Source organism: Lygodium microphyllum, chromosome 27, assembly GCF_053477565.2.
Source record: "Lygodium microphyllum isolate KBCC chromosome 27, Lygodium_microphyllum_v1.1.10, whole genome shotgun sequence".
In the NCBI taxonomy this organism is placed as follows: Eukaryota; Viridiplantae; Streptophyta; class Polypodiopsida; order Schizaeales; family Lygodiaceae; genus Lygodium; species Lygodium microphyllum.
This window is the reverse complement of record NC_141161.1, coordinates 63,009,640-63,081,728: the sequence shown is the minus strand read 5'-3', so window position 1 is coordinate 63,081,728 and position 72,089 is coordinate 63,009,640. Positions and strand designations below refer to the sequence as shown.

Below are 72,089 nucleotides of genomic sequence, written 5' to 3'. Positions count from 1 at the left end.
CCGTGGTATATGTCTGGATGCTCTTGCCATTCCTTGACATGTTGTTGAACTGCTGTTTCAACTGGATCTTTCTTGCATGTGTCATGGTTCCATAATTTTTCATCAGTATGTCCCAAGCATCCTTCGGAGTCTCACATCCAGTGATTTGAATTACCATAGCATCAGATATACATAAGGAAAACCAATGCAGCACCTTGTATGCTCTTTCATTCCATAGCCTGTAGGCTCTTTTCTGTTCATTTGTTGGATTGTGTGCAGGCAACTCAGGAGCAACTTCATCTCCTGTACATAAATCCCAATAACCTCTGCCAACTAAAAAAATTTTCATTCTGAATTTTCATAATGTAAAGTTCTTATTATCCAACTTCTCTCCAACTATCTGAGTGATATTGTCAGTCCCATGTGCATTAGCCATGATGCAATAGACTGTCTATCAAGTGCCTGACTCCCTGCACTCCAATAAGTATGACTGACTAAGTTCAGTCCGTAACAGTTTATGACAGTTTTCTGCACTAAATTGCAGAAAAAAACCAGGGTATTTCAGCCCACTGACACCCCAAAACAACCCACAAACAAGTGGTCTCAATTGTAGATATAACTGTCAATACATAAGCTATGTGTTTGCTTCAGCTTAAGCTTCTGTAACCTCACTGCCAGGGTACATACATGCAATCTGAAAACTGTAAACTGTGAGTAACCAGTAGCAATTTCAAGTCCAAAACTGAGTGTGTCAAAAAATTCAGTTTCAGGTTGCAGTCAACCAAAATTCAGCATACCAAGCTCCAAGCAGCTCCAAAATGTCTTTTGACCATGTCATACATTTACTTTGTAGTGGCAAGTTCAATACATGAGCTATTTGTAATTAACCAGGACAATGTAACTGCATTTACTTCAGCTTCAAAATTCAGTTTTCAATGATGCTCATTGCTTGCTTCAATTCTCCATGCATTCAGCATGTATAGGCCAGTTCATATAGATGATGGAACCCCCAAGATGACCTATATTGCTTCAGTAATGCACAGTACTTGTCATTGACTGTGTATGACACTTTTCAGCCTGTCATTGATTTTCAGATCTGAGTATTCTGTCATTGACTGTGTATGACAGTTTTCAGCCTGTCATTGATTTTCAGATCTGAGTATTCTGTCATTGACTGTGTATGACAGTTTTCAACCTGTCATTGATTTTCAGATCTGAGTATTCTGTCATTGACTGTGTATGATAGTTTTCAGCCTGTCATTGATTTTCATATCTGAGTATTCTGAGCAACTGTGTATGACAGTTTTCAGCCTGTCATTGATTTTCAGATCTGAGTATTCTGAGCAACTGTGTATGACAATTTTCAGCCTGTCATTGATTTTCAGATCTGAGTATTCTGAGCAACTGTGTATGACAGTTTTCAGCCTGTCATTGATTTTCAGATCTGAGTATTCTGAGCAACTGTGTATGACAGTTTTCAGCCTGTCATTGATTTTCAAATCTAAGTATTCTGAGCAAGAGATCTCAGCTCCAAGACATTTGATCCAATGTATACATGCTTTGACACATTCTTGTGCTCCGAAGATGCCTTCTGAGTGTAGTACAAGGCTCCTGTGTGTCAGTAATGGCTGAATGCATGCTGTCCATTCATATTTACAGCAGTTCAGAAATGATTACAGGTCTGTGTCTGTCACTCCAGCTCATAACAGAGCTCCCACACAAGCATTTACTCCTTGCACACTTCAAATACCTTCAATAGTGAGCATACATACTCTATGAACCTTGTCCAGGTGCCCCACTGAAGATTGACAAATTGTTGTTCACTCAGATCAGCAAGCGCAGATTTTCAGATACAGGTTGCTGTCCATTCAGATCAGCAGGCGCAAATTTTCAGATACAGGTTACTGTTTTTCAAGAGGCAGTCTACGATTTTCAGACACAGGTTTCAGGAGGCAGTCCACGATTTTCAGAAGGCAGTCCACGCTGATTCCTTCCTTTGACTATGGCTTCATTTGCAAGTTGTCATGCCCATTCTCCCACAACCTCATGGATGAAGCTCTGATACCATGTTCAAAGAGTAGAGAGAGAGAAAGGGAAAGACTCCATATCCATGAGCCTTCAGGCTCTCAAGCTCATTCCTTCATTTCCACACACTATACTGAAAAGCACACACCCACACTACAAGATAAAGTGACCTAGTGTAAATGTAGACTAGACTGACTAACTCTAGTCAGGTCACTAACTGACTACTAACCCGACTTATTTAATGTAGTCACATGTAGACAGTTGTACACACTAGCTGTCATAGATGTCGGTCATAGATGAAGACACACTGACGGTGAGCTTGATTTCTAACAGAAATGGCGTCTTCAAGAGTAGCAGGCTTGAACATGTTAACTTCAGCGTAGTAATGCCCAAGGAGTCCAAACATATACTTGCGCTTGTGTGTCGCTTCCGGTACATCTTCAAACATGTGTAGCTGGAGTAGTGCATTCCAAAAACGCTCTGTATACTGAGGAATAGGCTCACAATCCCGTTGCTAGAGAAGATCCCATTGCTTAATAGCTTTCTCATGAAATTGTGGTGGAAGGAAATTCTGCATGAACTTCTTCTTGAAATTCTCCCAAGTATCAGGACATTCTATGCTCTTGCGTACTACAATCCACCAAAGAGATGCTCTGTCTACTAAATGATTAGTGACACACTTGATTTTATCTTTTTCTGCATAGGTTTCCTCATGGAAATAGTCATCAAACTGACTAATGAATGCTAGAACAGTTTTTCCTTCTCGTATGCCATTGAAAGTACGGAATTTGAAACTTCTTTTACTTATCTTTGATTCCTTGCGGATAGTTTGAGCTTCAAGAGTTGCGTTGATGGTACGTCGAATCAGATCTTCAGCTTGAGGTTCTTCTTTGTCGGTAGACGCTCTTTGTAAATTTGCCAGTTGATCTTGCAATGCTTGCCTAGCCCTTCGTTCTTCTTCCAATTGCATCATGATTAAGTCCAGCTTTTGCTCCATCATGGGTTCAGATAAGTCGCCTTCAGCCATAAGATCATCCATATGTAGTTCCGTCATCTTGCAAAACTCAAAAGACCTTTCTCACTCAAAATCAAGTTAGCGGGATGAGCGTAGCTCAAGTTCAGGAATACAAGGCTTATGTGTTTTTGGGTATAGCTTTGTCAATCTTTGAAAAATCTGCGATTTATCCTTCTTCGTATGCTGAAAATGCTTCAGCAAACCTGCGTATGGGTAGAGTACCTTCCAATGAACAACTTTGCAGTTTGGAGTTTCTGCACAGGAACAGTCCTTCTAGGAGTTTTGAGCACAAGTCAGTTCTGACTCCAGTTGACTAGTCTGACTTGCAGAGTTGCAGACTTATGTGACTTGCAGAGTTGCAGACTTGCAGAACTTATTCGATTTATGGAACTTACAAAACTTGATCTGAAAATACTTGCTGAACTTGAGTGTTGTGGTGTGACCTAGAGTTTGTAACTTGCAAGATTGACTTGCCTTAGAGGACTAAGCTTAATTGATTAAGCTTAGAGCTTAAGAAGAAGAAAACTGCGCAGATCGTGGGGGGGGGGGGGGGAGGGGGGGCGTTTTTTCTGTCGAAATTCACGCTGAAGACACTGAATTACCAGACGCCCGAATTTTTGTGGCTTGTGGCTTTATTATTAAGCTTAATACTCATTAAAGCTTGTAAGCTTTTGAAAATATGAGCTTATCTTTGTTTATCCACGACTTGATGAAGGAGATGTAGGAGTGGTCCTCCGCCTCTGTAGCCTGGTCCTTCGCGATCTAATGACAGAAACAGGGGTTCTTGATCGCCAGAAGTCTGCCTGTATCAACGGTTCACGACGAGATTGACCGTAGAGCCCGATCGTTCCAGGAGCTCCGCCTTCGCACGAGATGGGTAGCAATTGGAAGTTCTTGATCTCAGCTCCGCTCTGATACCATTGGTGCGCAGATCGGACGTGGTATGCTCGCATAGTGAATGCTGGAAGGTCCCCAAGAACAATGAACTCTACTTTTTGCACAAGTTACAAGGTAAAAAGCATGAACGACAAGAGCAAGAGACCAATTGGGTGCAATCTCCTCCCATGCCTTGTGTGAGCGCTCCACAGAGCATGTATTTTATGTATATTTCATCTTCATGCTCAATAATAGCCCAATTTACAAAAATATAACAAGCTTTTAGCTTTTGAGTTTGCTTTAACACAAAAATAGGAATAAAGCTAATGGACGGTGCCCAAAGAGTCTGGCATGCCCAATACAATGTCCAATTAGAAATAACATAACCGTGCGCCCATGCGCATACAAAATAATAATAAATAATCGATGCCTCAATAAATAGGCATGACAAAATATAGGCGTGGCGCCTATCAAAATATAATCCATAGATCGAATACTCGCTATCCTCCAATGCTTTCCTCCGCCACTGCTGCTATCTCTACACATCAAGTGAAGCATTCACAATCGTTAGTAAAATAATACAATTAAACCGACAAAAGTGAATACCTAGCAGTCTTCAGCTACATAAATAAATCAACTGGTTAGAAATAAATCCTAACCTTAATTTATTACGAGTGCACACTCAAAACTCATAAACGTTTATTAATTTAATATGCATTTTACGGAATCACCCGCTATGGAATCACCCATGCACACACTAAATTAATGAAACACCCGAAAAGCACAGGCGTCCCCATCAACTTCTCGCACAAAGAATCCACTTTGTGTATGAGCCCCGGTCATCAAAGTTTACGGAATCCATCGTAAAACCTCACGGAATCCACCGTGGCACAGAATCCACTGTGAAATATGCCTCCTGGCATCATGCCATGAGTACTAGATGTCTGTGCCACACTCCAGTACAATCCTGAGTTCTAAAATTGGGTTTTATCCTCACGAAGTGACATGGATTTATAAATGTGAATATAAATAAACAATGTGTTTTGTGACTATGTATAGATAATACCAAAAAAAACAAAGCTAGCACACACAGGCAATGATAATTAAGCACAGGTAATATGCATCGAAGTCAACACTGTGGGATTTAGATAAGTGATGCATTTTTGAGTTGCACCTACTCATTATGGGGTCGAAGCATATGACTTGCATGTACTCTCACAAGTTGCCAAGTGAATGCAAGATGGCATAAGTCTCTATATGAAAGTGTTCAATGTCCAAGTCACCACAAGACCACCAACCTCACAAGAACCATTATGGAGAAAGTGATAGAAATACCAAGAAACAAAGAGCCCTGCTGGAAGAGAAAATCACCCCTGCAAAAAGCACACATTGCATTTGAGCATGGCCCAAAGCATAGTCATTGGCTACTCTCCCTAGCCAACAGACTCTACATTCGGCTCACTGTAGTTGCTACCTCAAATGTTCTGATGTCTCACAAGTTACAAAGAGGTTTGCAAAACCTCAAAGGTATCTCTCACCTCAACAATTGTTCCTCTGGCATCGAGTTGAGTAACACAATCATCCTTGTAATATCTATTTTTCATAGCCTTTGGATCTCAATATTTCTTAGTCCAAATGAAAGGTTGATAGCCTCAATGTATTGCACCGGTTGTTTTCATTTTATCCAAAAAAAGAGAAAAAAAAAAAAGAGAGAAATCAACAAAAGAGAAAACAAAAATAAAAGAATAGGAAAAAAAAGCATTCACGATCATAGCACAGTACCTAGGGGTCCTAAAATTAGGTATGTCCAGTGACCTTGGTCAGCTAGCTCCATCCCTAGTCCCCTAGACCTTCACACATCCCCCACAATTGTTCAGGACACATCAAGGAAAGGACATACCTAGGGATCTTGTGTCTAGACCTATAACCCTGAAACATTCGCACAATTCTTTTTCACACCCCTTCTTAGTACCATTTCAATCAATAGTGGTAAGCAAGGCACAAAATACCGTGGAAATTACTCTGTACTCTTTGAACAATACAAGTAGCCACTAGCTACCAAAAGCTAAGATGTCAATGAGCTCAATTATGCTACGTTGTGTTGACAAACTCACAAATGATGTATCAAGAAGCCTTCAAGTGTACTTCTCCTCAACATCAACAATTTTTTCCACCCCATTGAACCCTTGCTTCATCCACACATTGCTATGATGAACCAATCCAGTTGCTTGCAACCAGTTCCTTAGCCTCCTAACAGCTGCATTTATAGTTTGTGCAAGTTGTCTTGCTGTCCAATCTCCTCTAGAGTATCTTTCACCTTGCATTTTCTATAGTGTAGGCCCAATCTACATCAGCTTCACCTTCTACAACTATTGCCTAATCTCCTACTCCATCGGTGATCAATTGACTTTATCCTCGCATGATTATACTACTAGTGATCAATTGGCTTTATCCTCCAGTGGTTACCAGTTCCAACCCCAGAGACTCCTACATTATGGTTTTCAAACTGCTTCCCTTCCACTTTTAGCACCAATCTCAACTCCAACTAGTGGTTACAACACTCACGATCCATCTCCGATCAATCTCACTCTCCAACTACTCCCTCAACTCGCTCCTACAAGATTCATCAACTATTGAGTGTATACTCTTTCCTTCATTTACAGTACTCATTCCAGTTTGGGTCCTCAAGTACAAGACATTACTCTCGGCTTCCACTTGTCTCCCAAACTAATCCAACTACATCTTGTGCATAATAAGAAGACTAGCACTACCCCCAGGGAGAGGCCACATATGAGAGGTTTTCAATTGCAGGTATTGAAGACTCCACTGATAGTATGGTCAGCTCTTCATCAACACTCAACTCTGCATTCTTATCCTTTATCATCCTGCAAGTCCACCAACGACTCATCGCCCGCAGAATCCCTAGAACATCAACACCTATGCCAACCCATGACTATAACTCCCAACAAAAACCAACCCTATCACCAACCAATCAGGCCAACAAAGTGTCACTAACCACCTTCATCCCCACCACCACCAAAACTCCACCAAGGTAAACCACATCAATCCTTTCCACCCACGTCTTTGATGCATGCCAAAGCCTGCTACCTACGACGGTGAGTGCCATGGAACTAGCACTCATCTAGGAGGGGGGTAATGTTAACCCACAAACGAACAAGGTGGAAAATCCAAAAAATCTAAAGCAAAAGATAAGGCCAAGGCAAAAGTGAAACAGAAGATGAAGGCATGCCAAGAAAAATATAGAAACACAGGAAGTGCAGAAAAGTCCTAAATTAAGGAGAAAGGCGCACAAGAAAAAGTGCAAGTCAACACTCTTATAAAAGAGTGCAAGGCGCACCATGATTTATTTTAAGAGCATTGGGCTCCTCTCACCCATGCAAATTGTAAAGGTAGATGAGTGGTAGGAAGAAAGTTAGAGAGATAGGAGGACAATAGGGAAAAGGGCCTAGGCCATGGTCGGCCATGTAAAAAATGAGATAAGGAGATGACCACCCAAAAGGGATTTAAGGCTTTGTATATAAAGTTGAAAAGTGAATGAGAAGCTCATTCTTGTGTGTGGCCAAAAGTAGCTTTCTTCTTCTTCTTCTTTCTTGCTTGCTTGAGCTTGTGCTTGAGAGAGGGAGTGTGAGAGTGTGAGGGAGTGAGTGTGTGAGGCTGAGGGACCATGGTGGAGAAGCTCTCCATCTTCTTCTCTTCTCTTCTCTTCTCTTCTCTTCTCTTCTCTTCTCTTCTCTTGCTCATGGCAATGGAGCTTGGAGTGTGGAGCTTGAGGATGGAGCTTACTTAAAGCTTGCACTTGGATTGTGGAGGTACTGAAGTGCTCAAGAGAGGAGGCAACTCAATCAAGCATGGAGATAAGCTCACCACACTCGTAGAGATTAATAGCACATCGACTATGTGAGAGGTATCCATTAGTGCTCGGCTTGGAACTCTTGAAACAATAAGCGGTCCATGGAACTTGGCGGTTGAGCTTGAGCTTGCCTCTACAAGCATGTGTACTGTGTGTACCTCCGAGTGTTTAGAATGGATAAAAATGTAAACATGTTTATACATCAATCCACACTCACAAAAGAAAAGTTACACATTGTATTTGGAAGCAGAAAAACTTTTCCAACACCACCTACATTGTGACCAGCAATGCAATGCCAACACTACCTCTTAGCACACTCGCATTTTATTTTGTCGAGAAAGTACTATTACACAATTCAGTTGGATGGCTTGTGTTAAAATTTTGACAAGTCTTTGGTGACCCTGTCTCTCTTAATTTGTCAAGCAAAAGCACTATTTCTAGAGTTACACAATATAAATGTACATTTGGATTGCTTGTATGAATTGCCTTATATCAAATTCATTGGGGGGAGGGGGGAGGGAGCAGTCAATCCATTGCATTTAAAGTTCTAAAAACATAGAGTGGCTATACCATCATTTGCATTATTATGAGAGAGAGAGAGAGAGAGAGAGGCATTTAGGATTTAAGAGAAGTGTTTGTTACAACATGTGCCATAATCCGATGTGAGGCATTATTATACAATGTGGACTGATCGCATGCATGAGAAAGAGAAAGTGTGAGAGAGAGAGGGAGATAAACACGGAGAGTAAGTTTTATATATATATATATATATATATATATATATATATATATATATATACAGAGAATGTAGAGTGAGAGGGAAAATTTGCATGTACAACCCTAAACTGAGGGAGAGTAACGACATGGAGCAATTTGAGAGAGAGAGAGAGAGAGAGAGAGAGGTGGGCTGTGGTGTACCATTCGAGGTGATCCCATGAATATATCCATGTTACGTACTAGAGAGAGAAATTTTTTACACAAGATAGAGTGCTATTTGATTGAGTTGCTAGAAAGAGAAAAAGGGAATATACATACTGAGAGAGAAAGTGAGAAACTAAGAATGGGAGACGAGAGAGAGTGAGAAAGAGAGGTACACAGAGTGAAGGTAGTGGTGGCAATTGTGGAGGTGGTGAGAATAATGGTAGTGGTGGTGGAGGTGGTGGCAGTGGTAGTGGCAGAGATGGTGGTAGTGGTGGTGGAGGTGGCAGTGGTGGTGGTGGTGGAAAAATCTAGGGTTGGAATAAGTGGACTATGTGGAACAAGAAATGGAGGTTGCCCAAAAAATCTTACTCTAATGCTCGCTCAAAAATATCGCTTCTTATCCTTCCCCTTAATAGCATCAATTTTTCAAAAAGCCTAAGAGGAAGGAGAGTTATTTATGCCTTCATAGTTATTTTACGCAAGTTGGTGATGCAAGGATGTGCATCTTGGCCCGTCTCATTTATCGATCATGGGTATGTTAACACCTCTTCCACTTGCACAAAAGACATGGACCTAAGAAACATATAGATGCAACTTTTTCATATACATCTCAAAACAACAACTCAACCTTTTATAAAGAAGAGTTGCCGAGCTTGGAATACATAAATATTGAAGAAACATACAAAAAAAAAAGCAAGGAATACATACCATGATGAACAACACTAAGAAGGTAAACATATTTGAGACATGGTTTTCCCAGCATCTCTCACATTAACAATTTCATTGAATAGGGAGATGTTGTAAGCACATGTTTAGAAAATTGCAACATGTGTAATAGGGAAGAGGACTCCCCATGCTCCATCACCATGCAAAAGGAAATCAATATAATAAATGTGATAGTTATACATATATACATATGCAATTAACAAAAATGAATGAAATTGACACAACATATGGAAGTACTTGGCACACAAGATACACACACAATCAAAACTTAATTATAAGACACCATCTGAAATATCTCTTAATATACTCACATAGTGATAAGTCTTTTCACATGATACAAAATAAAAATTACTTAAATCAAACCACCAAAGCAGAATATAAAATCATCTAGCTTTCTGCAACACCTAAAGGTACACAATGTTAGCAGTGGAATGAGTGTTCGCACTCCGATCTTGTAACAAAACCTTTATGGAACAAGGAGATCGTACTTGGCTAAAAGTAACATATAGCTGGCCATGAGAGAATAATGGTGTCTTGAGATACAACCCTAAGAAGGTCAATGTTTTCCCTTGAGACTTTTTAATTGTCATAGCAAAAGCCAAGCTGATAGGAAACTGTCTCCTATGCATGATGAAGGGCGACCTTGTAGATATCGGGATAAAGATAATCCCAAGTATGAATATAGTAACACCAACATTAGTTCCATGGATAATTTCAGTCTCTCACACTTTTTTATGAAATTGTTTGCATATCAACCTTGTACCATTACAAAGGACCATAGTAAGATTCAAGCGTCTTAGTAGTTGAGAGCTAGAATTTGGGACCTGTTTTTGAAGCATTTGAGCCCATTCTTGGAGTGAAAAAGTGGGTGGAAGGTGTAAAGGACCAAACTTTCATGCAAAATTAAACAGTGGTGGATGGTCAAGCTAGAGTTTTCCTAAATACATTTTGATGTTAGGAATCCAACGCAAGTCTCCATTTGTTGATCAGAGGTTGTTTGACCCCCCATTTAATCCCTGCAAGGCTTATTGCTCTAAAGTAGCTATGTGATTAGGGAGCTGGAAAGTGTGGGACGGGGTGAAAGTCTATAGATTTCAATGTCACAGAGCTAGCCGTCCAGTCAAATCGTAATTCCAAGTCCATTTGCCCCTCCAAACAGGTCGAAACCCCTCGCGGAACAATGTGAAAGTGGTTTTTTCAAAGTGGACATTTAATAAATGACATGAAATGAAATTTAAATGAAAAAAATACAAATTTTTGCCCAATAGGAGGAGGGGTCATTTTTATTTTGCGCCCCATTTTTGGATGGATTTATACCTCTTCAATACACCCCCCGATCAAGAGAGAGAGAGAGAGAGAGAGAGAGAGAGAGAGAGAGAGAGAGATGAAAGCTTGATCTATATGCTAAGAGCAAGATTTTGACTGTAAGCATGTGAAATATGATCAAGGAAATGAAATTCTGATTTTTTAGTATTTCTCTCTCCTCTCTTCTCTCTCCTCTTGCTGCCCGTTCATATGCTTGATTCTATGAGAGAAGGGGATGGGGTTTGATGAAAGATGCTAATGGAATGATGGTGTTGGAGCACAAAGGATCATAGATCGGGTTGTGGAAGAGCATTAGTGATCTCCCAACCTTCAAATGTGAGTCTCAAAAAGTGTGTTTTTATGCGTAAGCGATCATCCTACTTGTTTTATGATAGATTTTGATTAAATTTGTTTGAAAATGGTTGTCTTTAGTTGTTAATGTTGTAATCTATCAAAGATGTTGAAGAAAATAAGAAAATTTGGTCACATAATAATTTATACACAAACCCGCAAAACCCGCGACTATGCAATTTTAAGAAAAATTGTCAATTTTGGGGTTTTGTGGTGTTTATGGGGTTTGTGTCAAATGAAAAATGTAGAGATGATTAGTTCAAATAATAAAATATAAAAATATCATATTTTATGTATATATAAATAGAAAAAATAAAAAATAATAAGTTTTTTGCATTAAAAATAAGAAAAAATAATATTTATGTGTGTGGATATGTGACATGGCTAGAGCATGAGAGATAAGCCTTAGTTCAACCTTTTATTTGTGTTAAAGTGGAGTCTTTATCACTTTTACTTTAAAAAAATACATTAAAAATGTTTCCTACACCTATTAGTACATGCATAACCTAAGCGATGGGAAGAAGGAGGGGCTTTAGGGTGACTAATTGCTGATAAGATTCTAAATTCTGATGTTTTCCTAATGCATGGCATATAAGACATTTGTGGTTTAAGTTTAAGAGGGTCTAGCAGCACAAGAATGCTCCGTGTTAACTCTCAGCAAATCATTGAAAGAAATGTATTTGCACCTCACGATGCTGATTTCTAAATGATAAAATGATTGAGCAATATGGTTCATACACAATTTCATTGCACATCATTACTATATGCATTGCAATTGTATTCATGCATATGACTTATGTTGAGTATGTGTGATATTCTAAGCTATAGGTTTAGACGATCTATTTCCTTGGGGACTATTTAGTGAGGAAAATATCTATATCTCCTAGAACATTTGAAAACAAGAGTGGAGTTTGTGACGTACGTGCTATTTGTGTTAGTGGCACATCGAGGGGCCAATCCCCAAGGTGTAGGAGAGCCGCAGTGGGGCAGCAACATTCAACTGAGGGGTGCCTCCTCTGTTTGTGCTTATGTGGTTGTTTACATGGATATATGTAGGGGCTCCCTCTAAGGATTGTGGGGAAGGCTTAACCGTTGGATTACAATCCAAAACAAAAGTGAAATTTATTATAGAAGTTAGGGCAGTGTGTCCCTTAGATGCTCCTGGCCACGAGGTCGAGAGGGTGTGTTCTTTAAGTGTACAGAGGTCACGGCTAGTTCCTAGAGAGTCAGTGTTGATGGGTGCATTTTGAGTCCCGACAGGTGGTGCATTTTTTGGGAGCCGCTTATAAGTGACGATCCTCAAAACTTGGTTGTCTAGGGACCATTTAGCCCTTTTATGCCAAAGGACACTGAGATTGATCCATAGTTTACTGATAAACACAGTCTAGTTGAAACCCAAAAGCAAGAAAGAGCTGAAAGAGCTAGGTGATGTGTTGAGATCTTGAGGAGGTATTCCCGTCAACGTAATAGTCCAATATCCCTACGAGGGAGTGGATCTAGTGGTCCTAGAATCACAAGTAGTCCATTGGGAGGAGGAAGCGCTAGTGATCCCCTTCCCCTAATGAGTCAACCTACATCAAGTGCGGGTGTAAACCCACCTTCACCAAATTCTATTGCAAATCCAATCATTGTTATGACGCAACTTATCACAATTCCTGCTGGAATGGCAGATTTACCAGCCTTAGGTTTCCCCCTACCCATCTTTAATGGGTTAGTGGAGGAAGATGCAAAGCTCCACATTAGGGAGTTTCAAAAGTTGATTTTCAACTATTGTATCCAAGATGGACATTTAATGATGTTCTTTAGCATGACTCTCAAGGAAAGAGCTGTAGTATGGATCACGGCCTAGAGACCAGAATCATAACCACTATTGATTTATTTTACCCAGCCTTTTAAAGGATATTTTCCCTTGAAAGGGGTGGTTAATATTGGCTACATGTACTAAATGTTACATGCCAAGAGCCACATGAGGATATCTAAGCATATGCCAAGAAGTTAAAAGAGGTCTTTCACGAATTGCAAGCCTCTATCCCTATCCCAGCAGCTACCCAACTACAATATTTTTTGCATGGTTTGGACTTCAATATTTAAGTGTAGTTGAGTAGTGTTACCTTGTCAGATATAGACACTGCTATTAGACGATAAGAGGAAGTAGAATCTCAACTGCAAGCGGGCCTATGCCTCTAGAGCCAATCTTAATGTGGGTCTAGTTCCTAGAAATAATTTGGCATTAATCAATGGAATTCAAGGGATAGCTATGACTAAGTCGAATGGGAGAGAAAGCATAATACAAAATGTGCCCTTGCTACCAGCTCCTCCTAGTGTGACCATGCCAATGGCTAGTTGGATGGTTCCACTAAATAATGAAAGTCAAATGATAAACCCTAATGTGGTTCCAATTAATCAGCACAGCGACCAACCCCTAATCAGGTGATTAGGCCCAATGGAACAACAAGTAGATGATCGTAGCTATGAGTCTAGTGCATCGAATTTCTTTAGCGAAGTTAAGGATATGATGAAGCACTATACCGACATGATCACCAAACAATATAGGCAAATAGCAGTTGATGTCAATTTTATTAAAAAGCAACAGAATTTGATAGAGATTTGACGCCCTGAAGTGGGTGTCCCCCTCAAGATTCAGTTATAAGTGGTGTGGTGGCCAATACTTCCTTAGGAATTGCCCTAATGTTAAATGTGACATATGTGGGAAGTCCGACTATCTAGCTAGTACATGTTGGAGTAAGATTAGTTCTCCCCAACAAGGGAGTAGGCAACAAGATCCAGTCAATTATCAAGTACAAGGGAATAATCTCCAGCACGACGATGGACCAAAGCAAATATTGCAAAGAGAAAAAGCTATTGTAGAAGAGCTGCCTAGTGGTAGTGGTGTTAGCCTTATTGAAGCTACGAGTGCCAACAACGAGCCATTACAAGAGGGAAAAGGGCTAAAGAAGGCAATATGGATAATGTAAAACCTGTTAAGGTAAACCCTAAACACAATGATAAAGGGATGCAAGTCCTTAACCCTAATGTAGAAGCTAGTCCTCTAAAAGCTACTGATGGCCAAGTTGACCCTTAAAACGAGTTGCTAAAGAAGAAGGTAAAATCCAAGAAGGAGGCGCCTGAGCTAGAAAGACCAAGGGAGAGAATGGTCTTGCAGGAGAAGAGAACCATTGCTAGTTATCATGAGTTTGATTTAGCAAGTTCTTTTTGCGATGTAAAGCCTAATGTGAACCTCCTATAATCGATCAAGTTATCTCCACAAGTGCATAAAGAATTTAAAAAGATTCTTTGCACTAGGTATATCATTGAGCCCTTGGCAATAGCTCGTGTGGGAGAGGATTGGTTTGAGCATGCTGAAAAGCATTGCCCAAGGGTAGCATATGTTGATGGAATATTAGTGGTTCATGCTATTGTAGACACGGGATCCTCCATCAACATCACGAGTTTGGAATTGATGGAAAGGCTGGGATTAGAAATCCAAAAGGATGCCTCCAAAATTCTTGTAATGGCTGGTCATAGTTTAAGAATCTTGGGATACGACTTTCAAGTGGATATACATGATGGTTGTTTGATTTTTGGCAGAGATCCTAGTCGTGTGGTAGTAGATGCATATCCTGAGTCTCCTCAAAGTGAGAGAGCTCCTTTATCCTCATTAGAATTACATGAATTAGAGGAACCATCTGGCAGTGAGGCTTCATCAAAGAGATGAATTAAAAGAGGGGTCTACTACAGCAGATATATACCGGGTGACTCTAAATGAGTCGATTGAAGCTTAAGATAGAATAAGAGACGTGGATGTGATTGAGCTAGATCTCGGAACATTGAATGATCCATGACCTATTAAATTAGGGGCTATGCTCAGTCTAGAAGACAGGAGGAACTATGTGTCCCTGATCCAAGAATTCCCTGATATCTTTGCTTGGAGTTATGATGAGCTGAGGGTTATTCCTCCTAGTTTGGCTATGCATACTATTCCTTTGAAGGAAGGTATACATCCTGTGCGACAAAAAGTGAGGCATATGCCTTTTGAGCTAAGGGATGGAATATATGAGGATTTACAAAAATTGCGTAAGGCTGGCCTGATATTTCCTATACAACACACGGAGTGGTGTTCGGTAATGGTTATCAGGAAAAAGAAGAATAATCAAATATGGCTTTGCGTAGATTTTAGGGAGCTCAATAAATAGACAGTTCAAGATTACTATCCACTGCCATTCATTGATCAGATTCTAGATCAATTAATAGGTAGGGATGTTTATTCATTTATGGAATACTTTGCTAGATATAACCAAATGGCTATTGCAGAGGAAGATAAGCTGAAAACAACATCTATTACTGTATTCAGTACGTTTGTATATCATGTGATGGCATTTGGATTATGCAATGTGTCAGGTTCCTGGAAATGTAGAGGTGATAAGATTTGGTGATATTTTTCCTAAAGAGCTAAAAATCTTTATCGATGATCTAGGGGCAGCCCATAAGCGAAAGAATGTTGATTATTTTAAGGAAGTGTTTTGAGCATTGCAGGTAGCTTTGCATTGCTCTTAACCCAAGAAAGTGCATCTTTGGAGTGCCCTATGGACTGCTATTGGGTCATATGGTTAGTTCAACTTGTATTCCAACCAATCCTGAGAAGATAAAGGCCTAGGGGTCCACGTGAGTGTAAGGGAGGGGGTTTATTTAAGGGAAGGAAGGTACATTTTATAAGATAAGGTCCCATAAATAGGGGTAGATAAGGGGTATTTTCATATATTTCTTGCACGCAAGTGACGTCTCCTTATTACTACTAGTGAATCCCCCATGGATAAAGGTTATTGCCGCTATGAGTCCGCCACGTATTCCTAAAGAAGTGCATAGCTTTCTATCATCAATGTGATATTATCAAGGATTTATTAATGCACTGGTAGAAAGAATGTCATTGACGAATCTATTATCTTCTAACTATCTGTTTGTTTGGAGTGATCCTTGTCAAGTATCCTTCGAGGATGTAAAGCAGGATTTGGCAAAAGCACCAGTCCTGAAAGTATCCAAAAGGGGTGAGGTTCTTTATATGTTTTCAATAGCCACAATGCATGGCATTAGCTATTGTTTAGCCCAGATTCGGGAGGAGAAACGGTATCATCCAATAGCATTTGCTAGTCATAAATTAGGGATATCTAGACTTAATTACACCTACATGGAGAAATTGTGCCTTGGGATGGTGTTTGCAACCAAAAAGTTTAGGCACTATATTCTCTATGAAAAGATAGTATTTTATATGAAGGCAGAAGGACTTAGATTGTTGCTAAACAAGTTACATCCTCCTAATCACCTAGCAAAATGGCTAATTACTTTACAAGAGTTTGATTATGAAATTAGGAGTAAGCCACCGAAGTTGCAAGGCATTGTTGAATATCTTGTGGATTTCAGGAAACCAAAGGAAATCTTGGCTGAAGTCAATGATATTGAGGGAATGTTTAAAATTGATACACTCCCATTCCATCTTGATATGCTACTATAACACACTATTTATCCACAGGAGATATTGGAGTCGCTTTATCAAAATCAGAGAAGAGGAAAATTAGACAACATACTTTGAAATTTGCCTTGATTACAGGAACACTAAATCGGCAAGGGGCTGATGATGTTTACTGCCAATGTGTTATGTCTGATGAGATTCCATTTATTTTGGAAGAGTGCCATGGCTCTGCTTGTGGAGGGCACTTTGCTGGGCGGTTGATTGCACAAAAAGCTTTAAGAGATGGATATTGGTGGCTGTCCATTTTCCACGATTCATTTGAGTATGTCAAGAGATGTGATATATGTCAAAGTCATGACAGTAGGGAGAATTGGAAGAGCCCACTGACTCCTATTATGGCTACACTACCATTCGAGAAGTGGGGCATCGATTTTGTGGGTCCTATTACCTCGTTGTCTTCTACACAAAAGAGATATATCATAGTGGCAACTGACTATTTTACGAAGTGGTCAAAAGCACGAGCAACAAAGAAAGAACACACAAAGGAGACTACTAGCTTCCTACTTGAACAGATTATCTGTCGATTTGGTCTGCCGCCAAAGGAATTAGTGTCGCACCGTGAAAAATGGCCGGGAGGTGTCAAGGACCAAGTTTTCATGCCAAATTAAATAATGGCAGATGGTCGAGCTAGAGTTTTCGTAAGTAGATTTTCACCCCAGGAATCCAATGCAAGTCTCCATTCATCAATTTTGACGCCCCATCTAATCCCGACAAGGTTTATCGCTCTAAAGCAACTATGTGATTCAAGAGCCGAAAAGTGTGCAACGGGGTCAAGGTTTATAGATTTCGACTTCACGGAGCTAATCATCCAGTTGAATCATAATTTCGAGTCCGTTTTCCCTTCATTTGAACATGCCGAAAATCCTCGCAGAGCAATGCGAAAGTGGTTTTTTCAAAGTGGAGATTTAATAAATTACATAAAATAAAATGTAAATGAAAAACACATACAAATTCTTGCTTGACAAGAGGAGGGAGCGTTTTTTATTTTGCGCCCCATTTTTGGATAGATTTGCGCCTCTTCAATATACCTCGATCAAGAGAGAGAGAGATGGAAGCCTGATCTACATGCCAATAGTAAGATTTTGACTGTAAGCATGTGAAATATGATTAAGGAAATGAAATTCTGATTTCTTTGTCTTTCTCTCTCCTCTCTCCTCTCTCCTTTTGCTACCCGTTCATATGCTTGATTCTATGAGAGAAGGGGGTGGGGTTTAATGAAAGATGTTGATGGAGTGATGGTGTTAGAGTGCAAAGGATCATAGATCGGGTTGTAAAAGAGTTTCAGCAGCCAAGAAATAGCATCAACGGCCTCCCAACCTTGAAATACAAGTCTCTAAAAGTGTGTTTTTATGTGTAAGTGATCGTTCTACTTGTTTTATGATAGATTTTGGTTAAAATTGTTTGGAAATGGTTGACTTTGGTTGTTAATGTTGTAATCTATCAAAGAGGTTGAAGAAAATAAGAAAATTCAATCACATAATAATTCATACATAAACCCGCAAAACTCACGACTACCTAATTTTTTAAAAAATGGTAAATTTTGGGGTTTTGTGGTGTTTATGGGGTTTGTGTGAAATAAAAAATGATATAAAATTAATTCTTAGTATGCATGATTATTCCAAATTTAAAAAATAGAAAATATGATATTCTATGCATAAATAAATAAGGAAAACTAGAAAAAATGAAGAGAAAATAAGTTTTTACATTCAAAAAATAAGAAAAAATAAAATTTATGTGTGACGTAGCTGGAGCATGAGGGATGAGCCTTAGTTCAGTCTTGTCTTTATCTTAAAGTGGAGTCTATCATTTTATAAAGAAAAACACATCAAAAATGCTTCCTACACATGTCAACACATGCATAACATAAGCAGTAGGGAGGAGGGGTTTTGAGAGTGAATAATTGCTGATAAGATTCTAAATTATGATCCTTTGCTGATGCATGGCATATAGAACATTTATGGTTTAAGTTTAAGAGGGTCTAGTAGTATGAGAATGCTCGATACTGAGCAATACAGCATTACGTGTAGATTAAAATCATTGAAAGAAATGTCTTTACCCCTCACAATGTTGATTTCTAAATGATAAAATGATTGAGCACTATGGTTCATACACAATTGCATTGCACACAACTCATGGTATCATTATTGGATGCATTGTAATTGTATTCATGCATATGACCTACGTTGAGTATGTGAGATATCCTAGTTGTAGGTTTAGACGATCCGTTTCCTTGGGGACTATTTGGTGAGGAAAATATCTATATATCTTAGAACGTTTGAAAACAAAAGTGGAGTGTGTGAGGTATGTGCTATTTGTGTTAGTGGTGCATCGAGGGGCCAATCCCCAAGGTGTAGGAGAGCCGTAGTGGGGTTGTGACATTTAGCCGAGTGGTGCCTCCTCTATCTGTGCTTACATGGTGGTTTACACTAATATATGTAGGGACTCCCTCTGAGGAGTGTGGGGAAGGCTTAACCATTGGATTATGATCCAAAACAAATGAGAAATTTACGATAGAAGTTAGGGTAGTGTATCCCTTAGACGCTCCTAGCCACGGTGTCGAGAGGATGTATTCTTTGAGTGTAGAGAGGCCGGCCAGCTAGTGCTTAGAGAGTCAGTGTTGGGGGTCCTGAGAGTAACATCATTGATGCAATCTTTGAGTGTAGAGAGGCACGACTAGTGCCTAGAGAGTTAGTGTCGGCGAGCCCATTTTGGGTCCCAACAGTAGCATCATTGATGCATTCTTTTTCAAGACCAAACTGTGTGGTGGAAAACCACCTCCTAGATCTATGGAGTTCAAGTACTCACTAGAGTAAAGGAAATAATTTGCATTATCTCAAGTGTAGAATTAGCATTGTAATACATATGAAAATCCCTTAACATTTCATGCAAGGAGGCAATGTTGAATGCATCAATATATTTTTTTTTAAAGGCAAGAATAGCTCATCCTTTGAAAAAATATGCATAGTCTTACTAACAATAAATGTCTATGTAAACATGTGAGATGAGACCATCCATTTTTGCACCTTGCAAAACCATATGTGCTAGAACGTCAACACGATAACCGCCGTCCAAATAATTGCAATCATAACCAATAGAGAGAAGTCATTGAACAAACCCATCATCCCCACCTTGCACGAAAACTCGTATATTTTGAGACAAACATAAAACTTGCATATGATTCCATAGAGGAGAAAGACAAAGGGTTGCATCAACCATCTCTTCATGGCTACTTCATGGTCATTTTCTAGCAACCCCTTGGCTATGCAAGTAGCTTTGAAAGTCAAATATAGAACTACATCCACCGTGCACAGGTCCTCAAATGACTTACAACCCCTACATTCAGTGACAAGTGTTCTTAAGTAGTAGAGCTCTCTCCTAGAAGGAGAAACAAAATAAATGGGATTGCAAATATCTTCCCTTTTTCACTTTGTCCAAATTTTCCTTGTTACATTTCAAACCCAATGTTGGGGGAACTCTTGGTACAATAACACGTTCGCCTCAGTATGATTATGATTGCCAAAAAACCACTCAATCAAAGTTGTTCACTTCATGTTGTCATTAGTAACAACGTCTCTTATATTGTCATTGTCACAAAATGTGACAACATTTTCCCCTGGCAAGCACACATGCAAATGTATTACGTCTAGCTTCTCATCATACAACCAGTACTCAAAAATCCTCCAACATGCCTCCGATGCAAAAACATACTGAACATCTAAGTATATCTATATTTCATCAACAATTTCCACTATTGCGGAACCATTACCTTCATTTGATGGAATCTCACCTGTAGAGCATAGCCTTAAAGTTGCATGGTCATGGCCTTTGTAGATGTACTTATAAAGGAATTTTACAGAGAAAATGGTTGAATATAACTCCACATTAATGTGCACTCCATATTTTGTAGATAGGTAAGGATTATAAGTTACAACCCAACAATTGTCGAGGTAGGCACCTCTAACCAAAACCAATCTCCCATCGTTTCTTCTCATAAAAATTGGGTAACCATGATTATCTTCCACTGTGGAATTTGCAAATGACCATGGGTAATGCCTTGAAAATTTTCCATTGACCATTCATGGACTTTTGGGACCTAGATGGCCACACAAGCTATGCATGTTGCAAGCAACAATGGTTTCAAAAAGGTTAGGGAATTTGTCATGGTCTAGAAGCTCTACACAAACCATCCTATCAAAGTGATCAACATCAATTGGCTTGAAAATATCACATAATATTAGTAGCATATGCAAGTGTGGTAAGCCTCACTTCTAGAACTCTACCACACACATATGTTGCAACTTTTCCAAACAAACTTTTCTTCACAAGAGTCTCCACCATGTCCTTATGTTTTTTATAGAAGACTTTGGCAGTCAAGTATGGCCTATCATCCACTGTGTCTGACCAGGCAACAAAGCATCACTAATTTCTATCCACCTTGGATTACATGTGAAGGTAATGAAGAGATTCAGTTTGCCTCTACTATGAACTATTGCTATGGCATCTTGATATAGTTGATACATATGTTGAGGACCTCGATATACACTTTTAAAATTTTCACCTACAAATATACACACATACACATAGGTAGACACACATACACACATGCAATGCATACAAACATGTGCAATCACTTATAAAACTCTCACTTACAAATGTAAACACTTAAACATATGCGATGCACACAAACATGTGCATACACATCTACACATATGTGCACATATATACACATATAATGTGAAGAAAAATGAGATACAATAAGAAGAAAGAAAAAGGAGAGAAAAAAAATGAGAGTGAGAGAGAGGATACATATTTATGAGGCTGCATACATACATACATACATACATACATACATACATACATACATACATACATGCATGCATGCATAAACCTATGCATACATATATTGTACGCAGTGTCAAGTGTTTTTTTGTTTCATGGTTGGATTTTTGTGCTTGTCTAGTGTAGGATTTATTGTTGTCATTTTGTTTGGATTTTTGAGTGTGGAAACTTGATAGCCTTGGTCGAGTTTGCTATTCTTTTGGACAGGTGAGAGAGCACTTGTCATGGAGTACGCACTTGAGAGAGCACTTGTCATGGAGCACGCACTATTTCTAGGACACACAATATTTGGGATATTCATCACTGAATTAGGAACCTCTAGTTGAGTGGGTAAGGTGGTTGGATGAGTTCAAGGGTCATGAAGCATGCTGCTAGTTGTGAGATCAGTTGTTTTCTTGGTCAACATCTTGAGGACCATCATTATTTTCCTGAGCAATAGTGAGATTTTAGGAGGGTTGAGTGGAGTATGATATTTATTCTTGATGAGCGTTGAGAGATGAGAATAAGGATCTTAAATTATCAAGGAACTTTGTTTGTGTTTGCATGACACACAAGCACATGTAGTTAGGCTAGGCATAGTTCTTCATTTTCATGTGAGTATTGATTTATTGGTTGCATATCATGGATCCTACATTGTATATTTTTTTGAATCATGAATGGATGGACAAAATGTACATTTTTCAAAGTATATTTCTTCTTAGGGCACATTGCATGAACAAAGCCAGAAACATATAAAGAAAATATCAGTTATTGAGGACTTGAGGAGCATGCCAAGGTGGTTTTTTATGGTGGTGCAAAGATGGATCAAGTAACATGGATTTCAAGAGATGAGTCCTATGCAGAATGGGATGTGTTTTAAGATATCAACACTATTGTTGATTGTTCACTACAAGATATAGGCCTTATACTGACGTTAAAAGCGACGAAAATGTTAATAAAGAAATTTCCCCCCATCATCACAAAAAGCATCGTTATTGGTAACTCCATAGAACAGCCGCTATTTGCGTCGTTATCAATCTCATTATTTGCATCGATATCGGTGTCGCAAATGCGATGCTGATAACGACGCTTTGCGACACTAGTAACGACGCTAATAGTGATGCATGCAATAAATTTGTGACGCTAATAGCGATGGTAACAAGGGAAAAAAAATTTGTGGCAAGGCAACAAGCCGCCACATATAGCACTATGTGATTTATTTGGGCCATACAAAATAGTTTTAGAAATGTGTACGATGCTCATGTAAATAAAGACAAAGTGTACTTAAATCATAACACTGATACATGAAATAAATACATGATTGCATAATGAAAGCGGTCGGTACAGTCATGGCAAGATACTACTACATAGATAATGTCTACACAAATCACGTGACCAAAAAAGAAGGGTGTGTGAGCTCCAGGGATCCAAGGGCGAGCTATAGATCATCGCCATCCTAAACCTCGTCCCACCACAAAGGAGCATCGAACGGACTCTGCAAAAAAGAAACAACTACACATCAATCCACCATACAATAATGCATTCTAATTAAACATGGTAACTACGGACAAGAAAGATGAGTGACTCATAGGGCAGCCGCGTCCATACAATCGGTCGATCAATGCAGTGAGATCGTATCTCTCTGCATATCGACTCATAGGGCAAAACAAAAGAAAAACTTACAAAGTCCTCCAGATATGTCCTGTGGTCGCTACTCCCAAGATCATGGACCACTCCAGCCTCTAGTCGTGCCCTCGCCGCCTCGCGCTGCTATCTCCAACGTCCTGGAGAATTTGTAGCCTCCTCCTTGAGTCAGCACCAGTCATCCACATCTACCCACTCGGACTTTGCAGCCCCACTCTTAAGTGCCTTGCATGCGTCTGATCTTCTGTGTGATATATATGCACTTATGCACTCCATCATCCAGCCGTTGTTGTTACAACTCTCTCATGCGAGCTATCACCCTCCTCCCCTCATCATTCATGATTATGGCTCCTGACCTATCATCTACAAGGTAGACATACCCCTCTAAGGGTATGCCTAAAATGGGTCCTCTCCCACTTGCGACCATGCTCCTAGGCATATCCAGGAGACCCCTGTACATCTGGTATATCAACCAAGGTAGTATCTATCGGAGTAGCACCCATAGGGGTGCCAATCTGCAGATGGCCTGAGCAAAAGCCAGAGTGAGTGGAGTAGACGTCCCCACAGGTGTGACAAATCCCGGAGGTAATGCTACTCCAGTAGAACGACAAGACGGAGATATCGCGTCCGTGCCTCTACAACAATCACCTGAGCCACTCTCTCTGGAACCGCCACGAGAGCGAGGAGTAGCACCTGTATCCCGAGCCGACCACAGGCTCACTGCATCCGGATCTTTGCAGCATCCCCCTGCACCACTCCCTCCATCTGGCCCAAATCTGGAGCGTCGACCTTATCTGCTCGAAACTGAAGCATCAGATCGTGCCGAAATAGATCTAATAGAGTGGTCTGACGGTGTTCGAGACAGCTCCTGGTCCGCCATGTCTCTAAATCTTGTTATCTAATCTGGAGACATGCGCGTGAAATTCTCCTGCAGCTTCGCATCGCTCATCCCTCGACTCATCCTGATGATGTAAATATCCACAAAGGTCATCTACACAGATAAAAAATGATGTTAGCATAAACAATTTAAATCATACAAAGCACGGCAATATAAATCTTTAAAAAATGATCTTACTTAAAATGCATATCTTATGTACCATTATAAGCGATTCGTCAATGAATTGAGTAGGTGGATGCTCCAAGTATGAAGTATCCTATGGTTCCATGTCAATCCCCTGACACAACTCCGCATACACTGGAAGGTCGATAAACATATCACCACAAAGGGATGAGTCCACCTCATTCTCAAAGAATTCTTGGACTCTTGTATTTCCATCATTGTTACCCGATGTTGGCTCCTCTACATGCTCCAAGCTTTCGGTGGCCTCCACTCCTTGCAATATCGACCCCTCTATTTGCATATTGCCCGTATCTATACTCGGAACATCGATTTGTTCATATACTCTCGCACTTCGGGGAGCTGAAGGTATAACATACCACCATCGAGGTTGTCGAGAGTTTGGATAGAAGATTACCTGTTCAAAATCACGTACAAGAGAGATTTAACTATTGTGACATGTACCATGTTGTAATACAATTAAAAAACAAATGAGTTCATGCACATGTTCACAATGGGCCAGCAACACAAAGGTGTCGCGCAAATCTGTCCATTTTTTTTCGAAATCTATTTCAAGAAATCCAGATGGACCTCGTCAAACTATTGCTCCAACTCCTTCAAGTACCACTTTGAACCACTGCACATCAAATAGTATCATGGAGAAGCTACCGTAATCTACCGTAACAATACTTTGTAAGTCCCCAAAATACTCCATCTCATCTATAACCGTGTTTGGATCCGTTGCTCATCATCGACTCTCTTGCTCGAACCTTGCCATGATACCACAATCTGTTGTGGAGCGCATTTTGTCAATACGCTCCACGCGGAAATGTCGTCCACGCGACCACACTGCACTATATATTTTGTACTATACATTGAAACACTCAATTAGCTATTGCATATAAAATTTAGATACGACAAACCCTAAACACGTCATCACCTTTGGACTACATCCCCTCGAGAATTCCCACTCCTCGGTTGAGACCTTCGCCCCTTCGCGAGATGCTGCGGTCAAAGCTCCATGCAACCATCGCATTGACATAAACCGCAGCATCTCCTCCATGCCCTCGGAATATCGAATCGGTCGATGAAGCGTACTACGTTGAAATTCAGATCGTGCTTCCTCTTGATCTTTCCTAGCTTGCTAGTACCTAGCGAGCCATGTCTCCATAGAGGCATGGTGCAACATACAAAAGCGATTCACTTTCTCCTCCATTGCAACATCCATTCTTTTTTCTACCCCATTTCCAACCACCACATCTCCGGTCAGTCTATCATCATCCTTCAACGACCATAGCATATTGTTGTCTAAATCCACCATTGGTAGCCATTGTGAAATATGCACTAGCGCCTTAGACACCAACCAACCTTCAGCCATGCTACCTTCTGACCGAGCTCGTTGTCACACAAAGCCTTTCAGGGTTTTCATGAAGCATTCCAAGAAGAACATCCATCCTGTATGGACAGGTCCAGCAATCTCCACTTCATCTACAAGATGCACAAGAAGGTGGATTTGTATCGTGAGCATGCTGGTAGATAAGTATTTCTCAAAGAGACAGACCGTCTCCACTACTCCCCGCCTCACGGATTCAATAGAGGACGTCTTAATCTCCTTTTGTGAGATCCATTGCACTAAAGTCGACAACCTATAAATTGCCCCGCGTATTTTTGGAGTAAGGCATCCTCTGCGATTGCGATCAGTAGTATAAACTGCCACAAATGAGAAAGCATTATGAACAATCACTACACTCCAAATAGCAAAATACACAGGCCACTTACAATCCATTCGTAGTACAAACCTGACATATCTTATGCAAATCATGGGACTTTAGCCCTGATAATTGGTCATCTTTAGAAAATGCAGACCTGAGAGAACGTATCATATCCATCGGAGTGCAGATAGACTTGACTATTTGCTTCACAATGCGCTCTTCTTTAGTGGAAAAAACCCAAGGAGCGCGAGGTAGCTGCAAGCGACCATCAGCACTCGACTATGGCCAAAGCGCCTCCATCTTGCCTACCTCCTTCAAATCCATTCGTGCCCCTATAGTGTCTCTCTTTCCTGTGATGTGGTCCCATAGCAAGCTGCCCACGTTCTTGAAAATATACATGGGATCCAACAAGTGGTTGATCTGTAAGTGGGTCCAATATGGCAACTCGTAAAAAATTGAGAACCATCGCATTCCATTTGGATGTGACTCCGTGTGGACCATTTTTAGCTCGTACCAGCTTTGGGCATTCATACGTGTTGGAGATTGTCCAAGAAAACCTTCCCTAAGTTCATGACCCTCTGGAAAGAAAGCGGTGTGTCCTTGATATACCATCTTCTTCATGGTTCGTGACCTTCGGGAGTCTAACTGTGGCCCGCATAATGGACATGCATAATAACCTAAGGTAATTAGACCTATCCAAACACCTCTATCCAGTGAATATAAACTTAAACGAGCTATGATAGATATTACCAACAAGAACGGAAGCCTACTTACTTGAGCACTCTCTAAATCCTGGAAAGTCATGCATCGTCCACATGAGAATGGCTCGAATATTGGCGGACCGTCGACCATTGTGCTTGCTCATATCTTGCACGGTGACCCCCTCCTCCCACAAAATCTTAAGCTCATCGACTAATGGACGAAGATACACGTCCATATTTTTGACTTTGTAGCAGCCGAAAACGAGTAAGCTAAGAATGAGATATCCTTTCTTCGTAGAAAGCCATGGAGGGATATTGTAGTTGACAAGGACTATAGGCCATACACTGTAAGAAGTTGACTGCAAATCGAATGGGTTCACGCCATCCATTGCAAGACCAAGCCAAAGATTTGTTGGCTCTCGAGCAAAGCCTGGGAAGGTAGAGTCAATGTGGCTCCATGCGCGTGAATCCGCTGATATTCGTTGAACTCCATCTGTGGACCTATTCTATGCATGCCAGGTTGTCAAGCTTACCATGTTGGACGTATGAAACATGTGGTTTATGTGGGGGATAAGTGAAAAGTGTCTAAGAACTTTTTGAGGGATGGTTTCCCCTAGTCCTGTCAATACCTGTGATAACCACACTTTGGACATGTCTCCATAGTCTCGTATTCTCCTCGAAACAGTATGTAATCATTGATACATGCATAGATGTTGTTGTAGTCCATGCCAAGCTTTCGTAAAACATATCGTGCATCATCACGAGACTTAAGCATGGTATTTGCAAGTGGTAATATATGATACTTCAGCAACCTAAAAATAATCATAAAACACCTTGAAAAAGCATAAATGTTTTTAACGATAGTGTCGAAAAGAAATCAACGAAGTGTACGTACAAGGTACTTGATCAACTCGGTCACACTCGCATCGCTCCACCCTTATTTTGCTTGCACACTTAGAAGTGCAAGCAGTGTCTTCAAGCGGCAAGATACTCAGCACACATCATATAATGGTATGGATACTTCCTCTCTAAGTGGATCAGAAGTCTCCACATCCATCGGAATCAATGCATCGATCATTGCCTCCATCTCAGGCTCCAAGATTGTAGGTAAGTCTCGAAGGTTGCCTGTCTCCTCTAGTATTGACGGTATAGATTAGCTAGTACCTTCCAAGTGGTGGATTGGCTCAAGCACTCCATCCATCACATGCCCACGAACTCTTCTAATTGGCGGCAAAGGGTACACTCCTCCTTGGGATGAGACGTCACCTCCCTGGATAGAAATTTTCCAGCCACACCCAATCTTTTTGTATATGGTATTCAATTAACTTGCGAATACAATGCATGATTGATATAAACTTTTCTTACCATTTGCTCAAAATCTAAGATCGCCTTATCAATGATCTCAGATTGAAACTCGCCGAAGCATCGTATGTCTTCTATAGACAGTCGATGTTTTCATCTAATTGCCAGCTTACATTGAGAGCAAGGACATGGGACACGCTGATTAAGATACGCCTCGCGATCTTGAATATCACAACCTTCATCGTTTTCCATGTTTTCTACGTTATGACAAATAATTTATTTTTGTTATTATTATTTTTTTCTTTCTTAAATTATTTGAGAAGGGATTTCTTCTCTTGTAACTCAGCAAAAATTAGTGTATGTAAAGTCTCCACCCACCCACAAATTAATGTATGTCGGAGTGTTTCCCATCTCATGGTATTGCACCAGACCTCACCAAACCTTGCCACCACTCTCTCTTTGTTTTTTATCCATTCATTATCTCCTCTCCTTCCATCTCTCTCTCTCTCTTTCTCTTTCTTTATTATGCTATATGTTTATTCCCTCTCTCTCATTCCTTCTTCCGTTTTCTCTTCCTCCCCCTCTCTCATTTCCTTTAACAAAACATATATCTCTCTCTACTATCAATTTTCTTTAACAAAACATCTCTCTCTCTCTACCACTACCACTACCACTACCACTACAATAAATAACAAAAGAAGAAAAAAAAAAACAACAACAACAACTACCACTACTACCACTACTACAACAACAACAACAACAACAACAACAACTACTACTACTACTACTACTACTACTACTACTACTACTACTACTACTACTACTACTACTACTACTACTACTACTACTACTACTACTACAACAAAACATCTCTCTCTCTCTACCACTACCACTACCACTACCACTACAATAAATAACAAAAGAAGAAAAAAAAAAACAACAACAACAACTACCACTACTACCACTACTACCACTACTACCACTACTACAACAACAACAACAACAACAACAACAACAACAACAACAACAACAACAACAACTACTACTACTACTACTACTACTACTACTACTACTACTACTACTACTACTACTACTACTACTACCAAGAAAAGAAGAAAAAACTACTACTACTACGACTACGATTACGACTACGACAAACCACTACCACTACAATAAACAAGAAAAGAAGAAAAAACAATAACGATAACATCAACTACTACTACCACTACTACTACCAAGAAAAGAAGAAAAAACTACTACTACTACCACTACTACAACAACAACAACAAACAAGAAAACTAAACAACAATAAACAAGAAAACAAAAAAAAACTATTACTACTACTACTACTACTACTACTACTACAAACAAGAAAACCACTACTACGACTACGACAAACCACTACCACTACCACTACTACTACCACTACTACCACTACTACTACTACTACTACAACAACAACAACAACAACAACAACAACAACAACTACTACTACTACTACTACTACTACTACTACTACTACTACTACTACTACTACTACTACTACTACTACTACTACTACTACTACTACTACTACTACTACTACTACTACTACTACTACTACTACTACTACTACTACTACTACTACTACTACTACTACTACTACTACTACTACTACAACAACAACAACAACTACTACTACTACTACTACTACTACTACTACTACTACTACTACTACTACTACTACTACTACCAAGAAAAGAAGAAAAAACTACTACTACTACGACTACGATTACGACTACGACAAACCACTACCACTACAATAAACAAGAAAAGAAGAAAAAACAATAACGATAACATCAACTACTACTACCACTACTACTACCAAGAAAAGAAGAAAAAACTACTACTACTACCACTACTACAACAACAACAACAAACAAGAAAACTAAACAACAATAAACAAGAAAACAAAAAAAAACTATTACTACTACTACTACTACTACTACTACTACAAACAAGAAAACCACTACTACGACTACGACAAACCACTACCACTACAATAAACAAGAAAAGAAGAAAAAACAATAACGACAACATCAACTACTACTACAATAACAACAAACAAGAAAAGAAGAAAAAACTACTACTACTACTACAACAACAACCACAACAACAAATAAGAAAACTAAACAACAATAAACAAGAAAAGAAAAAAACTACTACTACAAACAAGAAAACTACTATTACTACTACTAGTAATACTATTACAATCACGACTACGACCACGACTATGACTACCACAACAACAAGAAACTAAAAGAGAAGAAATTAAACAACAACTACTACTATCACTATCACTACCACTACTACTATGATGACTACCACAACAACAACAAACAAGAAAATAAGAAATTAAACAACAACTACCACTACCTCTACCACTACTATGACAATCACAAAAAATAACAAACAAGAAAATAAGAAATTAAACAACTACCACTACCGCTCTTGCTACCGCTAGCACTGCCACAACAAACAATAAAAAAAGAAAAGAAAAAATAAAACAACAACAACAATAACAATAACCTCTCCCTCCTTCTCTCTCTCCCTCCCTCTCCCTCTTTCTGTCTTTCTCTCTTTCCCTATTATGTTTATTGTTTTCTCCCTCTCTCTCTCGTTCCTTCTTTCCTTTTCTCTCTTCATCTCCCTCTCTCATTTCCTCTCCCTCCCTCTCCCTCTCCCTCTCTTTCTCTCTCTCCCTATTATGTTTAATTTTTTCTCCCTCTCTCTCTTGTTCCTTCTTTCCTTTTCTCTCTTCCTCTCCCTCTCTCAATACACATGATTTTTGACAAAAACAAGTAAAAGAAAAAGAGAAAACGCAAAAACAAAGCAAGAACGAACAATGCACTCGTCATAAAGAATCAAGGATGAATTCGGTGGCTCCTCTTCGCAACGGCAGCTCCTCTTCGCCCTCCGTATACTTCCTCCTCTTCTTCGCAAACGACGACGGTGGCGGTGAGAAGCTTTCATTCTCCCTCTTTCTCTCTTTCTCTCCCTCTCCCTCTCAAATGTAAGATGGAGTTCGCTCTCCCTTCCGCTCTCTCTTTGGTGTACTCGTGCAAAATAACGCGCTCAGGTTTCAACCCGAGTTTTTTTCGTCTGAGGACCATCGCTATTTGCGTCGCTATTAGAGCAACACAAAATGCAAATAGCGACATCGCTATTTTGTGTCAGAAAGCACCATCACTATGCCTCCATATCCTTGTAGTGGTTCTTAGATATTGTAAATCACAAATGGAATTTTGAGATAGGTTATGTGATGATTATAATGAGGTCTACATGAGTTGGCTAGTAGCATGTATGTTGAGGCTAAAGAATCTCTCATCTTTCTTAATAAAAGAAAATACCTTAAACCTTGACTTGTAAGGGAGAGGATGATCCCAAATGAATGCAATGCTCATTACACACAAGTAAACGTTCCCAGGCGTCCCCGAATTCACACATAAATACATATACATAATGATAATGCACTTGCTCTTCTTAGAACTTAATCCATCTTCATTTATGTGTAACTCCTTGGTTCTTGTGTACACTCTTACACTTGGCAGACACTTCTTTCCCCCTTCATAACTTGTACTTCTTGTACCAGATATCCCCGTCATAATGCTCTGATCACCCCATTAAGTGATGCACTAGGAATACTAGTCTCTAAATGGTCTCATGGCCATGCTAGATCATCATCAACACTTAAAGAAAAGTGAGTCATTATTTTATTAACATAAATTTATTAAATAGAGAATAAGCAATCAATTTAGTGACATCCCTCTGGCTTCTAAACAGTTGACCTCAATTGTAAAGGGGATACATAGTCCTTACGAGGATCTAGAAAGTCTTGTAGTTCTCTTTTAGTCATAAACTAAGCATCCAATGGGGGATAATTCTTAAACTTAACCATATACTTCTGTAACACCTTACCTGACCTTAAAGTATTGTCCTGATGGTGTAAAATTCTTTCAGGCACAAGGAACTCTTCTATTTCTTCTATGCCAAGTAAATCTTCCTTGATTGGTTCCATTGGAGGTTCTCTAATATAGGGACGTAGCAGACTTATATGGAAAGCATTATGAATGTTCCAATGACTTGGTAGATCCAAATTATCTATGATCTTGAAAGGGCCATAATAGCGATTAGAAGGCTTAACCACTTTACCCTTTTGACATTTCTACTTCTTCAAGCGAGCCTTCTCAAACTTAAGAAGAACATATTGTCCCAACTTGAGATCTAACTTACGATTATGCTTATCACCTTCACGTTTATGCTTCTCTTGTGTCCTTTGGATAGCATCTTTTACTTGAGTGAAAGTTGTATCAATGTCTCTAACAAACTCATCTACTGCAAAGATCTTATCCTTCATAAGAAAAATGGGTGGTAAATGAGGCTTATCATAGATGATCTCAAAGGGTGCCTTACCAGTATTAGAGTGCACCGTATTATTCCATGCAAACCCTACTAAAGGAAAATACTTTTCCCATTCTCTTTGATTATCAGAGACATAGGATTTCAAAAGGTCCAGAATAGTAGAATTAGCACTTTTACTCTTCCCATCCATTTGAGGATGATAAGAGGATGAAAATTTTAACTATGTCCCGAGGTTCTCGAAGAGAGCTTGCCAAAAGAGGCTGGTCATGCGGGGATCTCAATCACTTATAATGGACTTAGGCATGCCATGATGCTTGAAAATATGAGCAATGAATAGCTTAGCCATATGATCGACTTTGATTGTCTTTCGCATAGGTATAAAGTAAGCTTGCTTACTAAATCTCTCAATGATAGTCCATATTGCATCGTTGCCTGCTTGTGTGCGAGGAAGCTCCATGATAAAGTCCATGACTATACTTTCCCAAGGCTCATTAGGAATAGGTAATGGCTTCAGTAGACCAGGTGGTTTATGCCTTCATACTTTACTTTTTAGCATATCTTGCACTTGCGGACATATCTTTCAACGTCAGTCCTAAGAGTGGGCCAAAAGAAATATCTTTCCAATGCTTGGGTAGTGGGTAGAATACCCCTATGTCTAGCATATGGGGATGCATGTGCTTCATCCATTACCTTGTGTCACAATGGTAATGGTACAAAAATTGCTTGATGATGATATAAATAACCATCTCGAATTGAGTAAGGCGTAATCGATTGACCTGAGTAGTTAAGCTGATCCCATATGGTTGAGAAGTCGAAATCAGTTGCATACATTTTGGGTAAATCCATGAACTCGTTATAGTAAAGAGTTGTGATTGCATTCACTCAAGGTCGCCGTGATAGAGCATCTACTACCACATTCTTAGTTTCAAATGTATGAAGAGTTTGAAATTGAAACATAGATAAGAAATTTGCCCAGCGCATCTGTTTCTTTGAGAGCTTCTTTTGAGTGAGGAAGTATCTTAGACTTTGGTGATATGTTTTAATAACAAAATCTGCACCAAGTAAATAGTGTTTCCATACTTGAAGAGCATGTACCACTGCCATAAGCTCTTTCTCATATACTGGAGCATGTAGCTCATGATCGGCGTCGGCTCTCAAATGCTACTACATGATGCTCTTGGTTAAGCACAGCTCCAATGCAATCCCCAAAAGAATCACAGTGAACGTTAAAAGGTTTTTGAAGATTTGGAACTATGAGAATTGGTTCTTGAGTCACAAGAAACTTAATTCTTTCAAAGGCTTGTAGTTGCCTTGATCCCTAGTGAAAAGGGAAGTAAGGTCATGTAGAGGAGATGCAACATATGCAAAACCCTATATGAACTTGCTGTAGTATGAACATAGGCCCAAGAAACTTCTAACTTCATGTACAGAAGTAGGTTTAGGCCAATCAACAATGGCTCGAATCTTCTCAAGATCCATTCTCACCAAATTGTGAGAAACAATATGGTCCAAGTAATGAATTTTTGAAAGGAGGAATTCACTCTTCTTAGTATTGACCTGTAGTCTATGCTTGCAAAGCTTTTGAAAAACAAAATATAGATGTTTTCTATGCTCTTCCTCAGTCTGTGAAAATATCAAAATGTCATCAAAGAAGACACTTGTAAACTTTGAGTGAGGTCTGAATATTCTCTCCATCATTCGATTGAATGTGACGGGTGCATTAGTCAAACCAAATGGCATGACTTAAAACTCGTATAGTCCAAATATTGTACAAAAAGCTGTCTTATGAACATCTTCAGGTGCTATCTGTATCCAGTAATAGTTGTTCTTGAGATCAATGTGACTAAAGATACTAGCCCCTTGCAACTTATCTAAGATATCACGATTCTTGGGATAGGAAAACGATTCTTGATTGTGATCTTGTTCAAAGATCTGTAGTCTATGCACATACGGAAAGAACCATCTTTCTTTTGAACAAGTAAGACTGGAGAGCAATATGGAGAAGAGCTAGGTTGAACTAAGCCTTTTTCTAACAGTTTGTTTACTTGTTTTAGGATCTCCTCTTGCTAACTTGCACTTACTCGATAAGGCGATTGGTTAGGTGGTGAATTGCCTAGTATAAGATCAATTGTGTGATCTTCCAAGCGCTTAGGGGGTAACTCTCCTGGGAGTGAATCACTAAAACAATCTTTATATTGTTTAACAAAATCATGTTTGGTTTGATCAATTGAAGAGAGGGGTTCTTTTAAAGTCTAAGACTTAGAAGCATTAGTTGGTATTGTGTGTTCATTAGAGGCATTAAGTGCCCTTAAATCATTACCTTCTTTTGACTCTCTCACAAAAATCATGTACGTAGAAATAGCTTTCTTCATTTCTTTAGAAATGCTAACATGACTAACCATTGGCACAGGCCAATCTCCAGCATCAGCAATGCATACTATGTTCCGACCCTTGAATTGAAATGCAAGGATCTTCTTAACAAAATCGGGAAGAGGTCTAATCTTGTAATGCCAAGACATGCCTAAGATAACATCATAGTTACCAATGGGTGCAAGTAGAAAATATTCTTGGTCACGGTAATCCCCAATTCTACGATTCAACTTCCCATAGATAGGAGTAGAATTGGTTGTAAGTCCTTCAAATGCAGAGCCTGATCCAATTGGTGTTCCCAATTGATCTGGTGGAATTTGTAGTCTTTCAGTAGTATTTGCTAATACAAAATTATTTGTGGACCTTGGATCAAAGAGTATCAAAACTCATTGATTGTTGAGTGTCCCCCAACCCTTTAAGATTTGTCTTTTCTTCTCATTTGAATGAGTGTTAGCTTGCACATCCGGAATAGAATTTGAGGATGGCAGAGGAGGATCTTTAACTACATTTTCTTCCTTTCTTTTGTGAGGACAATCAGACTTCATATGCCCTGACTCACCACAAAGAAAGGACCTTCCTTCCTCTTTGTACTTTTGTATCTCAAAGGGTGAGAGATACTTGCACTTCTTCTTGTTACCCTCTGGCTTTGAATATTGGTCATGGGCAAAGGTAGGTCTTCTTTGATTAGTCATGTCTCTTGGTTGATCATAGAGCTGCTCTTATCTAGCTCTACAAGAACTCATCTCCAACTTTCGAGATGTACCAGGTGTATGCAAACTGTGAGCTATGATGGCAGACTCCTTCATGTGAGATAAGGTTTCATGCGGATAAACCTTCATAGTTCTGAGTAAATGAGGGAGTAGTCTAGCTTCAAACTTCCTTTTCTTCTCTTCATCGCTAATCTCCATGAAAGGAGTAACCTTGAGAAGAGTAGACCAAAACTTGTCCACATAACTAGTGATCTTCTCATGCTCTTTCTGGCCTAGCCAATCCCACTCCTTCTTGACATCATTCTCAAAATCAAGAGGCAAGAACTGAGCATAAAACTTCTTCTTGAACTTTTCCCAAGTTGTAGGTTTCCTTCCCTCCAAAATGAGAGTCAACCACCAATTTCTAGTGGTGTCTTTCAAATGCATGCCTACATGCCTGAGCTTGGACTTTTCTGAGAAATTACCATCAGAAAAAGCAACTTCAATTTGCCTCACAAAGGCTAATTCCTTAGCAGGATCTCTCTTACCAAAGTAAGAGTCAAACTTTATGTCCTTATCCTCAGACTTGAAAGTCTTAGTCTTCTTAAGCTTTCTCCTCTTATGGTCCCTCTTTGTCCATTTGCAGATTGCACGAGACTTAGAACCAAGAGAGTAGAAACTAGAAGACGATGAGGAGAAGGAGGAACTTGAGTAATCAAGGGAGTAGCTGGTTGTTGCTGAGAGAGATGACTCCTTTATCCACCTCACTTGAGGTGAGGTCTTTTTACTCTTCTTGACCCGAGAGTCCTTCCTTCTAGGAAGCTTCTCAACAATTGGATGCTTTGCTTCACCATCAATTGGCGCAATGGTGTTTCCTCTAGTATCACCATCTTTTGGAGGATTCGGTCCTTCATAAGTAGCTTCTTCCCTTGCCTTTAAGCTGTCAATCAATTGACGTACTTTGGGAATTTCCAACAAGCTACGGTACTCTATCAATTGAGCCTGTAATTGCTAACTTGTAGGCGCTTCATCAATTGCCATCTTTACCTTCTTCTTGCAAGGATCACCTTTACTTTGAGAAAAGTAAAGAGACCTACTCTGATACCACTGTTATAATATCTGAGATACACGCTCAACTTTCTTTCACTATATACTTAATATATATATATAGTGAATATTATGCTGGCGTAGAGAGAGAACAGATGAAAAAAAAGAAAGATGTAGAGAGAGATAGATAGATAGATAGATAGATAGGGAAATTGACAACACACTAGGGACTAGAAGATGGACCAATTCCCCCCCTTGTGGAGTTATATTATTGACAAGGAGCAAGCTCCTCTGTTACACATAAACCAGTTCTTACTTGTAGATCTTGGAAACAATATCAAGGTTCCTCGCACCGTATACAACTGGCTAACACTTGCACAACTTGGAAGTTGGCACCTTTTGATCCTTCTTGAGTCTCCTTCTCTCCTACACAATATGTATAGGGCTCTTCTCTCGTGGTGCTTGATTTCAGCAGAGCTTCCGCAGCACTTGCACCTTCTCTCCTCCTCTTGGAACTTGATTTCAGCAGAGCTCCCACAGCACTTGCACCTTCTCTTCTCCTCTTGGATGCATGCAAAGTGATGCTTCCTTCACCTCCCTCACACCCAAGGAGAGCCTCCTCTTTTATAGGCTTTCAAGAGCTTCTCTTCTTGGAGAGAGACTTGAGTTGATCTTCATGCAAGATGTGGTTGTTCTAGGACCTACTCTACAGCACCAATTTTGAGATATCTCTCTGTGTGTTGCTTGGATGAAAAAACGTCCAAAACAAAAATTGTAGATCTCATTGTTTCCAATAACCCAAGCAAGCTGTTTTTAGAGATCGTCTTTCTATCATGAGATATTTTAAAAATTGATTCACCATGTCTTTTTTTTTAAAAAAACTGCTTCTTAAACCGTACTCTTAACTTGTGGTCCATGCAACCACCTTAAGGAGAGTTCATTAAATTGCATTGGGCCTCAATATTAAGATTGACTTCCACATAAAAGCTTGTGTTATTTTAGATGTTAGAAAGAGAAAATCACTTCTCTCCTTACTTCCAAAGGATCATGTCTCTCATCTTTCTTAGTGAGAGAATTACCTCTCTTGTCTTTCTTAATGAAAGAACAGACATTAAACCTTGACTTGTAAGGGAGAGGATGACCCTAAATGAATGCAATGCTCATTATACACAAGTAAATGTTCCCAGGCGTCCCCAGATGCACACATAAATACATATACACAATGCTAATGCACTTCCTCTTCTTAGAACTTAATACATATTTATTTATGTGTAACTCCTTGGTTCTTGTGTACACTCTTACACTTGGCAGACACTTCTTTCCCCCTTCATAACTTGTACTACATGTACCAAATATCCCCGTCACAGTGCTCTGATCACCCTATTAAGTGATGCACTAGAAATATTAGTCTCTAAATGATCTCATGGTCATGCTAGATCATCATCAACACTTAAAGAAAAGTGAGTCATTAATTTATTGACAAAAATTTATTAAATAGCGAATAGGCAATCAATTTAGTGACATAGCATGTATGTTGAGGCCAAAGAATTACAGTATAGCTACTTCCATGAAAGTGCCGATAATATTTTATTGAAGAAAATGCATTCAATGACAAAGAAGATGTTGAGGAGGATGGTGATGATGATGAAGAGGATGCAATGCAGACATTTATAGCAACCCGCTTGGCATGAGGAGAAGGAGGATAACGATTATGCAAATGTCAGCATCCCTCGAGGTGAGGGCCAACACATCTGTTTCCTGTATGATAGCGAGGGTGAGAATATCGAAGAGGAAAATTGAGTTTGAAGGAAGGTAACCCCTTACAGGAAACGCCGAGATGAAGCAGATAAAGAAGAGGAAGAGGAGAATTATTGCAGCGAGAAGGATGACAATGATGGATAGGAGGACTATGGAGAATGGCAGGAGAATGAAGAAGATTATGCTGCAAATTGTGATGTTCTCTATCAAAGCTTCAATAGCATGAGAAAGAAGGAGGAGGATGACGATGGTGACAAGATTATTTTCTAAAAGTAACGTTTAAAAAAGCTTGTTGAATAGCTTTAAAGATATTCGTAACTTTTAGCCTTAAAGACAATTCATAAGGCTTTTTACCTTAAGAGAAAAGCTAAAACTCAAAATGCTTACGCTTTTGTAAAACAAGACTCAACTTATAGGTAAGTTGGAAAACTATATAAGGGAGGCACAAGTGTTGATCTAGGGAGACTCTGCCCAAAATAAACTTCTTGTATCTTGAGAGGAGAGTGGAGGGTCACACGTGTACAAGTGAAGACTTGACGTGCTCTTTGTGGAGATTTGGAATCTGGCTCTTGAAGTGCCGAGTGTCAGCTCAAGGTTGTCAAGGTATGAAAATTCAAATCAATTGGTTTTGTCTTCAAGTTGGTGTTTTTTTTTAACAATTGTCGTAAGGTTTGTGTGATGCTCTACCCGAATTTAGGTTTTACGTTGTTTGAGCTACAAGAGGCATTGTTTTTTGTTTGGTTTCATATGTGGCTTGTGGTGTTTGTCGAATATTTTATTTATTTTTGTCTTGTGTTGTGCATCCAACAAAGTCAAAAATTCACACCGCCACTCCTTAACATCTCATTATCAGGTTGTGAGTGAGGCTTGCTCTCGATCACCGCTTGCGTAATAGTGGGTACACACACATACAAAGCATAAAAAATAAGAATGGGTAAAAAGAAAAAAAATTGTGTGCACATGTGTATCATTCATACATATACACATAGACACACACACGCACCCATACACATACATTCATTATGTATTAATAATTAACTTTTAATTGTTATTATATAGAGTATACTTAACGTATAATCAATATGTATATGTATAATTAATATTTAAATTACATATTAATAATTCTTAATTATTATGTATAATTATCATTGATTTATTATATAAATTAATTGTAATTATAATTATATATTATTATATATATTAACATATGATTATATATGACTCTCTCTCTCTCTCTCTAGAAAGAGATGAATTTCTTTTTTAATTAGAAATATGAAATGAAATGATATTTTGATGGTTCAACATGTGCATATAATGTATACATACTCTAAAAACATCCATAAATGCACATGCACATGCATGAGAGAGAGAGAGAGAGAGAGAGAGAGAGAGAGAGAGAGAGAGAGAGAGTGTGTGTGTGTGTGTGTGTGTGTGTGTGTGTGTGTGTGTGTGAAAGAGAGTGAGTGAGTGAGTGAGTGAGTGAGTGAGTGAGTGAGTGAGTGAGTGAGTGAGTGAAAGTGAGAGTGAGTGAGTGAATGTGTGTGTGTGTGGATGCATACTTATAAAATATGCACTTCTAAATATGCGCACACACACATATGTTCACACACACACACATACATGCATACATACATACAAAAAGCATTAAAAAATGAGAATAGGAAAAAAAAATCTGTGTGTACGTGTGTGTATTATTCACTCACACACACACACACACGCACGCACGCACGCACGCACGCATGCACACGTGCGCGTGCACACCCACATCCGCATACACATAGGTTATGCATTAATATTTAACTATTAACCATTGTCATGTAAATTATACTTAACCTATAATCAATACATATATGTATATTTAATATTTATATTACATATTAACACTTAACTATTACGTATAATAATTATCAATATATTATTTTAATTAATTATGATCACAATTTATATGTTAAAATTCTACACACACACACATGTACTCACACATTTACATAAATGATTATGTATTAGTTGTTAGCTTTTAATATGTTGATTAATTATAAATTATATATATATATAATATACATATATAATAATAAAATAATATATTAATGTATATATGTATTATGCATAGTTATACTTTATGTATGATTTATATTAATGATACTTTTATTAATTATGAGAGAGAGAGAGAGAGAGAGAGAGAGAGAGAGAGAGAGAGAAGAAGAAGAAGAAGAAGAAGAAGCAACAACAGCAGCAGCAGTAGCAGTAGCAGTAGCAGTAGTCAATATAGTGTTGGGAGAATCAAGGTACAGAGCGCCTAATGATAACTATCAAGGCCTTATGGCCTTTTGAATGATGGTGTATTTTTAGGTCTTATGACCCGACCTCCCAAGTAAGTAATTAAAGCAGCAACAGCAGTAGCAGTAGCAATAGCAGTAGTCAATATAGTGTTGGGAGGATCAAGGTACAGAGCGTCTAATGATAACTATCAAGGCCTTATGGCCTTTTGAATGATGGTGTATTTTTAGGTCTTATGACCCGACCTCCCAAGTAAGTAATTAAATATAGTTTATGGCCTTTGCCCTTCGTCCATTCAACTGTCTAAATGTAATTAAGGTCCTTTGGTCTTCGCCCAATTGTCTTTCAACTACTCCTTTTAACAAGGCCTCATGACTAATGGCTAAAATGTTGTTGCATTTAGAAAAATATCTATGGCCCTTTTCGGCCCAACAAGATAATTAGAGTCTTATGGCCTAGGCCTTTAGCCATCTGAATCTACCAATTTGTTTCTATGGCCTTAGGCAAAAGACTTCAACCATCCAAGTCCACAAGGTCTTTGCAATTCCCATGTTCCAAAAACTCAGAGCAAATTTAACACACAAAGATTTAGCTTTTTATTCAATTCTTAAAAGCTAGAGAGAGCTACAAGTGTGTTTCCTTTCCCTTGTACTGTCTACCCAATGGTTGGCTTACATGTTGAAGAACATGGTTTTATAGTTGACACTATTCAATACTTTCCTTTGATGTATGGGTTTCATTATCTAAATATTTATTTTTCTTCTATACTACCTTAATCTCTTGTGTTAAACATGTTTTTATCAATCAATAGCCATTTTTAAAAATGTCATGCATTCAACATAATTTCACATACCTAATTAGGACTTGAAACTAGACCAATATCTAAAACCTAGAAAATCAATTGCCATTGGTTATGGAGGTTAACCATTCTCCTTTATTCCTGTTGTTGGCATTTCTTTTGACTTGTCCTCATATATCTCTACATCCAGCATCTCATTTCTTTCTTACTTAACAACAAGATATTCCACTAGAATATGAATACGTACATCAATCTTGACATCAAACCATGGTTTAAGTGAGCTTGCTATATCAATGCAGGTGTTAAAGAATCTACCGTGAGAAGGCATTCTATTGAAAGAGGTTTGAGATAAAATAGGGTGAATGAAGAAGAGACTAGAATTATAAGATAGTCAATGCCAAGAAGGAAAGATTGAATGCAAAAATGTGGAGGAAAAAATAAGGTTAAGAAAGGGGTTTTATGTATTGACATGGGTGGGAACCTTCATCAAAATTTTTGGATTGAAAGGAGGAAGAGAATCCCAATTGGAGTTAGCTACAATAGAGAATATGCAATCTTCAAATTAGGACATTGCTCAAACTAGAAGGTCACGCAAAAGTCATACAAAAGTAGGTTGGATAATTGATCATTATGGGTTTCTAAAACCAACAAAATGATAGAGAAAAAGGATTTTCATTTAAGAAATGATGGAGCTTTGATAAAAGACATTTTAAGTTGTGAAGAGAGAGAGGGAGGGGGGGGGGGGAGGTGGCAACGATGGAGAAGGAGAAGAATAAGAATTTTTTATGTGAGTAGGAGGAGGAGGAGAACAACAACAACAACAATAAAGGAGAAGGAGAAGATAGCTTTTTATGAAGTAGACACAAATCCAAGTTGCCTTAAGGCATATCCCACAAGTCTTGGTTTTGAATAGTTTTAGATTCAAACTTGAAAGCTAGACGCACTTGCAATAACCATTCCACCACAATAAAGATATGCAAAATGGTAGTATAAGGTTGAGAGAGAGAGAGAGAGAGAGAGAGAGAGAGAGAGAGAGAGAGAGAGAGTGTGTGTGTGTGTGTGTGTGTGTGTGTGTGAGTGTGTGTGTGTGTGTGAGTGAGTGAGTGAGTGAGTGAGTGAGTGAGTGAGTGAGTGAGTGAGTGCGCGTGCGCGTTTGCGCGCGTGCCAATATTAAGGCTAAGAAATGTTTAAAATGATTCGTAGAAACCATGATGGATTGGAACCTGTGAAAAGAATGAAAGCTGATTTTTTGGAGGGAAAATGAAGGCATAACTTGTCCAACTACAAGCAACCAGAGATTTTAACCTTTTAATTCTAAACTCAGATAAAAAATACCATGAAGTATAGAGTATACTCTTTTGTAGGTATTTGGCATAAGTTTCTTTAATTATCAATGGCAATTATATTCCAAAGAATTGAGATTCACATATTTGTTTCCCACATTCTTAGGCAAGACATAATATAAATTATCATGTAAGTGCTTTTTAGAACCATTGATGCAAGCTGCTTGAAAGTGATTTTTCCAAAAGAATTATATTGGGCTTAGGCTCATTACACAAATGGTAGATGTCCACTTTGCAAATGTTAACAAATCAAAGTACTTATTCAAGGGTGGGTGTCCACAGTTCTTTACACATTGAAGAGGACATGACATGTTGCTTATTTGCTAAACATGTGAACTCTCTACCCCCTTTTGGATAGGCAGTCTCCCCTGCCCAATTTGTAAGTGGTGGATAAGGATACACTTTTTGCATTTGCAACAGAATTAATATATTACTTTTCACTTTTTTACAAAATTTATCCTTTTGGTGTGTAAAGGATTTGTGCCCATGTCCATGCCCAATTTCAAAACTACATGCCTACACTCTGGGTAGGGATTGGGCATCCATCATTTGGTGTATAACCAACTCTAAACTTGATTTTCTAGTTGAAGTAGCAAATGGATATAATTGGTGACTATATTCATGATTGTTTCAATATGGACAACTTAAGATCAAGACTCGATCAAATTTTTGAGAAAGTTTTTCACCTTGTGATTTTTAAAGTGGTTCTCTCATTCTTTTCAATTTTATAAAGAGTTTTATCTAAATCAAGAATTTCTCTTATCATCGCATGTGACAAGTACATACAAAAACTAATTATGTACATGGAATACCATTTTAATCTTTAAACAACATCACAATTGAATTCACCAAATATATGTGCTTGTGTTGAAATTTCAAGTTAGAACCTCCCCAAATTTAACAATGATATAAACAAGTAGTGCAAATGTTAGAAATCTAAGGGATCAATGAACAAGGGCACCCATACAAATATTTATTTCCATACTTTCATATGAACAAGCCCAAAAAAAAGGTCAAAGAAATATTGTACGATTTTGAACATACTCATGGATCTGTAAGTATATTTACATGATCATGTTATAAGGTATTATAAACTAAGAAAAAAATGTACATATAATCAAAAAATATTGATTCTCATAATAAGTTTTGAGAGGTCACTCTATATTGTTCTATTGAGTTGATTTTGTAATGTGTTGCTAAATCCCCATTCTTTGGGAAGTATTTGCAAAAGGCCACACGAACATCGATGAATGTCGTACAAGTAGTAGGATATCAGAGGCAAAGGCCATAATAAGTTCCAACATTTTGATTACCTCCATGGTATAATGCATGACAGGTTTGTGATTGCCTCATGAGTTATTTGTTGAAGCTGAGGAAGTGCGACAATGTCGGTCATTAATAGCACCCAAAGTGACCACAATAATTGTAATGTCATCATGGTACTTTCTTTTCCGACCTATTGGTATATTCTTCAAATATTCAAGTGTAATACCTGCATTGATTCAACTAGAAAATCAACTCTTTGAGTGATCTCTCACCAACAATTTTTTGTGCATAATGCATGCAATCATTCAAATAAAATATATTCTCTCACCATTAATATAACATGCACACTTCAAATTTTATTATATCCCTATGTCTTTTCCCAATACATACAACAAATGAGAGAGTATCGTTCTACAAGTAGTATCTATAAATATCAATGCTTGAGATAATGTGTATAATATGGGAAGATCAATAGTAATGTAAGTTTTTATTGGTTTAGGATATCACATGGGGGTGATAATTGGGGTTTACACTCATTTTAATTAGATGTAAATAAATGCAAAGATTTCAATAACTACATATATATGTAGTTGAATTTAGTTACTTTGACATCAATAAGAATTATAAAGGGAGATTCAGATAAGAATCTCCTTTTGTAGTTGAGAAGTAGAATAACTTAATCTCTCTTAAAAATTACAGAAATGGCAATTTGCTATTGAGTAATATGAACTATTCTCTTGAGGAAGTATGCATGATATTTTGGCCCTCTTTAACATATGCAATCTAAAGAAGGGCACAAAGCTCCTCCCATGGAACCAAAGTCATTAAGGGTAAGCATGCTTAAGAGCAAGCATTAAAACGTCCTTTTATAGATCATTTTGGTGGAATTTGTGACATTTTCTTGATTATTTTAATAGCCATTTAACATGGATGTAAGATTTTCTAAACTACAATAACTCTTGCACACAAGATATCTCAACTTTCCTCTGTGTGTGTGTGTGTGTGTGTGCGCGCGCGCGCAAGGATTATAGCCAATCTTTGGCTTATGTTCACTATGGATTGATAAAGTCAAAGCAACTTAGGAACATGGCTTGCTGTCATGTCACATAACCAAAACTTTAGAAAATCAATTAGTACATCAAGAGCATGGAAGGGTACGTTTATTTGTGCTATTGATGTATTCAAGATATATATGGAACACATCATTGAGTGTGCTTTACCGCTTTTCAAGCACAATATTCTAAGAGAGCTATCTTATATTGGAAACTTTTTAGGTATTTCAAGACATGTTAAGCACAAATGTGCTCACTCTTTTATCCAAGGGAGAGATGCTAAATACCCTTATACCCACGCTTCTACCCAAGGGAGAGGCACGAGAGATTAAGACCTAGCCAAACTTTTCAATCTACCTATCTTGGAAGGACAAAATGAGGTCAATGTTCTTATAGCGTGCCTCAACCATGCAAGCCTAGTGACTTAAAGAAGCTTGAAGATAAGCCTATCGACTATCGCAAAGTTGGATACTTTGAACCATGAGCATTCATTTGAGGGGTTTGTATATCACTTACTTTGATGTTTTCCGTTCTCTCTTATTTTAAGTACCTTGTCAATTCCAACTTTATCTTTCCTTTTTCCTTTTGAAATCTTACAGTTCATCACTAGGAGCAAATGAGCAAATCATAGTTTAAAACTAGCACAGTTACCAATCAATTATTGTTGTAAAAAGTTCTTTTCAGTTACTTCTTTCAATGCATGCATGTCTTTAATCGATTAATAACAATTTTTGCCTGCTTTATAATCACAAATTTTACAAAATAATAAGTATTTTAAAATATGAAGTATTTTGAAAACCCCACATTGAAAAGGTGCAATGCTCTTCTTTTAAAACTCAAATACACTATAGTACTAACAATCCCCCAAAGTGCCCATATATTTTCAAATCGGTGGCCTTCAATTGATACTTTATCTTATCAATTATACATTCCCACATCTTTCCCATTGCAATCACCCTTGACCAAATCTTTAATAAGCATGAAATCTAAGGCCTACAAATACTCTAGTAAATCACTACCTTGGTCAATTTCAAGAGTTTGTGTCTCATGTTACTCATGGTACTAACAATTCTCTTCAAGCACATTGAGTTTGGTAGCTTATAGAATTTTTGCAATGACTTTATCAACATATACTTGACACCTATTTTCTTGCATTAGCCATATTGGCAAGAAAAAAGCACAAAAAACAAACCATGTTCTGGAAAACTACATGATGCAATAATGCATAGATTTCTCAATTGTATGTATGTTTACATTTGCATGTGCTTTTAAACAAGTTGGTGAGTCCGTATGTAGAACATAAAGTTCATGGAAACATTTTTGCAAGCTATTATATAAGCCTTCAAACTCAATGACTCACGAGAATTTTTCCTATGTTTTGTAGGTTTTTTAAATATCTTGAAACTAGATTGACCTATATTTGATTTTGTAGGTTTCTAAGTCACAATAAAACTAGAGTAACATAATCTCTTGATCTTTATGTTATGTGATGGTAACCCATTGGATTCTTTGATTGTAGAACTTGGTTAAGAATCTTCTGATGAAGGTATGGACTTGAACTCAAAACTAGGGTCGTACATTCAATCTACCAACTTAGTTACATCATTTGCTCTGTTTGTTTAAGCACTAAGCCGATTTTGGGTCATGAAATAATGAGCAACTTCTATAGTTTCAATAGCGTTGGTTTTCTTTTTGTGCAGGTGGTGCGATGAGGTGGGTTTCTTTGTGAGTGGCAAGTTGAAGTGGGTTGTGGCTAATATCTTTTGTTCTTGTCTTAAAAGTTGGTGAGGCATCTAAAAGGATGTTCACACATACACACTCTCTCTCCCTCTCTCTCTCTCTCTCAAACTTTTCTAACTCTCTTTTGGAAGTTTCAAACACACACCCACACACACACACACTCTCTCTCTCTCTCTCTCTCTCAAAGTTTTCCAATTCTCTCTTTTGGAAGTTTCGAGAACACACACACACACACTCACACACACTCTCTCCCTCTCTCTCGCTAGCCCGATATAGAAGATTCGAACGAGATAAACACCCTGACGAGAGAAGGCTTTTACCTGCTCTTCGTGCGGCTTTGACGAGGAGCTGGTCGAGCAAGAACCTGGCCGGGTGGGGCGGGCGGGGGGAGGCGGCGTGGAGGAGGCGCACCACCTCCTCGTTGGAGAAGAAGTCGAAGAGGCCGTCGCTGGCGATCACCACGAACTCGTCCCCCGCGCTCACCCGCCGCGCGCTCACATGCGGCTTCGAGCTTATGTAGGGAGGGCTGCTCAGCTCCCGAACCCGCAGCATCCCAATCAACCGATCGTTCAGGCTTGCCTGCATCCCACATACACAAAGTCAAGTAGCATCATCCATCATCCATCATCATAATAATTCAAGCGTCCCACCAACACAAATGCAAAGTCACATCACCCATTATAGTCCAACATCCACCATCTCTTTCTCCCTCTTAGCATAATAATTCAAGCATCCATCAATCACTTGCCAATGGCCCCCACCCTTCATCATCATCATCATCATCATCATCATCATTAGAGAATTAAGGTTGTGATTCTGTCCATTAGGCCTAAGGACAAAGTAAGTCGAGCATGGAGATAGAAAACTCATTACACTAAGGATCCATTGTCTACTCGGATCTTAAAGCATAGAAGAATGGCAACCGGATCCTTAGTGTTAAAAGTTCCAAGTCATTTGCAAATCGAGGGTCCCCTCTAAAAGGTCCTAGGCTAGGAGCCGGCACCGCATATTATTGAGTTTGAAACCCATAAAGTGGATTATTCACCCCCTCCAGTGCCTAGGCTGGGAATCCGCATATTATTGAGTTTGAAGCCCATAGAGTGGATTATTGACCCCCTCCACTACGCATTGCAATGTCACTAGAGAATGATGCAATTTGCAAAGGTCTCATTTTTCTTAAATTATATGGATTGTCATGTGTGGAGTGTACTACTTACCTATCAAAAGCAAACAAAACAACCAAATACCACTTTGGTAAATGTGAAACCTCCCCTCTTCGGAACTTGTTTACTTTCTTCCCATGTGTATAGTGTTACTCACCCCCTCTAAAGAAGAATGTTTAGAAATGCACCCTTATGTACATGCAACTCACATTTTCTACAACTTGAAACCTTTTGTATTATTAGTCACGTAGGTATAGCCCTAATAAATATGATCTTTCATAGCAAGATAGTTATAGCCCTAAAAAGGAGGTAAAATTCTCAAAGAACCTTTCAGCCTTTTGATAAAAACCACACATCCATGTTTTTTCTTACAAGAACCAATAAGAATAGGACTAGCCTAGATTAACAAGAAGTGGCCAAGCCTTAGGACAAAGGGCTCTAATTGAGTCTGTAACATTTGTTACAAGTTGTAAAAGGTGTCATCCAACACATGAATAACTTTATGCATGGATGCCAACAAGCATTAGCCTAGTAGGCTATGAGGGCATGTGAGTCGCTTAAAATTTCCACTTCCAAGTGGCTCCACACTCCTACCTTTCATGGTGATTATTAACAATCTATTCAAGCATATATACATTTTAAAAAATCATGTAAGGATACATTATCACTAATTGAATCACAATAAAAAAACAATTTTCAAAAACATATCGCATTGAAACTCCAATGAAATTATGCATTGAGCACTACCTAAGCATTTTTAAAGGGTACTAAAGTAGATGCATGTATAAATAAATCACTACAAGGGTGTATTTAACTTTAGCTCATAGAGCTTTTAAGATGCATAGTTAGATTACTATGAATTGTTCCCCTCTAGCCTAGAGTAGGGTTGATATAGATGTTATTTCTTAAATCAAATTTGTGCATTATTTTTTTAAAAATTTAGCAAACTACAATAAACAAGTACCCACACTTCTACAACCATAAAATTACTATTGTCAATGATCTCATAACTATGAAGCTCCAAGTTTACTTCCATTTTGAATGACCGTTGTGACCTTGTTGAAGAAAGGGATCATATCCTTGGAATGGAGAGGTAGAATGGGCTACGTGCAAGCTTAAAATCATAAATGTATACTTGGATGTATGATAGCTAATTTTGTTAGCCCTAGAAGTTTGAAGATGTGCCCATCTCAAGCTATTATAGCTAATAGAGCATCCAATCATCCACCACTAAACGATCAAGTCACTCATTGGTCACGTTTTTATGGTTGAGAGGCATTAATTGATAAGTGGCAAAATTTTATATGCATGCATGCATGCATGTGTACACACACACACACTTTCTCTCTCTCTTTCAAAAAGGGGATTAGTACTCTACATTAGTTAACCAGGGGCGTTAGCTGACTAGAGGCCTCCTTTTTTTGCATGAAAAAGTACAAAGGGAGTTGTTGTATACTTGCTAGTAAGCATGTGGTGCTTCTCTAATTTTTGCCTTCAACTCCATTATATGTTGGCCTTCTATTGGCCTACATGTTAGTCATTTAGGAGGGGTGCTTAGTTTTTAGGAGTGGACTAGAAGAAAGTTTGCAAATGTTAGTGCAAATAGTAGTTGCATGAAAATCTTGTCAATCTTGGGTTAAGAAGGTTTGAGCTTGTCCCCTATGAACGAGCAAGAGTAGTAGAGCAATAGGGGGGGTGCCATTCAACCTTATTGGAGTAAGGTCACGCACAAACTATTAAGAGTTTTTGAAATTGACATAATCTCAAGGATAGGTGGTGTGGCATGGTTTATAAGTTATTAGAAAATATCACTACCACAACCTTGAACGTCTACTCAAGTAGCTAGGTGTGGCCCTACTCTTAAGGAATGCTTGGGGTTGATTGCTCACACACACACACACACACACTCACTCACTCACTCACTCTCTCTCTCTCTCTCTCTCTCTCTCTCTCTCTCTCTCTCTTTTGTGATGTATTTACTAATCTAGTTGTAATTTTGAAGGATGGCATGACCATTAGGGTGGGTTTGAGTTGCCCTTCCCTTTACAATACTAGAGGTCATTGCCATCCCTTGGTCAAGGAAGCGTGCATTGGGTGCCACTCCAAATAGCAAGGGAAGAAACCAGAAGAAAAAGAGAGAGGCACAGGGAAAGCATAAAAAGAGAGGTAGAGGAAGGCCTACCTTCTTAAGATAACCCGCACCGAAGGCGCGTGTGACCTTGAGCTTGCCTTTGACGCCAGAGAGGCCCGCCGCGGCGGGGTCGTCGGGGTGCTCGGCGGCGACCCGCTCGCGCTCGGCTGCGTTGCTGACGTGGTGGTCCTGGGTGAGCTGCACGTGTGCCAGCTCGCCCTCGCACGTGCGCGTGGCCAGCACCGCCCGGCTGTCCCCGAGATTGAGCGTGTAGAGGTGGTTCCCGTGCAGTAGCACCACCAGCACGCATGACCCCACCATCGCCAGCTCCACTCTCTTCTCCACCTCCTCCTCCACTATCTCCATGAACTCCGCCTCTGCATCCACCAGGGCTTTCTTCAGAGCCACCAATACCCTCTCATGGAAGCCCTCATCTTCATCTTCATTATCATCCTCATCACTACCACCACCACCATCTTCATCCCCTCCTCTCCCCCTCCTCCTCCTCCACTGGAGCTGCACCAGGCTCGCTGATATGTTGTCGTACAGCGTCCCCGCCAGGAAGTCCGCCGCATCCCGACCATTGAACCCGTCGTAGATCGCACACACCAGCCACCCATCCTCCTCTGAGCAGAAGGCCTGCACCCGGTCCTCGCCCGCCGCTCCGCCTGCCGTCTGCGCATCCGATGCCGACAACATGAAGCTCAGGTAGCAGGATGAGGAGGACTCCATCCGGTGCGGCGCACTGCTGCTCGCAGTGCGGCCGCCGCCCCTGCCGCTGCTGTAATCAGGTCGGGAAGTGGAGGCCATGATCAATGGCTCTATCTGAGAGAGGGAAGGGGACCTGCCCAGCAGCCGAAAGGCCCGCGGCGAATCCAGTCCGGGCAGGATTTGCTGGCCTATCCTTCCATTGGCCAGAGGGGTGTTAGCCAGTGTGGCATTGGCTCCCAAGGCAGCTCCGGACAGGCAAGAGAAGGAGCCTGTTCTGCTAGGCTTAGGCTTTGGCAACTCTGGCAGCTTCTTACTAAAACCTTTCTGGGTAACTCTGATCTCATCATCATGAACCTTCACCTGCAATCCAAAACTGACACTCAACTCCTCCTCTGCTGTATTATCCATTGGCTCCACTTAAACCTCCTCTCAATCTCCTGCTTTATTGCTTAGTCCCTTTCTCTAATGGAGTATATAGTCTTCAGAGAAAGCCTTATTTATAACCTGTATGTGATCTTCCCTGAATTGCCTGGGCTGTATTAGCCCTGTGTACTGCACCTTGGTTTATTACCTTATTTGTGGATTCCCTCTGCCGATCATACGCTGTGATCAGCCGGATTGGGCCTGTAGTTCATACACCTTGGCTTCTTTCCAAGCGATGTCACAAGCTTTCTCCCCTTAGGAATGAATGCGTGGCAGGTATTCATGACTCCTTTAATTACGCAGCAGCAGCAACGTCCTCGTTTGTCATGCCTTTCTTCTTCTTCTTCTTTTATCGAGCTCTTTTTCTCTCCAATCAGCATCACAAGCACACCCCTTTCCCTTGGGTGTTTCTGAGCAATGCGGCGCCTGGTACCTGTGAAAACGAAGCACCATGTCTTTTTCAATCATTACATCGTGACTTGGGCTCTCTCTCTCTCTCTCTCTCCTTCACAAAATCACCGCGCAATCCATGGCTCTGTGCCCATGGCTCCATCACTGGAAGAAAAAGAAGAAAGAGTGGAAGCTGGATAACCCCATTGTCTACTCAACACGTTGAAATCGAGGCAAATAAAAAGAAATTCATCATGATTCAAATCCCAACAATGATTGTCCGCGAATTGCACGACTTAGAGGAGTATATCCTATCACATACTAATGTGAGATTCTGCATGATTAAATTAGCATTTCTTCAGAGGCAGACCAAAAATTGACTGGAAACGACAGAAAAGGGCACCTTGAGATATTGGGATTCCGAACGATCGAAAAAGGCAGCTTGAATCGAGAAGTGGTTGAGGAGGGCGGCAAGGGCCTCTCTCTCTCTCTCTCTCTCTCTCTCTCTCTCTCTCTCTCTCTCTCGCTCGCTCGGTGTCTGTCTGTGTCTCTGTGAAATGGGTGTTTGATCTCAAATGCAGATGACAGTGGAGGAGTACCCTAGAGAATACAGAAAAGAGAAGAGAGAGAGAGGAGGAGGTGCTGCTGCTGCTTATAGGGGCAGCAAAACGGCTTCTCGTTACATACAAAGGAGCTAAGCCTAATGAGAAACAAGAAGAAGAGAAGATGCTTCTGGGATTTTAAAACGAGAGAAGCCCTACGAGAGAGAGATGTGCCCTTTGCCTCGCTGGGAAGCCGCCATGGAAGGGGAATCTCGAGCAGGATCCTGGGCGTCCATATTCACCCCCGCTCCCATTGGTATTTCTGTGCATATACGTCCCTGGCCCGCAAGCAGAATGGCCCGACCAATCTCCTGCTTCCACCTGTCCAATTTTCGTACGGACCGCCGCATCCCAGAAGCCTGGTTTGGTCTCCATACTACTAAAATTCTAATAGTGCGACTCTCCGTGGCCTCAAGTTTCATTTTCCAGATGTCGCAGAATGTCAAAGTCAACGAGCGTCCAGCACCTCTTTGGAGTCTGGACAAAGGCACACCAATGACGAGGCGCTTGATTGAATGGAGTGACGAGTCTCTCAGTCTGGACTAGCTCCACGTCGACCTTCTCTTTCCCCCAAGCCTCTCACATCAAGTGCCATGGCTTTCGAGCTCCCATCACTCCTCCTATGAGTCCTATCACAACTCCCGCAGCAGATACAAAAACCTCTAACTCCAATTTTTGAAGAGAGTTTTGAATCAAATTACATGTATTTGCCATTTTTATAACTAATAATTTTTAAGAGTTTTAAGTTTTAAACCTTCCTCTTTCAATTTTGAAAGGTTTTTTTAAAATTTTTTTGCATTTCACTTTACATTAAACCTCGGTTTTTCATGAACATTGTCTCAAGGCACAAGCTATGGCTCAAGAGTAGCTGCTAGAGGCTACAACAACATGCAAGGGGAGTTTCGATCTCAGGACCTTGAAGGATCCTTCGACAAAGCATCTCTCTCAGATGAGCAAAGCAATCCCTACAAAACAACTCCAAAAAGATGGCACCCGCATAAAGACATCAAATGGTTAAATATTAGAAGCATATTTGATAAAAATTATGGTTCTAGGTGATGGCGAGAAGAATGGAGAGGAACTCAAAGTATGTTAGGAAACTTTCCCATTTCGACTCTCTTTCTTTCCCAACTACATGCTTCCCATGCACCCACCCTCCTCCCCCGCTTTTTAACACTAATGTTTCTGAGTCCAAATTTTGAAAAATAATAGCAAAGGATGAGCGTATTTGCGTGTAAAACGACAGGCTAAGGGGGAAACATAGGGAGTTATATAACAAGCACTGAAGGTAGTCAATATTAAGAAGTTCTATACATGAAAGCTAAAGCCCCTCGATTGGATGATCAGCTCCAAGGTGGGCCATCAAAACTCTACTAGATTGCTAAAACCAATGGGCATGCAACACCTCTTAGAGACAAGTCACGTATTGTCAAAGGATGCCAATAGGAGAATACTACTTGAACATCATTGAGGCCAAAATAAAATGAACTCGAGCCAAGAAGGTAAGGATGAACTCATAATCGTTGTTCAATATCCACTGAGGTATCCACTAATAGCTTAAGAATATGGAGTGTTGAATTTGAAAAAAGAGTTCTTGTTGGATTATGTCATGGCACTCGTCCTCCTATAGAATTTATGTGTGCTTGGATTAAAAAACCATTGGGAACCTATAGGATGCAAAATCACAGAAATGAACTACATGCCAAATAGTATTTTATTGACTTCTTCGTGGTCTTCACAAGATGAATGGTCTCCCATCTCTGATGCACAATTAGAAATTGGTTATGAGCAGGAAACTCTGCCTACTGATTTTGATCCAAAAAAAATTCTAACTACTCTTTCAAATACATATGATATTGACAATTCTAATACAGAATCTACATGTTCCTTGTCCCAATGGAATGAATCTTGTAATTCTAAAGATTCTGAAGATCTTACCACCCAGTGACGACATGGATGAAGAAAATATGCAAAAGCTCTAGACAATCGAATCTCATTCTATTCTTGTCGCTTTCTTCTCAAAAGGAAAGGAAAAATGTTTTCCTTCAACCTCTTATCCTCCCACATATCACAAGCATTCAAAGAAAGGAAAAGCAAAGCAAGACTCCTCTGATGACAAGTTTCCTAAGTCTAATACTGCTACAATTGCTTTGACTCCTCTTCTTCCAAGTACAAGAACAAGAAGAAAATCAAAGAATAATTTTTCTCAAATCCTCATGATTTCCTCGACATTATACACGCAGCACTAACACCCTGAAAAAAGCTAATATCTTTGTGCCGCACAATCTAGAACAAATGCACAACCCCAAGATTGTGCAACCGTTTGCGAATGAGCTCTCAAAAACATCTATACCCTATTCTCCATCACAGGATACCTCTCTGAAGCTTATCAATCAAATCTGCACCTATAGGCATAAGCTTAATGCTTTGAATGGTGGAGGAACGATATGTGTCAGCAGACTACAATCTTTAGGTAAATTCAACCCGTTTCTTGACACATTGATTGATATAGGTTCTAGTTCGACTATTGCCCCATATGAATTGTTTGCACACCATACTATATTCAAGAAAGCATCCTATTGTTGTGAAACTTTCAAACAACAAAAGGATAACGCTCTCCAAAATTACTAAAGCTTATTTATATCTTGGAGAAATCAAGCTACCTATTGAGATCCAACTTATGAAGCATATGTGCTATGGTCTCCTATTTGGCACTAATGTTTTACAACACTTGGTACCTTGCACTTTTTAGAATAATCACCTCATTATTTCCTATCTAAGCAGAAAAGCTAACATTCTTCTCTCGAAAAAAGTTGGTCAAAGTATCTACACCATCTACCAACTTCCTATCATGGATAAGTTACAAAGTACTAAAGCATGGCTACAATAGGATTTGCAAAACTACCAGATTCGGATTGAATAGATAAAGCAAGCTTATATGCATGAAGATCCCCTCATATTTAAAGAGAAAAGGTAGCATTATCCTATTGCCCTTCCACTCAACGAAAATATTGTGCTAGAAAAAGCTATTCACAACAAGGGAATGCAAGAAGATGACCTTGTTTTTATGCAAACAAGAGACAATTGATCTTCTCCAAGGAGGATTGATTAAACCAACAAATTCTCCATGGTCTTGCCAAGCCTCTTATGTAAATAATCATTCACAAAAAAAACTAGTACAAGATACAAGCCTCATACCAACATTCAAAGCAACGAAAATGTTCATTAAAAAATTTACCCCCGTCGATGCTAAATCATCGGCATTAGCATCTCCATAGAATCGTCGCTATTGGCATCACTATCAGCATCAGTATTTGCATTGTTATTTGCGTTGATTTTACGACACACACAATACAAATACCGATGCTGATAGCGACGGTTTGCAATGCATATTGCGATGTCAATAGCAATGCATGTAGATAAATTTGTGATGCTAATAACGACAGTTACAGAGAAAATAAAATTGTGGCAGGGCAGCTTGTTGCCCTGGTGCATGTAGGACTATGTGCTGTATTTACATTCTACAAATAGTTTACATATTAAGTGTACAATGATTGTCAAAATGAGTGCAAAATGTACTAGAATCCACAAGATTGAAACATAAAATAAATACAAGATCGCAGATGAAAACTCACGGAATTATGGCAAGATACAAAGGATGATAATAACATAATACACAGAATATGCATACGTAAATCACAAGACTAAAAAGGAAGAGGATGTGCGCTCCACAAATCCAAGCGCAAGCTATAGATCCTCACCATTCGAAGGTCATTCCAACGCAAAGGAGTATCGAACGGTGTCTACGAAAAAAAAAAACTATACATCAATCCACCATACATAATGCATTTTAATAAAAATAGTAACTAGGGACAAGAAAGATGAGTGACTTGCGGGGCCGCCGCGTGCATATAGTCTATCGATCAATGTAGTGAGACTGTGTCCCTTCACATATTGAGTCTCGAGGCCGGTGGGATCGGGGTTTGTAATGGAGTGCTACAAAGAAAACAAAATACAATTGTTAGAAACATGATTGTCAGTACAAGTAATATTGCACAAAAGAAAGCGAGAAGAATTAAAAAAACTTACAAAGTTCTCCAGATAAGTCATGTGGCCACCATTCCCAAGATGATGAACCACCCGTGTCTCCAATCATGCCCTCATTACCTCGCGCTGCTATCTCCAACATCCCAGAGAATCTATAGTTTCCTCCCCGAGTCTCCGCCAATCATCTGCATTGAGCCACTCAAGCTTCGAGGTGCCACTCTTGAGTGCCTTGCATACGTTCGATTGTTTGTGTGACATGTACTCTATCATCTAGCTTGTGGAAAATCTCTCTGCCATGGTGGGTACCGAAAAATCCTCATGCAAGGATGCTACTATGTAGTCCTTGCTCCCCTCGAGTATGTTCTTCCAATGGTCCAAGACGTTGTGCTAAAAAACTTGTTAGCACAACTGATCTCTCATACAAGCCATCACTCTCCTCCCCTCATCATTCATGATCACGGCTTCTGTCCTATCATCTACAAGGTATCCATACCCCTCTAGGGTATGTCTAACATGTATCCTCTCCCACCTACGACCGCACTCTTGGGCATAACCAGGAGATCACTGTACATCTGGTGTATCCACAGGGGTGGTATCTCTCAGAGTAGCACCCATAGGGGTTCCACCTATAGATAGCTGTGATGAGCAAAAGTTGGAGTCATTGGAGTAGACGTCCCCACATGTGTGACAAATCCTATGGGTGACGCAACTCTACTAGAATGACGGGACAGAGACACTGTATCGGTGCCTCCACAACAACCACTTGAGCCACCCTCTCTCGAACTTACATGAGAATGAGGAGTAGCACATGTATCTCAAGCCAACCGCGGGCTCACCACATCCATGCCTCTCAAGCATTCCCCAGAACCACTCCCTCCGCCCTAGCCCAAGTCTGGAGCATCAACCTCGTCTACTAGAAACCGAAGTATCAAAGCATGCCAATGTAGATCTGACAGAACGGCCTGATGGTGTCCGAGACAGCTCTTGGTCTGTCATATCTCTGAATCGAGCTATTTAATCTGGAGATATACGTGTAAATATAACTTGCAACTCCTCATCGCTCAATCCTCGACTCATTGTGCTCTCCAAAATATCGTCAAATGTCACTTGCATAGACAAAAAGTGATGTTAGCATAATCAAGATAAAGATTCAAGCAAAGTACAGTAATATAACTCTGAAAAAAATGATGTTACTTAAAATGTATGTTCTAGAGTACCCTTGTAAGTGATTCATCGACGAATTGTGTAGACGGATACTACTGATGCCATGAGGCATATTCCACGGTGGATTCTGTGAGATTTTTATTCCCTGGTGGATTTCGTGAGCTTTTTCAGTGGATTTCATAAAACTATATTTATTTGCCGAGACTCGTACACAAGGTGGATTCCTTGTGTGAGAAGTTGACGGGGATGCGTGTCCTTTTGGAGCATCAAATGAATTTAATGTGCATGTGGGTGATTCTGCAAAATACATATTGAATTAATGGACGTTTATGAGTTTAGAGTGCACTCAAATTAAATTAAGGTTAGAATAGAGTTCCAACCTATTTAATTATTTTGTAGATGAAGATTGCTAAGTATTCACTTTTGTGGGTTTTAGCTTATTATTTTCTAACAATTGTGAATGTTTCAATTGATGTGTAGAGTAGGCAGCGGTGGCATTGGGAAGCACTATGCGATGGCATGAATTCAAAATACCTAGAAGAATTATTATTTTTTGATGGGCGCGCACGTCTTATCACTAAAGGCGTGGCACCAATATTTATGTAGGCACACTTATTTATTAAAGCGCTTGACAAACATTTATTATTGTGTATGCGCATAGACGCTCGATTAAATATTCCATTATTTGACATTGTATTTGGGCACAGCCTAACTTTTGGGACGTCCAAACACTTTACTCTTTATTTTGGCAAAAGCAAACACAAAAGTCAAAAGCATGCTAATTGTAAAGTGGGCTATTTTTTAGCTTGGAGATTAATAAATCTATAAATACATGCTTTGTGAAGCGCTCACACAAGGCATGGGGGCGAGATTGCACCCAATTGGTCTTTTTGTCTCATGTTGTGCAAACTCTCTTCTTGCTTTTATGAAGTTTTTATAGAGTTCTTTGTTCTTGGGGACCTTCCAGTGTTCACTATGTGCACATACAACATCTTATTTGTGCACCAGTGGTATCAAAGCATAACTAAGATCAAGGGCTTTCAATTGCTTACCATCTCGCATGAAGGCAAAGCTCCTGGAATGAACGGGCTCTATGGGTTGTCTCGTGACGAACCATTAATACCGGCGTGTTCCTGGTGATGAAGAACCCCCTGCTTTGCTCTCAGATCGTGAAGGATCCTTTGTAAGTCTTTTTGTTGATAGAGAGAAGTAGAGAAGAAGTTCATTAAGTTTGAACTTAAAAAAGCTTAATAAGCTTAAAAGAGCTTAAGACTCTACAAATTTGACAATCGGCGGCAGGAGGATGCACTTGACGGCGACGATTGTGGCGAGAACATGTCGTTGTCCTGTTTGAATTCACAAAAATCATTAAGCTTTTTACAAAGCTTAAGGTTATTAAGCTTACTAAAGCTTAAAATTTTCAATCTACAATCTCCTATCTAGCGGGTATTCACACCATGTTACTCCTGAATCAGTTTCGTAGTCCTAACAAGCCTCTGTTCCCACCTGCAACTTGGCAGAGTTGATTCACAGCAAGCAGGCTGTCACAAGCAGTCTATGTGGAAGAATTTTTCGCTTGGAATAAGATCGTCATCGATTGGCATACCCACAAAAGAAAATCAAGATCGTAAAAGCAAAATCCTTTTTTTTTTTTAAAGCAAGCCTTCTAAACCCAAATTTGAGCTATGCTCATCCTTTAACAAGATTTCGAGTGTGTGAGGTTGTTTGAGATTTTTGCAGGATGTCCGATCAAAACATGAAAGATTTTATGGGTGAAGGTGATTTCCCAAGCTGACTATGGAGCAAAAATTGGATCTAATTATGATGCAACTTCAAGAAAAGCAAAGAGCACATCAAAATTTGCAAGCACAACTGGCTATACTTCAATGACCCACTGTCGCGATCAAGACAAAGCACAACCTGAAGATGTTATTCGACGTACGATTGACGGGAACTCAATGCACAATCTCTCAAAAAAAAAGCCAAGATAAGTAAAATAAATTTTAAATTATGTACTTTTAATGGACCATGTGATGGTAAAATTGTTCTTGCTTTCATCAGTCAATTTGATGACTATTTTCATGAAGAGCAATATGCTGAAAAAGATAAACTTAAATGTGTCACTAACCATCTGGCAGACAGAGCATCGTTATGATGGACTGTTGTCCGTAAGAGTATTGATTGTCGTTCTACTTGGGAGACATTTCAAAAGAAAATTTTGTAGAATTTTCTTTCACCTCAATTCTATGAAAAAGCAATCAAACAGTGGGATCTTCTGCTAGATATTGAAGACAAAATTCGTGGATGAGAAAAGTGACCGCAACAATTTTTGACTAATGGCAATTTTGGTACAAAGCAATTCAATTCTAACTTCTGAAGATTCAATCAAAATCACTTTGTCCTTCTTCTTTCCGTAAACCTTGGACTCGACCTCCTACTTTACCTTCAAACCCTAAGCCTTCTCTCCAGCCAAATCCCAACATACCCAAATTTCTAGCCCTTACCAATAACGTCTCCAAAGTAAAGCCTATAATATGCTACAAGTGTCATCAACCTGGACACTTGGAAGTGAATTGTCAATCCAAGAAGCAAGGTGTTCAAATCAATCACTTGGGAGCGACCGAAAACGAAGACCATGAAGATATGCCAGACTTCATTGAAGATGATGATGATATCGGGGATGCTTCACATACTTTATTAGGCATACCAAATCCTTATTCATTATTAAGAATGAGTTGTTTTATGCATGGTCAAAAAAAGATTGTTTTGCACGATGATAAAAGCATGCAATATTTTATTTCTGCAAAGTTGGTTTAAAAAAAAGAATTTGCGTACCGTTCCAACTCATTATTGCATAAAGGCTGCATTCTTAAACACTAGATACAATGGTATACAAGAAGTTTATGATTTAGAAATTAAAATTGGTGATTATGTTCAGTGCAAAAATTTTGGTTGTGCCTTTGCAAGCTAGTGATATTATTTTAGGAATGCCTTGGCATCATAAATATAATCTTGACATAGATTATTCCACACATTCCATGAAAATTCATTATAACGGAAAACAAATCACATTACATGGATCGCACATCTTTGATAGTTTTTCCCTACTTAGTTACACATAGGATAAACATGCATTGAGAAAAGGTAGTAAATCATACTTAGTATGGGTGAATGAAATTGAAGCTAAGAAAAATCAGATGCATCCTAGACATGCACAATTTCTTTCACAATTTCAAGATTGTTTTGCTGCTGATTTATCCCCTAGTTTACCACCTACACGTCCCAAAGACCATAAAATAGACTTAATCACAAGTTCTCAACCACCATGTAAAGCAACTTATAGACACAATCAGATTGAACAAAAAGAAATCCAAGCACAGGTTGAAAACTGTTGAATTGAGGACTCATTAGGCCCAGTAGTTCTCCTTTTGGTGCAGTTGTCCTATTAGTTAAGAAGAAAAACAATACCTATAGGATGTGCATTGACTATCGTGCCCTAAACAAGATCAATATTAAGAATAGATATCCAATCCCTAGGGTAGACAACCTCATGGATAAACTACAAGGGATCACTATTTTTAGCAAGATAGATCTCAAATTTGGATATTATCAAGTACGATTGGATACACCTGACATTTTCAAGACTGCATTTAGAACTCAATTTGGTCATTATGAATTTCTTGTTATGCCTTTCGGTTTGACCAATGCACTAGCTACATTCAGTTGTATGATGAATCATATATTTTTGAAGTATCATAATTGTGTGATTGTTTTCTTTGATGATATATTGGTTTTTAGTAAGAATGAGAATGAGCATTATGAACAACTATCTTTGGTTTTCAAATTGTTGAAAGAGAATCAATTGTATGCTAACCCTAACAAGAGTGAATTTTTCCAAACCCAAATTGAATATTTAGGTCACATTGTTTCTTCTGATAGTATTCGTGTTGATCCTAAAAAGATAGAGGAAATTTTGAATTAGCCAATCCCTAAAAATGTGCATTAGTTACGTTCTTTCTTAGGTCTTACCAGCTTTTATAGAAAATTTGTGAGAAAATTTTCATTTCTTGCATTACCTTTGACGAAATTGTTAAAGAAAAGTGTTGTGTATCATTGGTCTGACAATCAGTAAAAATAGTTTGATTTATTGAAACATGCTTTAACACATGCACCTATTTTGTAAATACCTGATTTTAATCGACCATTCTTTCTAGTAGTCACTGATGCTAGCGGATCAGGAATAGGAGTTGTCCTCATGCAAGATTCACATCCCATAGCCTATTCTAGTTGTAAACTTAAACCCTCTGAACTGAAGTATTGCACCTATGATAAAGAATTGTTAGCTATAGTTCAAGCCTTATGTCAATGGAAACACTATCTAATGGGATCCGAATTTATGATCAAAACTGACTAGCAAAGTATCAAACATCTCCTTAGTTAGCCACAAATTTTTGACTGTTATATTAAATGGGATGCTTTCATTCAAATTTTCCATCCACTTATCCAATATTAACCTGGAAGAGAGAATGTTATTGTCGATATATTGAGTAGAAGACCAAGTACCCATAATATTTCCATTCTATCTTTTGATTCCCTTATTCCTATGAAGGATACATATGACCATGACCCCAGTTTTCAAGCTAATTGGAACAAATTAGTTGCTAATAACTGGATTCCAATTGATTCTTTATCTTATTGTGATGGATTTATGTTCAATTTAGATCATTTGTGTTGCACGAAATTCATTGTCCTCCATATCAAGGCCATAGAGGTATTATTTCCACTTTAAGAACATTGGTTGAAGATTTTTACTGGCCATAAATGGAATCTGATGTTTCTAACTTTATCCCTTTTAGTAGCACCGTTCACCTTCTTGTAATTGACGCACACTCTAATTTTTCCGTTTTTCTTCATCACAATGACTATGGGGGATACCCAGTCCCAGTGCTCAATTTCGTAAATGAATCCTGCTTTCATCAGCTTATCAATCTCTCCCTTGACAGCATGAGTGTGCTTAGGATTCATTGGATACGGTCGCTGCTTCACTGGTGTTACGTCTCGTGTCATGGGTATGTTATGAGTTACTACACTCGGATCTACCCCTTTAAGCTCTTCCAAGGACCATGCAAATACGTCTACATACTCTCGCAAGAGAGCGACAAGACTCACTTCCTCTTTCTCAACCAAGTCATCTGCAATGAAGACTGGTCGCGGTGTCCCCCCTTCCTGGGCTAAGTTTACCTCTTTGACCCTGGCTGCGATCGGTTCGCTTATTTGCCCTTGTCGTTTGGCACCCATCAAGATCACTACCCTATCTCCTTTCTTGAATTTCGTAAATCGTTTAGGAAGGTCTCGTGGTTTTCGTTGTTCGTCTGTTCGGGTGTCCCTGGGTTGGTTCGCCCTTCCTTGCTTCAATCGTCTGTGCCTCAAGTGGACAGGTAAGTCCCCAGTTGTGCGTCGGGTCTTGGGCAGCCTAGGTATTTTTAGGTCGCTATCCAAGCTTACCACCGACTAAGAGTCGAGCTCGCCGTCTTCACTAGAAGAGGGGGTCTCCCTTGGTGGTCGCAGTTCAGATGGTGATTCTGCCCTAAGCACTGGTGTCGCTCCTCGTTAAGCTAGGCCTGCTTGCTCAAGGTCTATGGCTCCTACGTGTTCTAACCAGGCGCGGTCACAATTTATGTGCCTCACTTTGTCTCGTAGGCACTTCTTTTTTGCGGCTTGGAATCCGTCCGTATTTGTTATATTTCATGTCCCTCCATGTCGTATTCTACCGAATCCATCTCACCCTCACTTCCATTACTGAAGGGTTGGCAGTCTTCGTACTCATTGTCAGAGTCCTTTGCACCAGACTGTTCATCGTCTCGTAGGGCTTGGTACATCTCTTGTCCTCGATCCAGGACTAAGGCCTAGTTGTACATAAGGTTCAAGTCATGCACCCTGGTCCATTGCCACTTGGATTCGCCTAAGAGATCCTGGAGGAGTTTGAGGTTTGCTATTGAATTGTCAGCCAGCTTGTCTGTTAAGTATTCCAAGGCCTCCTGGAGTTCTCTCTTGTTGCCTGGCACTTGGAAGGTGACGGGCTTAGGTCTCCCAAGAAGGGTTCCTTCCATCTTGCATACTGGTATAGAGGGCGTGCCGTCGGTCGTGCCCATCATCTTGATGGCTTGCTCATGTGCCTCATGATTCGAGAATAGCAGGTCGATTGTAGCAAGGACATGCATCCAATCCTGCTCATCCTCTGGACATGGGATATACTTGGTCAAGGGCCCATAAGACTTCTTGACGTGACTGTCACCCTTGAGCATCGAGAAGATGGCATCCAAGTTGACTGGTGAGGTTTTCCATGTGTCCATCTCTATCCTCACAGCTTCCGTCCTGTTGCCTAAGAATATCAAGCTATTACCCCAATCTTCAATAACTCTGGCATTGCACATCCATGGCCGGCCTAACAAGACATCGTAGTCCACCCCCTTCATGACTATAAAGTTGACAGAGAATTGGACACCTGCAATTTTCACTGGCCAGTTTTCAAGTACCCCGAATGACCTCACCCTCATGCCGTTTGCTAATGTGGCATTAAACTGAGCGGTCTCAATAGGTGGGTTTCCCTAGGTCTGCAGTACTGCATGGCTTAGCATACTAACCCTGGCTCCCGTGTCTACGATCCCCTTTCTTATTGTGTCTCCTAAGGCTAGGACTGATAACATTGCATGCATCTCGATGCCTTCCCAGAAAGCATTAATGTGCAAGGATTTTGGCATAAAGTGTAGCGTTAGACTCAGTATTTGTGTTTCTGCGTCCTAATCCTGTATATTTGATGCCTGTTCTCGTGATTCCTTGACCCACTGCTTGAGGTTTTGCCATAGGGTGGGGTACTGCTTAAGCAAGTCTCCTAGGCTTAATGTCACTAGGGTGGTCACTAGCGTGGTAAGGAGGCTATCAGCTGCTCGTCCCTCTCCAATGCCGGATTGTCTTGGCCAATGGCCGTGACTGCTTTGTGGGCCTGTAACATCAAGGCTTGCCCTAAGGGGTACTATCTGCGGTGCAGTTGCATCTCCTGACTTTGGTCGAGGGGATGAGATTGCCGTTCTCATGCTAATGAGATCCTCGCTCTCGTCTTTTAGGATAGGCTCAGCATCCCTTAAGTGCTCTTGGGCCTCTTTTACCCAGTCCTTCACTTTCTCTATGGCCTCGAGTTGGCGCTTCAGATGCGGGTACTCCCCTACCTTGGCACTTCCCTTTTCAATCGTCTTGGGGGCTGAAGTTTCTGTCTCTACATCCTTGACTTTCAACAGGCAGAGTTGTAGCACTCTCAGCTTTTAGTGCGATCTTAGCCTCCGGCCTCCTCTTTCTTTGCCTACGGCTCTTTTTTCCCGTCGAGACTCCATCGAGGTTGCTGGGTCCGAGTAGTGATATGCCGGCCTACTTTGTCTAGGCACGGGTCATGACCCGCAACGGGATGGGTGTGGCTTCCCCATCAAGGTTCTCGACACCAAATAGCCCCAATGGGACAGATGATACTTCGACTGAATTTGCAGAAGGTTTCCACTTTGGGAAATCGACAAAGAGATGGGTGATTCCACACTCAACACACTTTAGGTCAGCTTTGTCTCTATTTTGCTGCTCCCTCTCAGGGCAACGTAATGAGACATGGCCTGGGTGACCACAAGTCCAACAGATGATTGGATCCTTCATCTGCACTCCTAGGCCTCTACCTCATCCTCTCCCTAATGCCATCACTGGTATTGGTCGATAGTCCATAAGGACAGCGTTGCCCTCGTTGTCGTGAGAGACATAAGGGTATAAGTAAGTCTCTTCCTCATTTGCCTCTTCCACATAGTGGAGTGGACTTGGTGGATGGGTCACATAGGGATCGGGCGGCCTAGGTATACCTGTAGGGTTTATGTCCATCCTGGGGACAGTCGGCTTAATGTCGTTAGGCACAGGAAGGGCCAATGGGGCTCCCCTTCCGAAAAGTGGCTGCGGTCTGTTTGCTAGGTAAGGCTGACCGTATGGTTAGGAGTATGGAAGTCTCCTGGGAAATCTACAGTGCATAATGTCGTGACCAAACCTACCATGGTTAGCGCAAATTCTCAATCGAGGGTCTTGACACTCGGTTGGCAAATGATTTCCACCATAGTACACACATTGGACATGTGGCCACGTTGGTCATCTCCACAGGTCTTGCAGCTTGACTATCTCCATCTTCACATCAGCCAAGTCGTGGTTCATCTCGGTGGCCTTCCCCTTATCTTGGGATGATGGGGCTGGTCGCTCACCAGAGGTTGATGCTCTTTCCAAACCTCGCGACATGGTTTCTTCTGAGTTGGAGCTCCTGGAGCTCCTCTCTTTTAGTTGATCGTCAACTCTGATAGCTTCCTCAAAAACCCTAGTTAGCATGTCTTGCTGCAAGCTTGAGTTGGCTGCCAAAGCCTTATACAGTTCCTCGTTTTGAATTCTGCTGATGAACATAGTTGAAACTGCTCTTTTAGTCGGTCGTTCACCTATAGGGATTCTCTTGAAGAGGCTCCTTATGTGGGTTACATAATCGCGAATGTCCTCCTTCTCTTTCTGCTTGACATTCATCAGTCATACTAGCAGATTGTCAGAGTATCCAGGCTCAGCAAATCTCTTAATGAAGAGGTTCTTGAGGTTATTGAAGTTTGCCCACTCTGCGGTGTCTAAGCTTGTATACCAGGTCCTGCCCTTGTCACCTAAGCAGAGCCCAAACGCTTGAGAACACTGAGTCAGGTTACTGAGGTCATTGGCTTTGCAGACTTGCTCGAATTGCTCTACAAAGCTGTATGGGTCGTCATGGGGTTGGTACTTGTCGAGCTGCTTTGCAACTATTGGGATTTTAGACTGGCTCTTAGAGCCTTGGGTTGCTCCTAATCTTGCCAGCAGTGAGGTCGCCAATGTTGCAACACTTTGCTCTGTTGCGGTGTTGTCTAACAACCGCTTCATAAGAAGTTCACTCAGCGTTAAGTCTCCTTCTAGGGCTCTCTCATGATCCATTCGGTTTCTGCCAGCTAAGTTCAACACTTGCTGTACCTCATGCAACTTTGTCCTTTGACTTTGATTCCTGGCCTGCTGGTCTCTATTGTACGCGGCTATGCCTTGCAACGCCTTATGGGCTAGCTTCCTCTCTTCTTCTAAGTCTGCGATTTCAGTCTCACTATTTGCTTCATTTCCAAGAATAGATGTATCTCATTGATTTGTTGATGTTTGTGAATCATTAATAACATTTGTGGTTGCATGGGTATTTAATGGATGGCTGAAAAATGTTGCAATATCTCCCTTTGAAACCTCACAATTTTTTTGTTACTTTAGTCTACCTATGCTTGCAGAAAAACACATTAAACAATACCTAAGATTTTTTTCCTTCACAATGCCACTACAAAATTATATCAACTTTTAAAGAATACCATTTGCACATAAATCCAAATATAACTTGAAAATCAAAGAAACATACAAACAATTACCACTTAACTACGACATACAAAAGATTGGTTTCATAGTTATATTTGCTTTTATATTTTGTACTATGACCCATAAAAGCAAATATAACTTGAAATTGAAAGAAACATATAGACCATTACCAACTTAACTATGACCCATAAAATATTGGTTTCAAGCTTTTAGATTAAAGCATCTTATTTGCAAGGAATAACACACACACACACACACACACACACAATGTACACATACATCGTTGCATATTTTAAAAAACCTTACTAAATAATGACACTAGCTCAATGGAGATAAAATACAATATGGTTAATAATTTGAGATCCAAGTTTATCATGGAATTAATCGCAAAGTAGCTATCAAGAGTTGATAAAAATCTCTCTGTGGTTCTATGACTATGAAATTTTCTAAGTCTTATCTTTATTAAGTGCATTGTGATAAGCATTGTGGTCTATCATGTAAATATCAATGTATGATCATTTGCACCTCAGATCATAAACCTCGTGTATGCATTAGAATACTCACTAGTGTTTCACATTTTCTAACTAGAAACAATTTATAGATATAAAATCTTCACCGTGATATAAAACATGACACAGTGCAAATAGTGAATTTCAAAACTTGAAAAAACCATCAATCATATAAAAAAAATCGTGAATAAGATAGACACACAATCTTGGAATAATTACTCCTAACAATTAAAAGCACTTAACTAACTTAATATATAGGCATAAATTACGAGTCCCATTCCATGGAGTATAGAGTTTTACAAAGTTGCCAATCTTTTCAAGACATGTTTGGATTCACAAGTCATGGAAACTCCAAAAACTGATAGATTGTTTTATAAAATGCAAGTAGAGATTGTGGGAGTTAGGTTACTCAAAAGGGGTCTGCTAAGATAGGACCAAGCTCTACAAGGGGTCTCTGTGCCTTTGCAGGATCAATCCCACACTCTACCATCTAAAAGTTATCAAGGTCTGCAAAGGATATACGTGCAACCCTATCATCTACCAACATGCGATTACTTGCCTTTAACTCTATCAAATTCATGATCACTTCATCTAGGGCATCCCTTGGCTTTCTGCACAACCACAAGTTTTGGCCTAGAGGTGCCAAAACTCAACAAGACAAATGATGAGCCATCCAATTGCATACACATTAGACTCCTTGCTATAGGCAGACTGGCATAGTGGGTCGTAGATCTCAGGTGCAATCCAAGGTTGTCTTCTCCTTTCCAACTCTCCTTTCCGCCGACACTCATCTATGAGGTGCATGGGATCATTTGGACCACCACAGTTGATTGCTGATCTTGTCATGCCAGAAATTAGCATTAGACCCTAGTCTATGATGCCAACCCTAGGGATGTTCTCTTTGGTAAAGTCTAGTACCATGTTCTTAGCATGCAAGTCTGAATGAATGATGCCGGCACTATGCACGGCCTTCATCCCATCCACTAGTGCATGAATAATATTTGGCATATGATTGATAACGCCCACAATCCTAGCTTTCTTCTCTGCATTGGGCACCTTGTCAGGATTAGGGTTGAATCCCACTGATGTCTTGCACAAGCGCTCGATTATTCTTCTATATCTACATTCCTTGAAAGGACCCCACATCAATACATCATTCAATGTACCACCATTGAATAAGGGGAAGACTATAACCTAAGGGGGCTCAAAAGTGAAGGCAATGCATTGCACAATCAATGCATTGACCTTTTGCATCCCATGCTCCACTTGAAACTGTTGTAACTTGGCATTATTAGAGCCCTTGTACATTTTGGCACAAAATTTCAAATTTCAAGGAAAATAACTTATATTATCTATTGTGGCTTCCACACACTGCCCGAAGGAGCCTTCACCGATGTCTTTGCCTAGCTTGATTACATCAAAAGGAATGCCAATTGTTGGTGCACATTGGTGATTCCTTAATGCATGCCACATAGTTCTTGCCCCTGACGGATCATCTTGATATCCTATAGAACTGGGACTAGGACTTGCACCTATTCCAGTCTTCAAACACTTTGGCAGAGAGGAGGCACTAGACAAGTCCTTCGCTCGCTTTGAACATGCCACCTCCTCTCTCCACTTTCTGTTCCACAAGGCCAACTTCTCATTTGATACAAATGATGGTGCTAACTCCCTAAGATCTTCAAGCATCTTAGGTGCGTTTCCGAGCAATGTGCGGCAAAGATGCAAGTTTTTCTCAAGATCCATGAGTGCATCAGTAACTAAGTGTGAAAGCCCTTGTTGTTGTAACAAGGCACGCATAGCTATACATGCTCAATTGCAAAATTTGACAAATACAACATCGTTGCTATTAATGAATGATATTTGTTCTTCTGTACTAGACGATATGACCTCTATTAAGCAAATGTGGAGTGCTTTAGCAACGTTAAGAGCCATCTCAACAAGGCCAATTTCCCCAGTCTCTGACAAAAGAAAAAAATCATATAAGCATGGCACCCGAGACCTTGCCTCCCAATCATAAGTTAGACTACATCACTTGAATAAAAGCATTTGATATGCAATCATTGTTTAAAAACAAAATTACATTATACCAATCTTCAGTTATACTAGTGTTGTATATAGACTTCAATTGAGTTAAAATTACATGATATCATTTAGACATTGAACAATGAAGATGCAACATAGATTGCATCAAGTTGTTTTCTCATAAAAGCATAAATACACAAAAAGATTGCTAGAGTTTTAAATATCTATACATGCGAGGACACTTTATGGTTGAGTGTACAACCTAAATGCCCATCCCGTCAAGCAACACCAAATAACTAGCATGTCAAGACATTATGTAGCCAAAAACATGACCAAATGACCATCACTTATTTATTCATTTATAGCCCATCAGGACACTATCTAGCCGAATTCACGACCAAGTGCCCATCCATACCCAAGGAGGAAGGGAGGGTGTCACAATCAAAATGACACATCTATGCCGAGTTCACGACACAATGCCACATACTTGTCAACAGACACTCACTTGCTGACTTCATGACTAAGTGCCTACTTGACAAGCACCTTTTAGCCCTACACACACACACACCCATCACGAGACAAGTATCATGACATGTATACGTTGAATACACGACACATGTCAATCCACGTATCTCATAAGTGACTACAAAATACATACGCACAAAGAATCAAAGATACAAATAATGCATGGCAAGAGACCCATCTCATGAGACACATACATGCCAGTCAACGATCCCTTGCCATACACGTGCATGTGAAGAGTATACACCTTCTCACATGGAGTGATAGGAGAGGATTGTCTTATCAGTTCTCTTGACATGCATTTCTCGAATTCATGGTGTATGCCAGTCAAATGGCCTCTCCTATCACACATGTGGATGTGCGCACACATACATGCACACATCGTGATAAGAAAGGACTATCTCATGACATGCATACGCCAAATTCACGACACATGCCAATCATTAATGGGCCTCTACTGCCACACACACCATATCACCTACTCTCTAATCTTTTTTTAATGGTATTCTTGAAAAAAATTGGCATGTGGTAAGGTATCCTACTATCAATGGTAAACACCACCTTGCATTAGCATTGAGTCCCAATCCAATCCCTATGTGATTTGCTTCAAAATGCTTGTGTCTACTTAAAGTTGTTTCAAGAATCCCTTACCTTTGAATAGCCTAGGATGAATTTGTGCTAACAATACTTTTTTAGATTCATTGCTACCTTAAATGAAATTAGTTGCCAACACAAAGCAAAAAGTATGAGCTACAATCCATCTAAGCGAGTCACACCCAAAACACAATCCTAGTAGAGAGAGAGAGAGAGAGAGAGAGAGAGAGAGAGAGAGAGAGAGAGAGAGAGAGTTTTCTAGCTAAACATTTCCTCGTAGATAAGGTGAGGTTCATGATTATATGGCTTTGGGCTTGCTTGTTGAGATATTTGCAATCACAACTACTTCAGTCCCTTTGTGAGAAGCAGTGAGGGCTCAAGACCAAAATCCCATATGCACAGTAGGAGAAAGTACCACAACTCAAATCCTATAAAGCATTGTACTTGCACTCTTTTTTCTAATGCAATGATAGTACTCTTTTCTTTCTAGTAAAGTGTCTTGTCACTGTCAATACACAAGATTGTGTTTATGAGTCCAAGTCTCAATCTTGGAACCTAATTCACTTGTGTAACAATTTGTTCTTGTCAAGTTAAATGTCTTCATGAGTTTCTCTTTCAACCTCCATAGCTTACGCATCTGCCATGCTCTAGATCCCGCGTATTTAAACATTGCTAAACAATACCATAATGCACAATTTAAAGATTGGCACATCCTCACTTGTGCAACTACTTGATTTAGACATTAGGCATGTGGTCTTTGTATACATACATTGAAGCAACCAACTCTTCCTTCTATAAAGCTATATTGAATTCATGCTTCCATTGGCATGTCACACTTTCATGGGATGCCTTTGGAGTTGGTAATAGGTATGTGTAGCTATTTGATTCTTTGGCACCTAGTCTCTTTACTAAGATTTCTCATACCTATTGAAGAAAAGGAAGAAACCATCAAAAGTAAAAAGAGAAGATCATTAAGTGTTCCATGCAACCTTGAAAAAGTTACAAAACAAGTGTGACAAGCAAATAATCTAATATTCATCTAGATCATCAAAAAATAAAAGTCAAGAGCCAAATGTCAAAACCACCATTATTTCATGGGGAAGATAGCGGGGATGATAACACTTTTACTGGAGCCATCATACACATGGATTATACTTTTCCTTATTTGCTTACCTAGGAATTAAGATCCTAGAAAAGAGCCTATGGCTGAACATCCACGTAGTAAATCTTGCAGACATGAAGCTGAGAAATCAAAGCACAACTCATGAGCTTTTATGGAACGTTGCACACTTGCCTTGAGATACCAATGTAGTGTAGCATTTTCTCATTATCGCGCATAAACACTAGCTTTTTCATATGGCAAACTACACTTTTTTATTAGCCCTTCGTTATTAAGGTATGGAAAAAAATCTAGATCCTTCAAAGGAATCACCTCTATAGCAACATTGGCATCCAATCTCCTCTATGTTGCTTACCTCATTCTATATACTTCATGAGCCTAGATACCCAACACAAAACAAAAGTCAATTCATTAGTCCTTTGTAGGCATCATGAACCTTCCCACCTTCCTTTCCTGTCATTTACCTTTGTTAGTATAGTCAAATTTAACAATTATCTAACCTAGGGAAAATAAGTTTTGTATTCAACTAGATTATGATCACATATACAAGACAAAAACTGCATTTAGCTTTGAGATATACATTATGGCCCTAACATGATATGTGCACTTGTAATTCATGATTTAGAATGCATAGAATGGAAGATGTCAATGTTTATTCACATGTACTGTTGATAAAAGCATCAAATTTCA

General features: G+C 39.6%; 1 protein-coding gene across 2 annotated transcripts; it reads right to left on the bottom strand.

Moving 5' to 3' along the window:
* Positions 1-43,518: 43,518 nt before the first annotated feature.
* LOC148012383 (putative protein phosphatase 2C 40) lies at positions 43,519-52,185 on the bottom strand. Of its 2 annotated transcripts, none has more exons than XM_087668995.1 (4): positions 51,791-52,185; positions 49,915-51,430; positions 46,890-47,148; positions 43,519-44,017 (listed from the first exon to the last, which is right to left on the bottom strand). In XM_087668995.1, the coding sequence occupies exons 2-4, from the start codon at positions 50,980-50,982 to the stop codon at positions 43,983-43,985; spliced, it is 1,362 nt and encodes a 453-aa protein (XP_087525121.1). In that variant the 5' UTR covers positions 50,983-51,430; positions 51,791-52,185; the 3' UTR covers positions 43,519-43,982. The 2 variants fall into 2 exon arrangements, with proteins under 2 accessions (XP_087525121.1, XP_087525120.1); XM_087668994.1 differs by having other exon boundaries at positions 43,519-44,003; positions 51,791-52,170.
* Between the last annotated feature and the right edge of the window lie 19,904 nt (positions 52,186-72,089).

Bases quoted from the DNA above. Each gene is read 5' to 3' on its own strand.
- LOC148012383 (XM_087668994.1), bottom strand. From the start codon at position 50,982: ATGGATAATACAGCAGAGGAGGAGTTGAGTGTCAGTTTTGGATTGCAG. The intron at 47,149-49,914 runs GTAGGCCTTCCT...TGTGGGATGCAG, and splicing joins GTGCGGGTTATCTTAAGAAG to GCAAGCCTGAACGATCGGTT. The intron at 44,004-46,889 runs GTAAAAGCCTTC...GAATCAATGCAG, and splicing joins CAAAGCCGCACGAAGAGCAG to GTATTACACTTGAATATTTG.